The sequence below is a fragment of the Sceloporus occidentalis genome, unplaced genomic scaffold (assembly GCF_023333645.1).
Source record: "Sceloporus occidentalis isolate IW3139 unplaced genomic scaffold, rSceOcc1.0.p SCAF_484, whole genome shotgun sequence".
NCBI lineage: Eukaryota > Metazoa > Chordata > Lepidosauria > Squamata > Phrynosomatidae > Sceloporus > Sceloporus occidentalis.
In genome coordinates, this window is record NW_028317464.1 from 117205 (window position 1) to 189293 (window position 72089).

Below are 72089 nucleotides of genomic sequence, written 5' to 3' on the forward strand. Positions count from 1 at the left end.
AGGTCACCTTTGGCTGCCTGGAGAGCATCGGGTGAATTTATTACTCTGTCCCATTAAATAAGCGTCGTCCTAAGTATGATGAGGATTTCTGTGAAATAAGTTTCCTAAAAAGGTACCGAGTACCTGCCCGTACCCTGCACATACTACTCCGTCAACAAGAAGGCAGTTGTGGCTTTCATTTCACCGTCACTAGTGGCATCTTTGTGGTTATCTGGTAGCAGGACTACCAAACAGCTGCCATAAACCGGCCAGACCTGTCCGGTACTGGGATCCAGGGGTGAAAGTTTCCCCGGATGTATCAGAGAAAGCAAACTGGGCCGCTCTCTAAATAATGGCGTCCGCCTTCTTGAGAAGGGAGCCCTGAAACCTCGGTCACGGGAAGCTGATTTGTTTCCTGAGTGCGAAAGATGAACTGCGTCTTGTGCCACCTGTCGTCCTTAATCTGCAAGAAAAAAATGTGCAAAAAGCAGTAATTTATGCCCTTTCATGGCTAAAGAATTAAGCACATTAAACATGGCTGTTCCATTAAACTATCACATGCACTTTGCTACGTTCATTAAAACTTGATGCAGCTCGTGCTTTTTGTTGGTTATTGGGTGTAATTGGTTTGATTTGAATTGGGAGATGCTTGGTTTGAAAGGGACTATCTCCCCCCCCACACACACACACACACTCCCCAAAGATCGGAACAATAAAATGTCATATTATAATTATATATTATATTATAATTGTATGTTTTTGGTCACATAGGAAGGGTACTCGTGCCAAAAAGGACAAAGCCTGGAGGAATTCCCACGGCTTACACAATCATCCCGAAATGTCGTACCTGGCATTCGTCTGTGATAACGTTTCTTTCAAGTAATCTGTTTCCTTCAAACAGGTGACCGTTCCATCCCTTGAAGACAATTGTCGGCTGATGTATTAAGACGGGGGAGTTCAGACAATGGACGGTGATCGTGTGGACGGCCTCCAAGCTCAACAAATGCAAGAAGTTCATCTGCACTTTCCCCACAACAAACTCCAGCTGGGGTAAGAAAAAGGGGCAAAAAAGTTTTACATGACCCGTGAATTGTTCTGGAAATAAGACATCTGGGGGACATGCATACAGGGATCTGAATAAAATATGTGTCCTCTAAGGCTGTAGGAAATTCTGCAGTAAAGCAGACATGAAGAAACCTCAGTGTTTAAGGCCTCTACCAGCCGGACCATATCAATGTTCTATTAATATTATTATATACTTTGTTACATGTATCACCTCCAATTAACCCAGTGGGGGTTAAGGAAGGCATGATGGTCTTACAGTACAGGTAGTAAAGGTGCCCTACTTTTATAGTTTGTGAAAATAAACTATTCCCCTGACTCCATAGTCCGACTCCTATGAGAAACCCTCTGCGGGACTCTTGTCCTGAACTCATCTCATAGGGGAGAATGGGAGTGCATGCATGCCAAGAGCAGGCAAATAATAGCTGATCCCTTTAAATAACCTCAAGAAACGGGCAATTTCCTCACTCATGCTCAGAGAAATATATAGTGATAAAATAGGGTTATCTCTCGTAATCATCCCATTGTACAGCGAACGTGACGGCGCTACGTAAGGTAAATGATAATTTGCAGAACAGGTTTACACATTTAATAAATAGTTTGTGGGGAAAAGATGTTACCTTTGCAATGGCAACTGGTGACAGGCATGTCTGCCCACCGGCAGTGAAGTTGCAATAAACCTCAATGGCATCTGAAGGGCATCCAAGGTTTGGATCAATCCAGTATTTTCCTTGAAAAGGGAAACAGATGATTACAGATTAAAGCTTCCTGGTGGGTAAAAGCCGCAGACCATATGGAATCTGTTCATTTCTCTAATGCCATAAAGACTCAAACTTAATCAGTCGTTGGGCTCGTCTTCTGGAGCCGTATGTCTATCCCATGCATGTTTAATACCCTCACTGTATTACCCTCTACCACTTCTGCTGGGAGGCTGTTCTGCTTAACTATCATTCAGTAATGTACAATATCTGCTGGTCCAGGTTGGCTGGAAATCCTACAAAGACACTGTGCACAAAATACGACATTATGGAGGCTCAGCATTAAGGGAAAATGAACAATTCACTCCTCGCTGTTTGATGTAATATTTGGCACCAAAACAAAAGCTCATCTTTTACATTCTCTGGAATTTCTGTTCATGGAGATAAAGTCAGATTCTCACCAACCAACTCAACATTCTCTAGAATTTCTAGCGTTTTCCTACTAAAAAACCTAAGGAAGTCTTATGGATACTCTTTAGGTGGGTAGAATGTATCCAGAATTGAATACGTTTAATACGGTACCTACCGTCGGGGAGTTTGTGTTCACAGCTCAGCAGGTCACGGCAGATCCGCGCAGGGTTTTCCCGAGTTCCCGGTGGATTCTTAATACTGTGCATTAAATCAGCCAGATAACGCAACGTCTTAAATATCTCTGCGCTGAAGTCTGTCACCTCCGTATTCTGGTAATTCTGTCCCATAAGTAGAGCAACAGGCAATGATTAATGCGGGAAACAGAATTACATCCGGAATCGTACACAGGCATTCATTTATTAATAATATTATTAATCTATGATTTCTGATTTGTCTGCTAAACATCACTAGATGAGAGATAAGGACACTTAAAATAATAGAAAACAAATCTGTTCCTTTAAATGCTCACAAGCGGTGGGCCGATATATTCAGCCGGTCCGTGGTGCGTTTCATGATGGATTGTTAATAATATTAAAGGTTTGTTTATGATGTGTGTTATTTTTTTGGTCCCGTCATGCTGGGATATCTCAGATTAATGCTTGTAGAGAGCCCTCTGTGTGTTTTCCAACAGGCCTTGTGAGTTACACAAATGGCTCTCCAAATAAATGTTAAGTGCGTTATGTGGTTATTAACAAACGCCTTCCGCTAGCATCTGAATAATAACCAATATGTGTTATGCCACCATCAGAGGAGCATAACCAATACACATGTATGGAGCCCAGGGAAGCAAGGGGGCCCGGCCTTCCTGATCTGCCATGGGCTCTCTCACTACCTGGTACTCGGCCAACATGGCCTTCTGCAGCCCTCTACACATGTCTGGGTCCTTGCAGGCTTTGGGGCATGGCAACAGGAGGTGAACCCCCATGATGCCAGCCCGTTCCTCCAACATACTGGTTTATTGAGTAATGCCGGGACTGCCGGGGTGGTGCCTACCTCCATGTGCAGCGCGGCGCTCGACTCGATTAGGGCTTGGATGGCAGAGTTTATACTCAGCTGCCTCTGTAGGAAATAAGGACAATGTTTAACTCTCCTGCGAATCATATCACGCGGATAAACATTTCTAATATTCCCGGTGAAAGGTCCCCGTGGGGCGGTTCTGAGCATTTCTCATGGGTCACCCCACGGCCTCTGAATATCGTCTCATTTCAGAGAAACTTAAAATTGGTTGGATGGATTTTTCCCAAACGTTCAAACAAATCACTTCGCCAGTGTGACCCAAAAGCTGAACATCCATAAAGATTGGTGAAATTATTCTTAAGCGCCTGAAATGTCCCTTTACGATGGTCACAGCTGGCACTGAGCGCAATGCCATACAATTTCTATAAACATACTTACTGTTGGCCCTGGAATTCCTGGAGGACCCTAGAAAAGAACGTGTTATATTTCATTATTTTTATCCTCTGTTTGAGATCCGTTCCCTTATGCTATTTAATCCAAGTGTTTAACTTCTAATCCTCTCCCTTAAAAGGATTGGAACTTTTCATCTCCTTCCAGCACCTACAGCCTCTGGATCGGTTGGGGCCTTCATTAGTGATCAATTAACCCCAACCAGCTTTATTCCACACCGTGAGCCTCTGCTGACTGGCATCTAGAAGGGCGATGCTTAGGACTGACGGGCATAGTCCTGTTCAATATCCCAAATAAGAATTTGTTCATACTGTGTTCCCACATTCTTATGAAAATGTTTTTAAATCCCGTTTAAATCTCAGATTCAGACCCCAATAGCTTTGGTATCATCCCCAGAGCCTCAAAACTTCTTTCTATGGGACATGGGGTGACCTTCCCTACAGATCAGAAAGCAACGATTTCTCAATAATACTAAGACATCATACGCACCGGGGGCCCAGGATGACCTGGTGGTCCTTGAGGTCCCTGAAAAAAGACAAACTAATCAGTCTGGGTGTATTTACTGGAACTTATTGCGAACATTTTACAAAATTCTTTCACACCCTTTGGTAAAACACCCAACAATGGCTATCGCTCCACAGCCCACTCAACTCCCACACCCCAGGCCACTCCAACTCCCAGACCACAGGCCACTCCAACTTCCACACCACAGGCCATACTAGCTCCTGGTCTTCACTACAGCCCACGCTGACTTCCACTCCTTGCCACAGCTTACGATGGCTCCCACTCCACACCACAGCCCACACAAATCAAGAGCCGCACAATCATATTTTTCCCTATAATATCACATTAATTAATAGAATTCTCACCATGTCTCCTTTTGTGCCTCTTTCTCCTTTGTATCCCTAATAAAACAAAAGCAACTTCATAATTTAGTAAATTAAGGTACAGAAAAAGCCACTTCCTTCAAGAAAAGCAGAGTCCAAAATAATGTAATTATCCTAACAGAGTCACATGAGCTGAAGACATGAATGACTGTAAGTAATACTGAAGACGATATCCCATGCGTGTTAAATTCCCTCGCTGGAGTAGCCTTTACCACTTCTGAATACAAGCCGTATGCATGTATGCTGCTGTGTAATGCTTGTGTTGGCCAACTGGCATGAAACCACCAGGTGGAGGAAGCAACCTCAAGGTGAAGCATCAGGACATGAGGAGATTGCCACTGGATTTCCGTCATCCCTGACCTACCCTTCTGGCACCAGATTTTACCAACACTGTCCCCCACCATTTTAAGGGAGGAGGGGGCATGGTTAGAGGCGGGGCTGGAGACAGGCTCACCCACCTACCCTACCAGTCCAGGCACATTGCAATGGATTAAAGCACCAGGATATCAAGATGGCCACACGGGAGCTGGGCACAGGCCCCATTGATTTTATGGCTCAATGAGTGGTCAGGGGCCATCTCTGATCCTCTTCAACCAGCCCATGATTCCTACTGGACAGACTTGGTGCAACAATGCCTGACAATTAGGACTTTGCTACTTAAAATAGGACACTTAAGAGGTATGCAACAGAAACTGACTTCAGCCATGAAGCAGAAGGAGTCTGCAGCGAGACATACAGGTGAAAGGAAGAATCTGTACTCACCAATAAACCAGTGGGTCCAATAATACCATCTGGCCCCGCTGGACCACTAGAACCCTTTAAAAATGAAAAGTGAGGATTAAAGAATTATTAAATAATCCAAGACATATAGACAAGAAAGCGGATGGGCGTCTATGAATTTACCCTGGGGCCAGCTTTAAAATGTGTTACATCTAATCGTTGGCTGTCTGAATTTAGGACTGAGCTTAAAAGAGGCTTCTCCCTCCAGCTTCTGCTCCCAGTACTAAGTGCGCCTTTACGGGGGTGGGGGGGGGGGGGGTTTACATCTGTCTTATTCTAGGATATAACATAATAACATATTGTATAATAATAACTGCATAAAACCTGGAGTTCATTCTAAAAGGAGATGTAGGCTGAAGTGCAACTCTGATAATCTGTAGACTCTATCACACAATTTAAGAGTTGGGAGAGTTTTACCTATGGGTGATGTGGTTAAGGGGGCCAGGAGCAAGACAATTCACCTACCTTACCTATCTAGCCACCCCATGATGTGTTGAAAGAGAATTCAGTGATATGATGTCACATCTCCATTTTACAGCTCAATGGGTGGCCAGGGGAGATCTCTGACTTGGGCTCATGATCTATAGTGCCCAAAACTCGGGAATATCCCTCTTAAAAAGAGGAGACTTGGGAGTTATGCATCAGAGATTGAGGTACTATTTCTGGAGCAATTCTTCTATGATATCAACAAGTTTCACTTGAATTTGTTCAAGAAACACAAGCCAACGGCACTACTTACAGCTTGTCCGGATGGACCTTTGGGGCCAGTAATGCCCACGGGGCCAAAGTCTCCATTAGGACCCTACAATATGAGACACAATATGGTATGCATGACTTTAATTCATCAGTGAACATGTACCTAATTAGTCAAAACGCTGCTGCCTTTCTGCTTATGGATTTGATGCTTCTACAGACAGAATCAGTTGGCAGCTGAGATTGAGCAAGAGGGGTGGAAATACCCCAAACAGCATCAGAATGAAAATGAAGAGGTCATAGACCGAGAGGGAGCTGCCAAGCTTGCCGGTAGCTCAGCCCTTCATAAAAATAATGGAAATTCGTACCTTTGGACCTGGGAACCCCTGAAACCCCATCAGGCCGAAGTCACCATCGTCTCCCTGCAAAAAAAGAAAGAATTGCTTAACTTTTATTCCACTGCATTTCGCAGTCCGCACGTAAAACAAGTTGGGAATGAAGCAGGAATATGTAAGGCTGGTGTAACAATCATCATCTGAAAGGTGTAACGCATCATACACATTGCATGAATCTAACACAACAGGTATTAACAAGCACACACATTGCTTACTCTATACACACAAACTCAATCACAATCCACTTACTGGAAGTCCCTTTATTCCCAAATCCCCTTTGGGCCCTTGGTCTCCTTGTGTTCCCAGAAAACCTCTCCCACCTGGTTTTCCTGGATGGCCTCGTAATCCATGTTCTCCCTGCGAGGGAAAGGAGAAAGAAGGTGCATCAAACAAGAAAGTACAAAGTATGACATCGAACCCTAATTGTGCTCGTCAGTCTGAAACGTGGCTGCGCAGGATGAGCTCTAGGCACACGGTGACCTGCGAATATGGAGGGGAAATCACATGGAATTTATTGAAATGTTTGTGATCAAGATGCTTGGAATAGCTAACCACTAAATTTGTGATGTTATTTGCATTATGGGAACAAGCAAGAACCACTTCATGGATCTGGGCAACATTCTCGCCATTGCTGGATCCTTTCTGTGATCCAATGAGATTTCCTCTGTTTTTTCTCATTGGTTAACGGAGCTGTACTTGGATATGACTTGCACTTGGTGGTTGGCCGGTCCTGTTCACCTCTCTTGTTGAGTTACCAGTGATATTAAATTAATTTAATCATGTTTATATGTATATACCTTTAATCCCGGAGGTCCTGTGGAGCCAGGAATGCCCATCATGCCTCTCTTGCCAGGGGGGCCTGGTAAGCCAGCCAGTCCATCTACACCTGGGTTACCCTTCTCACCCTAGAAAAAGAAAATCGTTATCAGCTCACACGTAACTCATAGACAACGGGTCCCTATCAGTGCTGGCCAAACGTAGGGAATCACAGCCTGTGTGCAATAAGGTGAGTGAAATAAGGAGTTATTTCTCATTGAGAGCAGAGTCGCTTACTACCCCCTGTCTCAGCTAAGAGATGCTGGGGGTGGAAAAGGTAGAGGTTCTAAATAAACCGCGTTTCCCCAAAAGTATTCCAGCAACTGAACATTGCTTTCTTGTGGCTTCAGTAAGATCTTTAAATTTCCTGGGACCTCTGCCGGGTCTGGGGTAAGAACATCCAGTCTCAGGCTACCTGGAGTCTTCCCTTTCAAGAAAGCTGATTGGGATCCCACATGGTAGGGTGACCACATCGGCCATCTTTTCCAGGACACACATCATTTTTACATAATTCTGACCAGCCCAGATAAAATGCTGCCCTACAGTATGGGGAATGTATAACTGATTGGTTTCCTTCCGAAAGTCTAAACATTATATGTGTCCTCGAAAACATGGACCCTACTCCATGGTGACCCAGAGAAGTGGCGCTTCACCTAGAGAGCTCCCAGGTATGGACATAGAGGGGGGCACTATCCGTAATTGTGCCAAACACAAACTCTATATATAAAATCCTTATGCCAACTTTTTTGGACCACTGACACACATGTTTTTAAGGACTACAGTTCTGATCACTCACGTTAGTATTCTGGCAAAGAGTGGATCTTTATATAAATAAATATAGAAAAAATATTTTATAACTTATATATGAATGGATGTTTGGGGGGAGGTTGTACATCTTATAAATGGGGGCAGAGAGGGTTTCCACTGGGGGCCACCTAGACAACACAACCCCTAATACCTGCATGGTAGTAAATGAATATACTCTTATTGATACATTCAGTTTTCGTTGCTTTTTTGCATTAGCCGAGTAAAGTTATAATGAGCAACTTTTTAATGGAGAGAGAGACAGAAAGACAGAAAGAGAGACGGCATTAAAAGACAGCGCAACATGCTTTGAGGAAAGCAATATATATAAAGTGTACAGTACATGCAGCTGACTAGGTCACTGGCACCAAGTACCCACGTATCCACCCTTATCATCCCCAATCTGGATACAGAAATAACCAATGGAGAAAGAGACTACTGACCCGTAGACCAGGACGTCCAGGCAAACCAAGCTTTCCAGGATTTCCGGTAACAGAATCAGGTCCAGGATACCCCTCTGCTCCTCTGACTCCAGGTGGACCTGGTGTCCCCTAAAAGCGGAAAAAGTTCAATGACATTGATTCAGAGTCACCTGAACTTCTTGGCTTACAGAGGATCAACATTGTCCCCAAACAAAAAACCCCTAACAAGAAGTGAAATACAGCGCTAACAAAACAGCAAGAACAGCTCCAAACCAAATAGGTGGTCTCCCTTTGAACACACCCAAAAACAATAAAGTGAAAAAAGAAACTTAGAGTAGGCGAGCTGTGGATAATAAATAACTAAATCAATATAAATCAATATGTAAAACGTGTTGTTCACACCCTGTGATATAAAAAATTAATATAAACTACTCCCCCCCTTCTCACTATCTCCCCACTCCCTCCTTTGAAGTTCACTTACCTTGTAGAAGTCCTGCAGTGGGAGCACAAGGCCTCTGTCTTCCTGCTCTGCCGCGGTGCGGGCTGCTTCACTGCTGAGCACCAGAATATGACGTCATATCCCGGCATCATATTCCGGCGCTCAGCATGAAATGCCGCACTGCGACCAAGGCAGTCAGGTTGCTCTGGGGCTACAAGGACACACTTGGGACATGTGCATTTCAATTTTTCAAACATGGAATTTTGACATCGGGTCATCGTGTGCCTATGGGCAGATGCTCGGGGCTTTTAATCAAAAACTTATCAGCATTACAACCATATTGAAATTATTATCCGACTCACAGGAATTCCGGGTCTCCCCATCGCTCCTCTCATTCCCTTCTTCCCCTTTTCTCCCTAAAAATAAAAAGACCATCGTTCAGTTAAGTTGCCAAAACATTTTTGCCATTGCTCAAATTCCAGGTTTCAAGGAACCCAGAAATGTTAAATGTAAAGGGGCATTTTGGGGAACAGCTGGATGTAAGAGGAGGATAGGGTAACTGCATTCAAAAAGTCTGCTTGAACACCCTATAATCTCCACAGGGAGTTTGGCAAAATAAATCACAAAATGGAGACAGCACGCCCGAGGTCACCGAGCACATATATATAGCTGTAACAGCATGTGCCTGAGGTCACAGAGCAGAAACATTTCCTGTTCTAGACTCTGATATGGATTAAATCCCCAATGGCCAGACAGGCCAACTGGGAAAAAGGGGGATTTCCCAGTGGGCTGACTGGTCTGGGGACCGGTGGAGCACCGGAGCTGCGCGATGCAATGCGGCTGCACGACCACCTCCAACGGCTACCTAATGCTGTTAAGGTGGCTGGCTTGTGTGTGCCATGCCGCTTAATGCCTCAGTGAAGCTCTTCGTGCTGCCCTCTTGAAGACGACATTACATCGTTGTGACAACAATGTCACAATGGGGGCTGGCTGGGGCAATACACAAGGAAGTAAAAACACAAAAGCATGGTCAACAACAAAGCAGCGTGGCAGTGCCTGTCCTGGTGTGTATGTGTGTTTGGTTGTCGGTGTGGCAGAGCCTGTCCTGGTGTGTATGTGTGTTTGGTTGTCGGTGTGGCAGAGCCTGTCCTGGTGCATGTGTGTGTGTTTGGTGTGTCGGTGTGGCAGAGCCTGTCCTGGTGTGAGTGTGGGTGTCCAGGTCGCAGAGCCTGTCCTGGTATGTGTGTTTTTAGGTGTTGGTGTGGCAGAGCCTGTCCTGGTGTGTGTGGGTCGGTGTGGCAGAGCCTGTCCTGGTGTGTGTGTTTGGGGGTTGGTGTGGCAGAGCCTGTCCTGGTGTGTGTGTTTGGGTGTTGGTGTGGCAGAGCCTGTTCTGGTGTGTGTGTTTGGGGGTCAGTGTGGCAGAGCCTGTCCTGGTGTGTATTTGCTCATCTGTTTCCTGGTACTTTACTTACTGTAGGGATAAATAGAACTATTTATTTTTTACTCATCCAGAAATAAAACTCTTTCTTAAATTTGTAGTCACTTCAGATGACAAAACTTTCTAGGCCCAGAAATCAGTGAGAGGAAAAGTAAAGGTTTTGTGTTATTTACTCTATTTCAATCTGCATATTTTATTAAAAAGAATTAGTCTCACTAAATTGTGGCTTCAGGCACCACATGTATGATGACTTTTTTAGTGTCCTGATGGACTCCCAATCCCTTTACATAAAATGATATCCCTATACTATCCCACTCACCTCCTCGCCGTGCACTCCCTTTCTTCCCTGTTCACCAGTCAGACCAGGATCACCCTTTTAATAAATAAAAAAACATATTGAAGAATATGAGTTACCCCGGGATGGGGCAATTCCATATACCATGTTATGCTGGTCTTATCTGGGGTTCTTTATGTTTTAATGTTTTATTAATTTATAAATTGTGTTTAGCAGAGCAGTCATTCTTATGGGTTTTAAAATTTAGAGGATTTGGTTAATTTTGTGCCAGTTTTCTCCATTCTCTCCGGCTCCTGGCACTCAGTACAGCAATCAACAAATGTTTATTTAAAACTTCTTACTAAACATTAACCCTGTGCATTCCCTACCTGACCATTTTAAATAATAACCCTACATGTGCCCTTTGGGTTCCTTCCTGATGATATTACCTGTTACGTATTAATCCTGCACATTCCCTTCTGTTGCCCAATATTACTACATATTAACCCTGCAGATGCTTTTTCTGTGTATACTAATGTTGCGCTATCTGTTCCAGTACCCTAAAAAGTCCCTTCCCAGAAATATTAAACCTACTGGTTCTCCTTGTTGACCAACTGCTCCTCTCGGTCCCAAAACACCAGGATGACCCTAAACATGTACAAGAAACAATAAATATCAGAAAGCATATAAAACCAAACTATTTCATCTCATTATTCAGTTGACAAGTTGACCTACATGCTCCTGGCGCCTTTGTGCTATACTTTATTTTTGACCACTAGATGTCAGTAGCTGCCAGAGGAAACCCCATTAACAAAAAGCAAAGCTGGTTTTCTGTGAAAAGTTAGACATTTCCCTGTCCCCCCGAGCACTGAGCTGTCTCTGCTAAGACATAAAGGGAAGACATCACAGAGGTTTCTTGGGAAGCCATAATGTTACCACCCTGTTAACCAGCTGCCCAAAAGGAGCGTCTCTTACCGGGTAACCTTCATCGCCTGGTTCTCCTCTGTCTCCACAAACCCCAGATGGACCCTGCGTGTAACAGCAAAGTGTTAGTACAAACCCACTAAACCCTCCAGGTAACGTCACTCCCAACGTGCAGAAACCCCTCCAGGTAACAGAAGCACAGGTGCCACCCGTACAGACGCCACTGAAAATGGAGGAGGCATGCCTGGCGCCTTTAACTCTGAGATCATGGCGCAGACATATTGTTTAAAACTAAAGACCATTCATACCCTCATCACCATTTTAAATGTTCTATTTAATGCAATCTACCCACATTATTTAACAGAACATTTCAGTGATAATGGCAGCAAGATGATCTAAGACAGACCATGTCCTCTCTATATATCTGCAGATACTAGTTTATTATTAATGGGTGAGAACGGCAGGTTGGGTGCCAGGGTGGCTTTGGGTAAACAGATTAGACAGAAAGAAGTGAAGACTGGAGGTACAATTCCACTGTGTCACCCGGGCCGCCCACTGACTCCTTCCGCTCAGTTCCACGGTGTCACCCGGGCCGCCCACTGACTCCTTCCACTCAGTTCCACTGTGTCACCCGGGCCATCTACTGACTCCTACCACCCAGACCCACTGTGTCACCCGGGCCATCTACTGACTCCTACCACCCAGACCCACTGTGTCACCCGGGCCATCTACTGACTGCTACCACTCAATCCCACTGTGTCACCCGGGCAATCTACTGACTCCTACCACTCAGTTCCTACAGTTCCACTGTGTCACCCGGGCCGCCCACTGACTCCTTCCACTCAGTTCCACTGTGTCACCCGGGCCATCTACTGACTCCTACCACCCAGACCCACTGTGTCACCCGGGCCATCTACTGACTCCTACCACCCAGACCCACTGTGTCACCCGGGCCATCTACTGACTCCTACCACCCAGACCCACTGTGTCACCCGGGCCATCTACTGACTGCTACCACTCAATCCCACTGTGTCACCCGGGCAATCTACTGACTCCTACCACTCAGTTCCTACAGTTCCACTGTGTCACCCGGGGCATCTACTGACTCCTTCCACTCAGGTTCTACAGTCTCACAGAGTCACCAGGGCCTCCCAGTGACACCTACCACTTACAGCCCACTCCAAAGCTTTAAGAATCGCTCCTCGTAAACTATTTATAGTTTATTCCAAATTTTGGTTCAAATCGCATCAGAGCAACGAATGCATTTAGCTCCGAGCACAAGAATGTTTTAGAGAAAAACCTACTGGTTCACCTGGGGCGCCCGTTGGACCCATCGCGGTACTGCCCTCTCCAGGGTAACCCTGCAACAGAGGAATTTACATGTCATGGCAAATAATCTTCCAGTTTGCATGCAGAGTTCCAAGGGATGTTATTGATCCTACATTTGTAATGACAGCAACTTAACAAACATTTTAATGGGAAGAAGGCGTTTGACAGTCCGGGACTTTAACAAAACAATATTTTTATGTTTTGGAAAACAGAAAGATATCTTATAGAATTTATATATAGAACTTTGCGTTATCTGCATTAGGATGGTGTGTTGTTAGGGTTCTGGGAAGGAGGTTCTGGCTCTAGTGCAAACTAGAGAAAGGTTTGGGGCCTTAATACTTCATCAGTCATTATTAATACCAAGAGCCCAATGTGTTTTCCAGCCCTGCTGGGAAGGTCTTTGAGTCAGAGCGGCCGTACAAAGAGCTCCCGTCCATGCCGCCTGGGTGCTGGAAACTTTGCTCTCCGCTCGGAGCAGAGGATGGATTCTTGCGCCATCCCAGGGCAGAGGTAAGGAGGCATCAGCAGGCACTTCATCAATTCCACTCGGCCCATTAACAGCAAGTCAGCCACAAAGTACTTAGTTAAAGCCAAATATACCTTTTCTCCCTTAGTTCCGGGGGCACCTGGGTGTCCTGCTTGACCTTGATGACCCTAAAAAGATAAAACACATTTTTAAATAATTGTTAGAAATAAAACAGGAGACAAGCTGCTCTTACGTGTTACGTGACCTGCTGCGTTCCTGCCTCCTCAAAGTTGTTCGCAAAATTTTAAGAACTTTGGGACTCTGGCAGACGCTTTGTGACTTATTCATTTGGAGAATCCAACAGCTATCGAAAGATCTACAGTAATGAGGATTTCGGCAGCATTTCCACACTGGCTAGGTCCTTTCTGTGCTCCTATTCTGGACAGTCTATATTGTTTGTACAGCCTGTAAAGGACCTGAAGGATCTTTGCACGAGAACCAAAGGTCAGACTGCGCACAATTCACTTTCCCGGATCTTAAATGTCTGGAGATACAAGCGTTAGCCCTGGCCAGGTTCTGGCACCCAGTGGAAACCATCAGACTGTCTTTACCTCAAAGCAAAAGGGGCAGCGGCCCAATAATATTACTGTACAGTTCCTTACCGTGTACCCCGAAATTCCAGGCTCTCCTTCGGGCCCCATTGGACCTGAACTCCCCTGTTAAACACAAGTAAAGGTCAGGCAAAGCGTGAAACATCCCGGGTGGGCCCTAAGCGAGGGGCAGAGATTCAGTTTATAAAGCCTTTACTTCCAGGGCCGCTGAGTGTCCCAGATGTGAAACTACTACCCATGTGATGCTTAGTAACTACGGGGCAACTCAGCATTGCCATAGATCTATATCCCCTCGGGAGATGTGGCTGCCCATTCTAATTCATTATTGCATTATTTACATGCTACAAATAACTACAGTTTAATTAATATATCGTCCCTTTAATGTTTGCCCTTTTTATAAAGGGATATGGATTTGGATATGGAATCTGCTAGTGCTCTGTAATTAAAGGTGAAAGGCCTCCCGAGGACCCCTTCTGCCCACAGATTTTCTATGCAGACCTCTGGCATTATGTGTGTAGATGACCCCCGACAGTTTGCCAAGAAGGGTCTCGTCCCAGGGGTATCTGCAACCGGATATTAACCAGCACTCTGGACCCCCGCTTATATCTGGTTCTGATCATCCCCTAATCCTGTTTCTGTCTGGTTCATGTTCCTGAAGTGGATGCTTTGAATGGCTGTTCGCAATCTAATGTGCCTGATATTCAAGATTATGATCCAAAGTTCCCGTTCCTTTTGTAATCTTTCTTAAATCTGAAAATCTTATCCAAAGGTCCCGGTCTGTTCTCCTGACGATGCCTTCTTAACGGGGATTACCGCCCTTCTTATACGTCCTGAAGGTTGCCACATGCCAGGGACCTATGATCACCATACAGTCTACCTGATGGTCGTTGAGGCAGGACATCCGCTAAGCAAAGAGTAGATGACGAGACTAGGAACTTCTGCCTATGGCCCCTCTATCCAGAGGCTCTGACTGCATGTGAGTACCATGGGAAATGTTTACAGTCGCTTGATCTTATGAAGGGGGTATCTGGGGTAATAACTGTTTCTCAGGATATGGCGTACAGGTTGGGTAAATGCCCCAGAGAACCGATTATTCTAGGTTTATCAGTGTTATACCGCGTTTCAATGGGTTCATGGGTTAATACAAACCAATAGCCCTCTTGTTCCTCGAGTTCCCTTTAATCCCGATTTGCCTTGGATACCCTGATGACCCTGGCTTCCAATTTCACCAACTGGCCCCATCTGCCCCTTCTCTCCCTGTAACAGACATCACAATAAGTGCACATGAAAGCAGGGAGGGGCAGCAGTTATCTGGATTTCAGTAAGACATCTGACAGTGTCCCACATAGAAGACTCCAAAAAAAAATTCAGGGTATGGATGTTAAAATGGTTGAATGGATAAGGCAATGGCTGAGTGACAGGAGACAGAAGGTTGGGATTCATGAAGTGTAGTTAAAATAATGCACTTGGGACAGAAAGGCAGAATATAATATTAGGGGCCCCTAACAACAGAAAGGAGGGACTTTGGGGTAATTCTTTCTGTCAAAGGATTAACACCGCCATGGTAAAGATAACACCTAATGCTGAGATTAAAAACCCACCTTTCTGCCCGGTCGACCCCTCTGACCCGCATTTCCAGCTTTTCCTTCAGGCCCCTGTGTGAGAGAACATGGCTGATCAGAAGAGATTTGAGTGATTACTTCTAAAATGCACCATAAAAAATGAAACTTCTCACAAAAATTTATGGTCGATAACATGAATTTGCACAATGCTCACTATATAGTTCATATAACATTTATAGTATAGTACAGTATAGTATAACAATGTTCATTACATACTTATAGTATATAAAAGCATATAGTATACCAATGCTCACTATATAAATGATATACCATTTATAGTAAATAGCATGGTACAGAATAATATAACTATGCTCACTATATAGATCATATAATTAAACGTATCGTATACAATATGAAATAACCCCTGGGGCATGTTACGGTTATATATACGGTATATATATATATAGATAGATATATCTATAAAGTAAGATCCCGGGGCACATTACGCTACAGATATCCACTGTGATAACCTGTAACCTCTGGGGCACGTTACACTATAGATACACATGGTGATTACTGGTACCCCTGGGCACATTAAACTATATACACATAGATATATATATATATAGATAGATATATAGATATATATATATATACGGTATATATATATATATATATATATATATATATATAGATATATCTATAAAGTAAGATCCCGGGGCACATTATGCCTAAAACTGTAGCTGCACCGGTATTTTTCACACTGTAGGTGTAAAGCGTAGTTACCGGTAAACCCATTCTGCCAGTTTCTCCATTAGGACCAGGATTTCCAGGAATCCCCGGGTCTCCTTTTTCACCGTCCTCTCCTTGCAGGCCGGGGTCTCCTGGTTCTCCCTGTGAAAACAAGTTTTCCGAGGAATGTTAATTTGTGTCACAAGAAACGAGCATTCTAAAGGATCACCACAACTAACACTACAGGATTAGAGGCTTAGATGGAATGGAAGGAAGTTTTATTTTACCGAGAGAGTGGTGGATAACTGGAAGAATCTCCCAGCAGAAGTAGCAGAGGTTACTTACACAAATATTTTTTAGGAGGTTATTTATTAACAAATTTAACCCTGCTTGGAATAGACTCCCGAATCAATCCAGGCAACCCAGTCACTCTTGATCTAATTCTAACAAATAGATCACCTTTGATCCATCTTTGCCCGGAACGCCATCTTCCCCAGGAGGGCCAGGATCCCCCTGAAAAAATTGAAATAAATGCATTTCTACCCAGTAACTAAAATGTAGCATGTTTCCCGTAATCTACTAGAAAGCAGTACAAAAACGTGTACAAAGTCTACATTTAAACAAAAAACTAAATATGTTATGTGAATATAAAATTCAAAATGTCAAACTAAACATTATTGTTCTGATACTGATTGTCCATCGTGGCATCACCAGTAACTAATTCCTCCCCATTCTGTTGGATTGCCCACAATACCCTGCTGCGTAACGGGGCGGATTTGTCTTTGGTCGCCTGGTTGGACGGCCTTAATTGCGAAGCTTTTTGCTTGGGGTCACTGGGTTCTGATATAACATTATAATCGAATATGGACAGTGGGGGCCAGAACCTGCAAACGTTAAACATCATTTAGGCAGCAGATCAGCTCCTGGTTCCAGACCCAGCAGATAAACTGATGGCGCTACTGGTGCCGGACTCCACACCCTGTGCCGGATAAGAGGTTATATTCCCCAATCAGCCATAAAGTGTAACTCAGGTTTATGAGAAGCGTTTACGTTGAGTTTCTATGTTTCCCTTTCTCTGCCTAGATATAGTCAGACCATCTATCCACTCCTCTCTGTCCCAATGTCTGTCTGCCCAACCTATGTCAGTCAGTCAGAGCCCCCATTACGCTTGCTCTGTTACTCCCTGCTGCTGTGTTTGCCCACATCTGTCTGTCTGTCTGTCTGTCTGTCTGTCTCTAGTGGTGTTCATTCTTATCTCACCCGTATTCCAGGTTCGCCGGGCTCCCCAGTGTTCCCCGGAGGTCCAAGGACTCCCTATAAAGAACAGACAGGCTCTGAATGGAAAATCCATGCACTACGTGTCGTGCTACACGTATGATCTGAAAGGACAGCTACCGATTGAAACATGTCCCTTCCTTGTGTTTATTGTAAGCTTTGAATAAGCAGAAGCGGCCTGTGGGATGCGTGGGATTCACCTTTTGTGTTTGAAGTCTGTTTTGTAGACTTTGCCGGTTTTCACAGCTCAGCGGGAAGCCCTGGAGGGGATGTCATTACCTTAAAAAGCTGAGGCATGTTGGATAATTCTCCTCATCAGATGGAAAATGAACTTTGCAACCATTAGGATCAGCAAGCACCTCCGCCCTGGAAGCCTTACACCCCTTTTACCCCTTATACTCCCAAACAATGGAAGGGGCCGCGTTATCTGAATCCCCATTTACAATCCCAAACATTACTTTGTCCACTTCACCCAGACCTTTACCCACCATTCTTTCTCTCCACACCCTTCACCCACCATTCTTTCTCTCCACACCCTTCACCCACCATTCTTTCTCTCCACGCCCTCTACCCACCATTCTTTCTCTCCACGCCCTCTACCCACCATTCTTTCTCTCCACGCCCTCTACCCACCATTCTTTCTCTCCACGCCCTCTACCCACCATTCTTTCTCTCCACGCCCTCTACCCACCATTCTCTCTCTCCAAGCCCTCTACCCACCATTCTCTCTCTCCATGCCTTCTACCCACCATTCTTTCTCTCCATGCCTTCTACCCACCATTCGTTCTCTCCAAGCCCTTTACCCACCATTCTCTCTCCACGCCCTTTACCCACCATTCTTTCTCTCCACGCCCTTTACCCACCATTCTTTCTCTCCATGCCCTTTACCCACCATTCTTTCTCTCCACACCCTTTACCCACCATTCTTTCTCTCCACACCCTTTACCCACCATTCTTTCTCTCTACACCCTTCACCCACCATTCTTTCTCTCCATGCCCTCTACCCACCATTCTTTCTCTCCAAGCCCTTTATCTACCCTTCTTTTTTTTGACCCAGCTCACCTTTCCTCCAGTTTCTCCTTGTAAACCAACTTCCCCGTCGGTTCCAGGCAGACCCTATTTGATGAAAGTTACGTCACAGCTGTTAAATTTCAGTGATGTCACATGATCATTGAGAGTCCTCTTCCCTGGGTATTAGGTGAACTCTTTAATGCCCTAATAAATAGTTCTGCCACTTTACCAGTAGGTGGCACTTCTAGTGGGATCTTACAGTTCCTTCTTGAGTGGGTAAGTCCGGTAAACAGGCCACATAAAGCTTTTATGCAGCATTTATTTTAATTATTTTGCAATGAGCCTAAGTAAAAACATATTATAAGAATTTCCAAAGAGATATTTCCAGTTCATGTAACTGACCTCAGATCCCATTTCTCCTGGGGATCCAGGATCTCCTTGCAGGCCCCTTGGTCCCTTTAAGTGTAACAGAAATCACATGTTAGTCAGTTCTAATATTTGGAATTTATTCTTCAAACAGCATTTCTCTAATGCACATAATCTGTTGTTTTTTCTTCTGGTCAGATTCACTGTAAAATTTCTTTAAGACAATGGAGGTTAATGTAAACATGCATGTTTCAGTTGGCTTAATAACCGCGTGTGAGGTCCCGTGTCATTAAGCTCAGCACATTTACTTGGTAATTTAACAAATGATAAACATATGGAAAATGTTGGCAGATTCAGTAAATCTGCTCTATATTTCTCCATACGCTTTGTCTTCTATTAGAGAGCTCCTTTGTAGTTTAAATTATTGTGCAACCAAATAAAAATAGACCATCTCTGAGTCGTGTTTATGAAGTAAAACATGTTTCATGCATTACTTGAAGCACAGGAAACGCGTGGGGGATGGAAGTAACTAAGCGTACGAATGAACCTGTGCCTCATTCTAGGACTTTGCTACTGGTAACGGCTCTGAGTTTATCTGGCAGAGGAACTGTGTAAAGGTCAATTTTTGGGGTTTTGATGCAGCCAAAAAATCTTTTTCTAGAACCCGGTGATGAGTCAGTGCAACTTTACATTTATATAGTGCTAACAGATTCTGTAGCGCTGCAACAAATATATTCCTATCCGTTAAACTTGGGATTCATCAGCTCTTGATTTTTTTTTACATATATAGTGCCGTTTATACCATGGGTTAAAATACAGAAAGAGATCCGCAGTCATGATGTGTATCATCAGCCCTTTCAAAATCTAGTTCACAGAAACATTTCTGCACCAACTGGGATTTCAAGGAAAGCCATTTTTCCTGCTATCCTACTGAGTGACACCCTGCGCATTGAGACTTTCAAACCAACACTAAAGCTTCATGTGGCAGTTTCCTTAACTGGACACGCTACATGAGGCTCAGTGAATTCCATTACTTATAAGTACCCAAAGCTTCTTTCGTTATAAATCACACTTTCTGACTCTCCTAACTTCTTGTGAGCTTTGTATAAAATCGGTATTAAGTCATTAGACGAACTGGAGGATACTTACCGGCTCTCCACTCGCTCCCCCGTCCCCGGTGCTTCCTGCTGGGCCTGGGGATCCCTAAAGACAATGAAAATCACACAGGCTTACGGATAACACACAAAGACACATTCCAGTGACGTAGAATCTGTACATTACAATCGGTCTTATTTATGTGGACATCTGGAAACATCAGGACTTTACTCACAGGCTTTCCTGGGTCACCCCTTTCTCCAGGATTTCCGGCTTTTCCCTGGAAAAAAAAGCTTTTGTAAAACTTTCATCAGCCAGAGGATACGTCCACGAGAAAACCACTCATTGAAAAAGCAGAGAGGGCATCTATCGCATTTGTATTAAATATTTTCAATCTCAAGAAAATACTCCTGACCTTTTGGGCATGACTGAGCTGCTGGAACACGGGGCACTTGGCGTCTCTCTCTGCTCTTATCACTTAAATTCAGAAATAGAATTTGATGGCAGAGAAGGACCAATGTAGAAAAGTCACTTTTTCTACCATCCGTCACTAGCAGCGGTGTATTCTAGCCAGTCGACTAGGCTTAGGCCAGCAGGAGATCTCACACCTTCCCAGCTGTCATATTTACACTACTGGGGACTGTACTGACTTCTTTAGCACTGCCATAAAGAATCAGCTCAGTGTGCTGTTTAAGCTAAGAGTCACTCAAAATATCCCATGACTGACAACAATAATGGCCCCCAGGTCAGCAGATAAAGGGGGATTTTTGGGGACAAAATTAGATAAAACCCATTTCTCTTCAGAGCCATTTGCTAATATGATGCTGCAATGCTGAAAGAATATTGTTTCCAAGATAAACTTACAATCCGTCCAGGGATGCCTTTTTTGCCTGGTTCTCCTCTTTCACCCTAAAAAGCAAAACAAAATGAAGCTATGTTTGCAGAAGTAAAATAAGTTTAAGTACATTGAATGATTGATTATCTTTAGTTACCTTGGGTCCTGTTATGCCCTGTTCTCCTAGTGGACCGTCAGGACCCCTTGGACCCTAAAACAAAATAAAAGGCCATTTAGGAAAGATAAACATGGCCTACATCTCAGGAGACAACAGAGGGAAGACGTGAAGACCCCCCCATGACTCACTTCTCTGTTATTTTCCATTTCCCTAAAATCCCAGCTGGGGCAGGACCTTAGATGTGGTTGTGATCTAAAGTGACTAATTATCCCATCAGAGGTCAGAACAGACCTAACCAGTCGGTCATGTCCCCCTGGACTCTGCTAATATCTTTACCAGGCTGTGTTAGGTTGTAAAAATAATGTTATAAAACAAGGAAATACTCTGAAATACTTGGCCTGGAATACTTGTTTTGGAGGACACACTCTGGAGAGCCTCTCTTGGAGGCTCTAGATTTAAGTAAGGCCTTCAACATTGCCCTCCATAGAAAATGTATACACAAACTGCACTCTTTGGGTTTGGATGTACAAATAGTTGAATGGATAATGACAGGAGGCAGAAGGTTGTAGTTAATGGTTTATATTCAGAGGAAGGACTTATTGTTATTAGTTGGGCCCCTCAGGGATTAGTATTGGGACCCAAACATTTTAATATTTTTATTAGTGGTATTACAGAAGGTCTTAACCGTCTGGAATGTCTTTTTGCAGATGATACAAAGGTCTGCAGCAGGTGGAACCAGTCAGGCGGCAAATGACTAAAATAAATTAGAAGAATGGTTGCGAGTGCGGCAGCTGCAGTTTAATGTTAATAAATGTAAAGTAATGCACTTGAGATGTAAAGATCTTTTTTTAACAAAATGCAAAGAGTGAACAGAAGAGAAATCTAAATCAAATCAATAATTAGTGTCAACACCCTTTTGCCTTTAAAACAGCGTAAATTCACTTTCACAAAGTCAGGTATTTTGTAGTTATATACTTAGGTGTATGATTAAACAATTATACCAAACAGGTGCTCATGATCATAAATGTAATCTATAGGTTGAAACACAATCATTAACTGAACAACAGTTGCGTAGGAGGAATAAAACTGTCGAAAGTCACATCTTGGCAAGACTGAGCACAGCAACAAGACACAAAGTAGTTGTACTACATTAATAAGGTCTCTCCCAGGCAGAATGTCCAAGGCAGAAAGGGGATTTCGGATCTTCTGTCCAAGATCTTTTGAAGAAGCTCAAGGAAACTGGACTGTAGACACAGTGGTCAGCCAAGGAAACGGTGCAGCAAATGAAAGACAAATCATGCTTACTTTCCTTTGCAATCGGAAAAGGTGCCATCAGCTCAGCATTGGCAGAAAACAGTGGGACCCTGAAGCCACCATCTACTGTCCAGAGAAGTCTGTCAGAGCTGGTTTTCATGGAATATTTGTGGCCAAGAAGCCATACCTCCAGTGTGCAAAAAAGGCCAAGTGACCCAAATATTCAAGAAAACACCGCTGGAATGCAGAAAAATGTCAGCAAGTGTTTTTTTTTTTGTTTAGTCAAAATTTAGCTGAAGGCAGTTTGCTGAAAGGCTGGGGAGCGAAGAATGAGTTTGCAGGCAACGGTGACGCATGGTGGAAGTTTCTTACAAGTTTGGGTCATTTCTGCAAGTGGGATTTGGTCAGAATTAATGGTCTCCTCAATGCTGAGAATTACAGGCAGATACAGACCTCCACAGAGCCCAGATCGTAACATCATTGACTCTATTTGGGATTATATGAAGAGAGGGAAGCAACTGAGGGGCCCAAATCCACAGAAGAACTGCAGTTAGTCTTCCAAGATTTTTGGAACAACCTACCTACCGAGTTCCTTAAAAAACTGTGTGCCAGTGAAGAATCGATACTGTGGGTGGTCGCACCAAAGGATGGGCAAAGCAAATATTTAGATTTTTCTTCTGTTCACTCACTTTGTATTGTTAAATGATAAAAATAAACTTTTACCAGGTCTATTCTTTAAAGCATTCTTACTTTACTGCATTTTGCCACACCTAGTTTTTGCACAGTACTGTATTTATATTATATAAGTTAAATATATATATATATATATATATATATACACATTTCTAGCTGTAACATAATTGCAAAAAGGGTCTTCTAACAATCAATTACCCTTTTAAACTTAAACTTGGATTAAGGAACACAACGTGCCATTGGAGTGATGGGAGTAATAAAGGGCCATTGGAACACAGGAGTGATGGGACTGATAAAGTGCCTCTGTATGAAGAGATTCCATTAAAAATCAGTATTCCTCGAAACATTTGAACGATAAGGTATATATGTGTGTGTATATCTCTCTCTCACTCTCTCTCTCTATATATATATGGTGAGTACATATATATACACACACATTGTTTATTTTAATCTGTAAACGCAGATTCACATTAAAAATATTGTCTGGGTGCAACCGAAGCACATATTGCGAAAGAGGAAAGATTGGTTAAACATCTGTTATTTTTAAGGAAAACCGCACCTAAACGTCTCCCTATTTTATTCGGTTTGTATTTGTAAAACCAAATGTTTGAAGGAGACAGAAGAGAATTTAAAGTGTTTGCCTCTGATCTATAACATTTCCCCCAAAGCAAGTTTGTGTCTTGTGATTCCAAGTGAAGTTGGCGATAACGTCCATCTGCGCAGGAATTCCCGAGGAGTGCGTGTAATTAGTATTTGCAAGTTCTAACAAGGCTGTCTCGGAATTTATGTTCCTGTCCTGTGAATGTAAATCTGAGCTGATTGGACACCATGACACATTACATAGGATATTCCTTAACATGACCCCATGCTGTTACGGCTAAATCTCGAATTTCCATGGAATTGCATTATTTAAAGATAAACCAGAAATAGCAACATGAAATCTTCTGGGTCCATTCCTCTGACATTACTCAGGGGCAGATCCAGACAACCCATGTTCACCCACCAGCCTCCAATGGTGTCTAGCCTTTATACCCACGCATGGTCTATTTGTTTGCAGGGGTTTCTGATATGAAGAGGGCTGAAGTCTATTTGGGTTTTTACTGCATTACAGGACAGACAAAAGAGGAAAGCGTGGAACCCAAAGGTAGGCCAAGGAGAAAAGTCAACTCGAAAAAAGAGCAGTTGTTAAGTGTAATCTGCATCATATATATATTTTTAATAGGAGATAAGGGAGGGGATTGATGGTTAGGGCCAGCTCTACACACTAGGCCTTGGGAGTTGGGGTGCTCACATGTTTGGGTCCTATTCAGTTGGAGTTCTATACATGCATCAGCTGTGTTTTGGGGCCCATGGGAGTTGGGGTGCTCTACACACTGGATCCGTGTTTTGGGGTTCCTGGAAGGATTCTTCATCCGCTCTTATTTTCCTCTTTCTGCCCCGTTCTATAAACTTGTTCTACTGTTTCTTTGCCGGGTACAGACTGAAAGGCTGATGGTTGTCCATGTTCTGCAGCTTTACCACTTCTTACAGACATAGCAGAGGGTCATCTAATTAGTATATTTTTCCAAAACCATTTTAATAAACAAATCAGCATCAGCAAACATTATGTTCACTGCATACAAATAATTGTTAGCCCATAAGGCAACATTTACATGCAAGCTGATTATAACTACCGAGCGCAACCAGGAAAATGTGGAAATATGTATCAGATTCGCATATTATTTAGCACTCACAATCCATTTATTTTCTAACATAACAGAAACGGCAATAAACATATTTCAGCTTGCTTCAACAAACATTATAAACAGTCCACTCTGCAATCTGGATAAATAATTAGCAGTCACGCAGAAAGATTTTGTTACAAAAAAACAAAAACCCACAAAGAAATGTCCGGAGAACTAAACTGCAACTGTTTGCCAGCTGGCAAAAAACAAGCAACACTCGCAAAAACCTGAGCCGAGTGGATGCAAGGTGAAAAAAGCAAGTGGCTCACAAAGTCATGAACCTGTGAGTATCCCTGAGTATATATATATATATATATATATATATATATATATATATATATATATATATATACTCAGTGCGCTGCTAGGCATGGCCTAAAGAGGCTGAAGCCCAAAGTGTTTTGCTGGGCAGACCCAAAAGTGGACTATGAGGTTGAAGTGTACTCTAGCCCAGAGTCTCTGGAGCCACCTGCTGCTTCCTCCTCACCCCATACTCCCACCAGTCCTGCATTAAGGTGCCCTGGTAAACGAGGGGTTGTGACACTGAAGTAGTAGGGCAGCAGCCCGCTGTAAGGTAAGAGGGTATATGTGTAAGCATATGTTGTTCTAGGGTGAGTGTGTGTTACTGTTTAGTGTGAGTGTGTTTGTTAGTATATGGTGTTAGAATGCGTGTGGGTGGCAGCGGTAAGGAGAAGTGCAGGAAATGTAGAGTATGGTTAGGGTAAACATGTTGGCGACCATTGTACGTCACTGTTACTATAGGACTTTAGCATCAGATCTCTGGAACGGAGCAGCAGCCCTGCGCAAGGGGGTGGTGATTTTCCACCATGACCATAACAAGAATAATTCACAGTAATAAATGGTAAGTGCTGTTGGTTTGTAATACTGTAGTTTTGGCAACTTACTATTAAGCCCTTTGGTCCTTGCTCCCCTGGAGACCCCCGTGGTCCAGATGGCCCCTAACATGAAAAGATTTTAGAACAAAATATACTAAAACACAAAATAAATTATAACATAAAAATAATTCCAATGCTAAGTCAGACAGTGTGAAATAAAAAGTGTTAGCAAGGGGGTCCATAACCTCACGGACCAATAGTTTGGCGTTTGTTGTTGTTCTAGAGGTCGATGCCTATAGTCTTGACCCTTGAAGGCAGTTTTTGTCTCTATGGATAGAAAGATTCAGGCTTAGAAAGCCGTGGCTCAAGGACTCACAATCATCAGCTTTATGTTAAGGGTCTAATCACTTAGTCGAGTAGAAGACCTCCTAATGTGCCCAGTGCCCATTCCTGACAGCTGAGAGGACCATGGTTTTAGGAAGCCTTTCTAAATCGAGGTCCTATCACTTTGTGGAAAAGTAACGTCTATGATCAGTTTAGAGATATAAGTCACAGGTCCAAGAGGAGTCTGGCTCCTGGAGCTGGACCACAAGCCAAACAATGGTTTCTTATCCAACAATGAGGATGTTTTGGGGCCATGGGCAAAGAGCGAGGGACCCCAACCACCTTGCTTGAATATGGAACAACTCTGCAAGACAAGAGACCTGAGCCTGGGCCAGATTGTCTGATTCTAGATCAGATGGCAAAAAAAACCAAAACATTCAGCCATCTCCGTCTAATAGAAATTGAGTTCTTGTTACTTACAGGTAATCCTGGGGGCCCGATCACACCCGGCAATCCCGGAATTCCTAGATAACCCTGGAGATTAAAACACAGAATTTAACAAGTAATTTTGGACTCACTGGGACATAGTTCAGTAAGAATAATAGATGGCAGAGTAGTATTACTTATGCCTTCGGTATCTCTGCAGTGTTTGACTAAACGGTAAATGGTTTACTGAGGGGGCAACCATTCCACAGAATTAACAGAAAGAAAACCACGCAAAGACAGTTTCAACACTACTTGAATTATTTGTACCCCATATCACACAATTAGGTCTATTTGCCAAACACTGAGCAAATTGACGGGAGTTGGGCTAATCCATAGGATACCATAAATACACCATTCTCCAATAGGGTCCCCACCCGTTCCCCAGAGTAGTGGCTATTTGGTACTTACTATTGTTCCCTTTTCACCAGAAGGTCCCTCAGGACCAGGAGTTCCTCGGTCACCCTGTAAAACATTACAATGTGAGTTTTCTATCTACCTTGATTCTTGCTGCTGTGAGCTGAACCTGTAAAGCCTCAAAATTCTGTAAAATCCAAACATTGACCGCAGGCTCCGCAATTAAGAGTTCATAAAGGACCATGAACATCCCAGCCTTCCGTGCAGGTCTAGAGATAGACTGTAAGCTCTTTACTCATTGCAGTGCTTAGCATCTCTTTATACATGCTGGATATATTGCTCTCCGCTGACCTTTGTAAAGTGGCACACTCACTGCAATTATTTCCATTATTCATCGCATTTGGGTGTTTTTAACATCAATTTTCTGTTACTCCTAACAACCTATAAGGTCTCCAAGATTGAGTGTTTCGCTATGATGGCAGCTTTTGTCTTGTGGAAAATTTGACAGCTTCTTTCATAAATGAACATAGGCTTAGTTGAGTGAAACCTATTTCAGACCAAGAGCAATATCCATATCATATCTGACATATCATTCACACTTTTCATGAAGTCAGCTGAGGATGTCTTAGGATAGGTAAACTCCTCCAGATCAGTGAAAAAATACCCTTCCAAACCCCTTCAAACATTCCCCCTCCAGATCCCTGCCAACATTCCCCCTCCAGATCCCTGTGAACATTCCCCCTCCAGATCCCTGCCAACATTCCCCCTCCAGATCCCTGCCAACATTCCCCCTCCAGATCCCTGCCAACATTCCCCCTCCAGATCCCTGCCAACATTCCCCCTCCAGATCCTTGAGAACATTCCCCCTCCAGATCCTTGAGAACATTCCCCCTCCAGATCCTTGAGAACATTCCCCCTCCAGATCCTTGAAAACATTCCCCCTCCAGATCCTTGAGAACATTCCCCCTCCAGATCCTTGAGAACATTCCCCCTCCAGATCCTTGAAAACATTCCCCCTCCAGATCCTTGAGAACATTCCCCCTCCAGATCCTTGAGAACATCCCCCCTCCAGATCCCTGCCAACATCCCCCCCTCCAGATCCTTGAGAACACCCCTCTACAGATCCCTGCCAACATTTCCCTTCTAGAAAACAGAGAACATTACCATTACAGACCCAAAATGAGAAGCCTCTAGATGGAATTACGCAGCCTTAAATAAACATATGTTGCTAAAATGCCATTTCATAATTTTAGGGTATAGATGATAGGATTAGAGTGACAGAGGAAATCTTACCTTTTCTCCAGGAATGCCAGGAGGTCCAGCCTCTCCAGGTAACCCAGCCGGCCCCTGTAAGACAGTTTGAGAATAATGTTGATAAAACAATGCACTTACCATAAAGACAAAACTGACTTATTTCACCAAAATCTTCCGTAATGGAACTTACTGAGAGCGAATTTCTTAGCAATCATCACTAATTGTTGAAATGTACATGATTAGTGTACATATCTCATAGGCATAGCACGACGTATGATGTTAGTGCAGACCATGTGTTATTATTAGAAGGTTAAATTGTAACTGGTATACTGTGGTTTTTCATGCCTTTGCAGGGTGTTTTTTAAGCTTCCTATAGTTCATCGTGTCTTGAATCTAGAGCAATTTGTTCATGGTCAGAAATATACCGTACATGTAAAATGTATTTATTTTGCGGTAATACCCTGCGAATGCCATTAAATTACCTGGAGGCCACCATTCCTGTCAGTCACACTGAGCTCATTCCTTATTACAGTGGGAACAAAGTTGCATTTGTCGTGAGGGCCTTCCATCTTACGCTGCTTGCCTGTCCTTGGGCTTTAGGTGATGTCATTGGGTTCTGTCTCATTCCCTGCTGCAGATGAGCTACCTTCCTAGTCACGTCTTAGCGTCTAATCCATGTGCACCGTTCTACGCATTGGATGTCTTTTACTGCACCTCTGTGTACATTCCGGTATCAAAATGTTTTGTTTTCATCTGGAATTTCATGAGCAAATGACTACTTAAAGCAGGTACTAGATGCATATCATCGTTTCTGTAGTGATCCTTTTGGTAATGTTTTGGGTGCGCAATGGTTTGATTGATTTTTTGGTATTCCAGGCCTTGGTTTAACTTCACTGACCTTGTTATTTGGACTTTGCTCAAACTCAGCATGCCCTGGCCATTTGGCCTGAACCTTGACTATGATTTAGGATTGGCTCATTGGAGTCTGGAGAATAGCTGCTAAGTCCATGTGCCCATAGTACCTGGAGGCTCAACCGACACAGTATGAAGACCTGCACTGTTAGGGACTCCCTAGTTGTCTCAGACCAAGGGTCCTCCTGGAGACTGGTAGTTGTTAGACCTACTCGGGTCATTGCTAGACCTCTGACGAGGTCCCAAGCACTGTCGGGGGTTCTATAGAAGTATTATACTTCTGTAATCAACCTCACGTTTTTGTCAACCATGATTTCAGACTCTTGTTCATCATGTCGCTCTCACTGGGGAAGCTTTTGCCCAGGCTGATCCTTTTCTTAAACAAAATTTCCCTCCCAACTTAGTATCAATACAGTCGTCTGCATAAACTCCCATGGGTGATTTTATTACCTCCTCCATGTATGGAGTGTGGGAAGGTAGGGTATAATTGTCATCCGTTCATTTGTTAGTTAGAACTCACATTTAAAATTGCATGCAAACACTTCCATCTCCAACATCTGAGTGTTATGTTTTGGGAGCGCTAGTGCTTATTAAAACGTATGTTACTGATCTACATTCTAAATTAAAATGTTTCTATACATTGAAAACAAACATTAAACAGAATAAACTCCAATCAAATTTTTTCATTAAAAAGCAAATACCAAGAACAGAAAAAAATACAACTTACGGCTTCACCAATTTTTCCAACATTTCCTAAGTCTCCAGTTTCACCCTAATAAAGAACAAGGTCATTAAAATTCTAATGCAACAAACAATCATATAAAGCACAATTTGAATATGATGTATAATTAATATCCCATTACAGGTCAATAGAGCATGATATGATATTGTTTTATGTTTGTCAGGACAGTTAGTCCACCTATGAAATCTAAAAGTGTGATACCCTAACTCTGTATTTAAGGTACACTGGACTCCGTATAATGCGATATCCCAAATTTTAGATCTTTTCACTCTTAATGGGAAATTTATCAGTAAATACGTTATTGCAGCATTTGGGGATGCAGAACTGGTCTCAGCTGACTGTGGGGCTTCAGAGGGATGCTGGCCATGGGGTCAATACCGGTCCCAGGTAAAACTGATAATTATGGATGAGAGTGGGAATCCGTGGGCAGATGGGAGCTTGGTGAAATCAGAAATAAAGCTTACAGAGGTGGGTACTGTGCTGGACAGGCTGGAAGAGCTGAGCTATAAATATTTTTGCTCAATTAACTCTTTGGGGTCTATTCACTAAGTTCAGCTCGCAAATTCACTAAAGCCAACTCGCATTAGCATCTTCTGGCCCAGGGCACAGAAAAAGCCAAAAGGCCCATTCAGCCCCCTGAGACCCCGGTAACTAATATATCCACTGGCATACATATTTACACACTCCCACATTAACACACATACTTACTCTCACACACACACTTACACATACAAACTCCCTTCCTAACCCCCTCACCCTCTTACTCCATCCCCATGGAGTTTTCTTTCGAGCCTTGCATTTTACTGCAGGATTGTGTGACATTGTGCTATGTGACCCGACCATGTTCCTGTCTCCAAGTGTATCCGCCTGTACACACAGAAGTTGTGAGTATATTGAGTGCATGCAAGTTTAAGAACGCAGGCAACTTTCAAATAAATTTGAACCCTAAAGGATGCCACCTGTAAAGAAAAAAGGAGTCACTTAGCTTTTTAAGGGCAAATCCAGGAATAATTCACAAAGCTCTTACCCCTCAGTTTTCAGTCCATGGAAAGGAGCCATCCAAAAAAGGGGAGCAAAAACCCCAAAAACATTATTGCCAGAGGCACTTTTTCTGGAATGGCTGCGCAGGACCATTCTCATATACCAATGCACACCAGCGGCCCCCAGTGTTAGATGTCTGCATTACATCTTCATTTACTTCAATGGACCTCATTCAAGTCTAATTAGTCAGTTTAAGTCAATGGAGATGTAATACAGACTTATAACACTGCGGGCCACTATTGTGCACTAGTGTATATCCAGCACAGGTAGCAGCCACCTTTGACAGCGCCATGACGTGAAGATGGAGTGTTTGTTTCAGCAAGGTTAAGCCTTATTTTTTCTGGATGGCCCGTTTCAATGGCCTGAAAATTGCGAGACAAGGACTTTGTGGATTATCACTGGATTGGCCCTAAAAAAGGTAAGTAACTTTTTCTTGGTTTACAAGTGGCACACTTTGTGTCCTCATCTCATGGAACAGTCTTTATGGATGTTAATTTTTTTTTTACATTACATCTTTATCTCCAGATTAGATTATGGAAGTGCCCCCCAAAATATAATATAGAATCTTTAACCCCCTCACTCCACTGGGAACATGATGGGGGTGTGATGGAGTGCACAGTCACTACCCCACATTGGTTAATAGGGGTACTGGGACCGCATTTCTTTTTTAAATGTAATTATTTAGTTAGTTAGTATTGCTTGTATTGCTGGGGGGCTCACAAGTCTCGCAACCTCCTAGGTTTGCAACGTTCAGGTTAATGAATCTGAGTTACTTGATTTTTCTGGGGAAAAATTATGTCAATGCCCCCTTATCCCCCTTGGATGTGAGCTGAAAAAGCTAGAAACTTGCAAATTCATTAACCTGTGAATTATAAATGAAATATGCAACTAAGATCCCCAGGGGTCGCGAGAGGTGTTAGTCTCCCCCATCCCCAAACCTCTTCTTAAAAAATAAATAAATAGGGGTTGTTTAAACTTTAAAGAAGCAGGCACTCACATTCACTAACAACTTGCATTTTAGTAAAGCTGCTAGCATGCGCGGGTCTGTGACCTCAGTTATGTTCTTAGTGAACAGATCAAAACAATTAAACTTGGTGAAGTTACCTTTAATCCCTCTAGACCTGGTTCACCGGCATAGCCTTTCCGCCCTGGTCTTCCCTGCCCAAAAAAATAAGAAACATTATTTACATAGAAATTTGTAAAGAACTGACTGTTAGACATGCACACTTCCTGATCTCACACCAACGTACAAGTCTTAGTAACTATATTATAAACCATACTCATTACTGAACTGTAAGTCTTTAATCAGAGGTGAGCCCATAAGGTAAAACGGGTCGGTGAGGCTGCTAATGCCACGTTTTGGCCCTTCTGCATCACGAGATCTATTCACTGCATAAGAGATCTATTCTCTTATTTCACAAGAGAAACATAAAAAAAGGGCCCCAAACTCCAGCGACTCCAAGGGAATGTCTGCCACATAAATAACAGCGAACAGCAGGGCAGGGAAGTGAATCAGCGTTCATCAATCACCCGGGACGGACGAGGGGTTCCTGGCTATTTTACCAGATGTTTGGTTTCCTGCATAACAGGGGCCAGGTATGTCTGTAATCATCAAAGGGGATGCATAAGGTGTAAGGGGCTTCAAACCTCAGATTCTATTAGCCTCTAGACCTACTGGGCTTTACTGATCCCACTTGGAAAGGTAATGTGTCTGCTCTATTTCAAGGTTTTTGGCAACCTAAACGTTTAGAATATGCTTGCTTCCTCTTTACATTAACTGATTAATGTGTTATACAGACTGTCACCTCTCAGAAAGACAGGACTTTTAATGTGTGGCATGGATACAGTACAAACCATGGGCTTGACTGACCATGGGGTAACTGCCATTCCTCTCTGTTCAGTCCACAGATTTGTTGAAACATAATAGTGCATTTATTTCCTAAAGGCTTGCAATAGACCATTTTTGCAGAGAAGCTCCCCAGGATCGCTCATACCTCCAGGACAAGATCCCCAGGGGTCAACCCTTCCTCCAGGAGAAGCTCCCCAGGGTCAGCCCTTCCTCCAGGAGAAGCTCCCCAGGGTCAGCCCTTCCTCCAAGAGAAGCTCCCCAGTGTCAGCCCTTCCCCCAGGAGAAGCTCCCCATGGTCAGCCCTTCCCCCAAAAGAAGCTCACCAGGGTCAACCCTTCCTCCAGGAGATGCTCTCCAGGGTCAGCCCTTCCTCCAGGAGAAGCTGCCCTGGGTCAGTCCTTCCTCAATAAAAAAAAACTCCCTGGGCACAGCCCTTTCTCCTGGACAAGCTCACTGGGGTTGGTCCTTCCTCCAGGAGAGGCCTGGTGAGTCCTCCTGAGAAAAGCTCCCGGGTCGGTCCTTCCTCCAGGAGAATCCCCCGGGGTTGGCCCTTCCTCCAGGAGAAGCTCCCTTGGGTGCTCCAGGAGAATCCTCCCGGGGTCTGCCCTTCCTGTGAAAGAAGCTCCCTGTGGTCACCCTTCATAATGCACAGTGCAATCCCCCCCAAAAAAATATGTAACTGCAGGATGTAAAAGATCTCCCTGGAGAAAGAGTTAATAGCATCTTACCCTTGGTCCGATTGCACCTCGAGGTCCTTCTGGTCCCTCTTCTCCCTGTTTTATAAGAATGAGAGAAATAAGCATTGCAGGTTTTAAATTCTCCAATAAATATATTTTGATATAGAGGGCGCTGGAGATATGGGGGCATGTTAAATTGTTTTTTTTAAGGTAAAATGATCTTTATGCAGAGATGGTGTCAGAAAAATAAATAAGCTAATAGCGATTTGCACCATGCAGCGATTTTGTTTTCAAATACAAAAAGGACAAAAAATCATGCTGGCAAGAGGGTAAGAAGTGCAAACATCAGCAGTGATAGTATATTGGGGTGCAGACACTGGTAGTTATGATATATTGGGGTGGGGGTGCAGACACAGGCAGTGATGTTTCCTACCTCTACACCCTTTGGACCCTGGGGGCCCACTGGCCCTCTGTCTCCAGGAACACCCTGTAAGAAACAGTGAACGTTTAGTAGAACATGGATTAGAATGAGTTATTTTTCTAATTTGTTGCCTGTTGCCCACATTTACTCTCAATCACTTCTCCCACACTCTCATTCACTCGCTAACTGTGTCCCTATGTTCTCTGATGATCACTTCTGCTTTTGCATGTTCTTGTTCTTCATCTTCTTTCTTTTATCTTCTATCTTCGTCTGCATCTCCACAGACATCACCTCGCACGAGCTTCTGCCAAAATGGCCCTCTCGCACTAGATTATGTACAATCCTCCAATCAGGTGACAGAATGTGACCAGAAGTGCCACCATTTTGCACTAAAGTGAACTTCCGCCAAAGTGCTTTCGGTGACGTGCCCCCCTGGAGGATGGAGTCAGAGGAAGCTTGGCTATTTTCCAGAACTTCATGCCAAGTTATGTCCGCAGAGAAGCAGGCAGTGATAGAAGGTAAAAGAGAAGATTGAGATCAGGAAGATGCAGAAGCGGAAGTGGTCAGCAGATAAGGTAGGGAAACATTTAGAAAGAGAGAGATTGAGTAAAAGGGCCAAAAATCTGTAACTTTGCGATTCGTACCAATACAAATACATAACTCTACTACCTTATAGTCCCTTTTTTTGTGAATATCTATTGACACTAAACCTGGACATGGTTTGTGTTCTGAGAAATGTTCTGTATGGGAGAGTCCTCCTTTTGGGTACCGATTGTTATTTAATGAATTTATTTTTCACGCAGATATATCAGGAATCAAGGTTTGAGGCTTTTCAGCTGGAAAAACTTCCGGGGAATGACAGCTCTAATTTGAGAATAATGAAAGGTGGAGTGTAAGTTTTTACCTTTGGCCCTTCGGGTCCATTCACACCAGGTAACCCAATGTCTCCAGGAAACCCCTATAAAACCAGAAGAATACTTTAAGATTAAAGGGGACGGATTGATGCACTGCGGGTAAATCAGATTATACCTTTAATAAAATGTAAATAATAAATAAGTATTGTTCCTGATATCCTGTCATGTGACATGTCATGTGACTTTGGTTTGGTCAGAGGTCAGGATGTGCAGCAGCAACTATGAAGCACTAACTGAGCCAACCAGCATTAAGGAACCCAAACAAGTTTAACGCTGATATTATTACCTCAGGCCCGGGGGGTCCAGGGGGTCCTCTGAGACCTCGATCACCAATTTTCCCCTAAAATGTTATACACATAAAAATGAATCATTTGACAAGTATTCCAATCAGGCACGTAAATAATATAATATATATATATATATATATATATATATATATATATATATATAGTATATATTAACCCTGCATTGAATCATATAAAAGTCAGGATACAGAACATGACTGTTATTAGCAGATGAAAGTGCTCCAGTCAGGCTGTATATTCTCCAGCTGTGGATTATTCTGGAACACATTTCACTGCTACATCTAAAATATACATACATAATATATAAAGAAAATACTGATACATTATTCCCTGCGGAAGTACAACAAAGATACTCTCTCTCTCTCTCACTCGTGATAACAAGCACAGGATGGAGCGAGGAGCATGCAGATAATGATGGAGCTCATGGTGCATACATGGAAAAGTCCCAGGGTGGGCCACCTGAAGCGCTCCATCTTCTGGGGGAGTGGCTAGCCATCTGTGGAGGTGGGGCTAGCCCCACATAGGCTCAAATAAACTGGGAGTTGGAGGGAAGTGGGCATGGCTGGAGAAAGGGGAAGGTGAATCGGAGAGTCCGGAGCTTCCAGGTATCTGTGGGTGACACCTGCGTGAACAGGGTTTTGCAGCAAAGGGATCTTGTGTTAATTGCACAGGATTCCGCCACATTACACATTAATACCATGCAATTCTAGAGCAATCAGTGCTCTGATCTGTTACACCAGTTCCCATTAGACGGCGCCATCTCTCCAATCTACCATCCCAGAGCTCGCAGCACTCAGGGCATAAACATTTTTGGCATCTATTTAAGTCAAAATACAAAGTAACTTTTAGATTTCATTCTATCCATGATAAACAAAATGAATGATCTTTGTTTGACACCCAATGTTTTTTTTAAAAGAAATTTTGGGCAACGTACCGGGGGTCCCTGCTTTCCTTTGGGTCCTGGAGGCCCTGGGAGACCTGCTGCGCCCTATTAAAAAAATTACAAGAAAATGTAATTAACATTTCACAATGAACTCTCCCTCCATCCTCTCACACCATCATCTCACTCTGACCTCTCCTTCCATCCTTTCACTCTGTCCTCTCACTCTGACCTCTCCCCCACCCTATCACTCTGACGCCTCCTTCCATCCTCTCACTCTGACCTCTCCCTCCATCCTCTCACTCTGACCTCTCCCTTTATCCTCTCACTCTGACATCTCCCCCATCCTCTCACTCCCACCTCTCCCACCATCCTCTCACTCTGACCTCTCCCTCCATCCTCTCACTCTGACATCTCCTTCCATCCTCCCACTCTGACATCTCCCCCCATCCTCTCACTCCCACCATCCTCTCACTCTGACCTCTCCCTCCATCCTCTCACTCTGACCTCTCCCTCCATCCTCTCACTCTGACATCTCCTTCCATCCTCCCACTCTGACATCTCCCCCCATCCGCTCACTCCCACCATCCTCTCACTCTGACCTCTCCTTTCATCCTCTCACTCTGACCTCTCCCTCCATCCTCTCACTCTGACCTCTCCCTCTGACCTCTCCCTCCATCCTCTCACTCTGACGTCTCCTTCCATCCTCTCAAACCATCCTTTCACTCTGACCTCTCCTTTCATCCTCTGACTCTGACCTCTCCCTCCATCCTCTCACTCTGACCTCTCCCTCCATCCTCTCACTCTGACCTCTCCCCCCATCCTCTCACTCTGACCTCTCCCTCCATCCTCTCACTCTGACCTCTCCCCCATCCTCTCACTCTGACCTCTCCTTCCATCCTCTCACTCTGACGTCTCCTTCCATCCTCTCACTCTGACCTCTCCTTCCATCCTCTCACTCTGACGTCTCCTTCCATCCTCTCAATCTGACCTCTCCCTTTATCCTCTCACTCTGACCTCTCCCTCCATCCTCTCACTCTGACCTCTCCCTCCATCCTCTCACTCTGACCTCTCCCTCCATCCTCTCACTCTGACGTCTCCTTCCATCCTCTCAATCTGACCTCTCCCTTTATCCTCTCACTCTGACATTCCCCCCATCCTCTCACTCTGACCTCTCCCTCCATCCTCTCACTCTGATGTCTCCTTCCATCCTCTCCTTCCATCATCTCACTCTGACCTCTCCTTTCATCCTCTCACTCTAACCTCTCCCTCCATCCTCTCACTCTGACATCTCCTTCCATCCTCTCAAACCATCCTTTCACTCTGACCTCTCCTTTCATCCTCTGACTCTGACCTCTCCCTCCATCCTCTCACTCTGACCTCTCCCTCCATCCTCTCACTCTGACCTCTCCCCCCATCCTCTCACTCTGACCTCTCCCTCCATCCTCTCACTCTGACCTCTCCCCCATCCTCTCACTCTGACCTCTCCTTCCATCCTCTTGTTGTAAGCTCTCTTTCAACCCTTTTGGTCTGATCTCACCCTCCTGTCACTGAATTAAGTTTTCGTATCATCATATTACCCTTTAAACACTGGAATTTTATATCACAGATATATATACCTTATCTCCTGGGTACCCGAGCTCTCCTGGTTCTCCTGAAAATCCACGTTCACCCTAAATAACATATTGTTACGCAGACACAGATAAAACACTTACATTCAGATACAGATTCTATAAGAAAAAACGACTTGGAAATGTGTATAATATCTACCCGCTATGATATAATAAATAATTATCTCACGCTCAGCTTATAGCCGTTTCCACTCAGAATGATTATCCCACTCCTAACATCCAGTGAAATCCTAAACCTTTTATTTCAAATATCCTAGAAAGCATCTAAAAGATGAAATGCTCTGTCTGAAGCTTAATTCCTGAAAACATGACTTTATTTAATGATTCCTGTGCTTGTAATTATGTGACTCTGGAATAATGTGCAAAGAAATTATTCTGCATTTAAACCATTTTGTATTATAAATAAAGCAACTAAAGGTTCAGAGATTGTCTCTATGATAATGAAATATATTTAGATCACCTTATCACCTTTGATTCCAGGTGCTCCCATGTTCCCAGGAGGTCCCTACGGGGCAAAGAATGGCCGTTAATATTCTGAAAGCGAAGATTCCCATGGCATGTCACATGATTTCCATAAAATACTAAGTAATACCTGAGGTCCAGGAATCCCTGATGGTCCAACTGGTCCCACCTCACCAACATCCCCCTGCAAGTAGAGGGCAATTCATTAATTTAGAGGACAAAAGATACATTTTTGTTCAGTTTTTACAGAAAACATAGGAAAGGGTTTCAGCCGTCTAACGTAAAGACAAACAAGTCAGTGGGGGCTGATGAGATTCACCCAAAGTTATTAAATAGGCTTAGTGGGTTACTAGCAAAACCGGTAACAAATTTATTTAACTAATCACAGTTAACGGGATTGGAAATTAGCGTATGTTCTGCCCACTAACAAGAAAGCCAGTAGGGAGGCGTGGGAACTACAAGCCGGTAAGGACCTTGGGCTCTCCATTGGTACCCCTGGAATGCTGCGGCTCCCTCGGGATCACCCTGAAATAAAGACTCTTTACCAGGTGGCCATTGCTGGCTGGAGGCTATCTGGTAGTTGATGGGATCATCTGATTATGTTTGTTGTTTTCAATAAACCTAGTCCTGTTTGCACCATATGCCAAGAATTGACTAATGCTTGGGTGATTACAAAGGGTTAGTCCCTTGAGCAATTGAGGACAGGAGCACGGGTCTCCATCACAATCTAAAGTCACATAGACTTTGTGATCAGAAGCAGCACCGCTTTATGTCAGGGAGATCAGACAGACTAATCTTACTGATTTTGTGATTGGGTGACTAAAATCATAGATAGAGGAGATGCAGAAGACGTCGCGGATCCGCTTTCAGCCAAAAGACGCATCAATAAACTGCGATCTCTGAGTTTAGATCCCAATATTGCTGAATGGAACAGGCAGCGGCTGAGTGACAGACAGGGTTGTAGTTAATGGAGTATATTCGGAGCAAATTGTGGGAAAACAAAGAAACACCAAAAAAACATCTGGAATATAAAAAACCAAATGCCCGGACTGTTCCTTTAAACATAGAAAAGGCTTTGTTATTAGGCGCTCCAGTAAATAAATATCATGTAAAAAACTCAACTCACTCTCAGACCAGGAAATCCAGGTGGCCCTAAACCTCCAACCGGTCCCTACAAAAAAAAAAAAGAAGTTCATTTTGGTTAAAAAAAAGGTTTGTTAAGAGAATACCGGACAAATTCAATGTTGTTAACCTGTCCTATAAATTAATCAAGGGGGTTGGGGTACATAATCTTCGTCAGGCCCCCCATCCTGAACATGATGGGATTGGGGCTAAAACTAAAAGGATTATCTCTGCTTCCTTGTCTTCCTCAACCCTGCATACATTGTGATGCACGGTTTTCATTGCCCCAAAGATTTTGGGACTGTAATTATATGCAACGTGCCCGGTAATATTTGAGGGAGATGGGTTTTTTATTTTTTTTTAAATATTAGTAGCCTGACAGTCATGTTCTGGAATTCTGTATATGTTTTTTGAATAGCCTTGACTAGATCGTTTCTTATTGGTGGAGGAACCATTAATGTGCAATCATGCCGATGCTATATGACCTGTTATATTTACCCTAATTGTATACATTATATATGGGATGGAATGCCTAACCTGTCCAAAGAACCCAGAAATTTGAACCAATCAAGTGAAGCAAACATATCTCTCCTAATGTTTGGAGTCCTCTTCTCACCTTTTCCCCACCCATTATTTTTATTTCAAGGAAGTTTGCTGTCCTCCTCTTCTCATATGGGGAAATCCTGAGTGAGCTAGCCCAGGGAATTGATGTGACATTATACTACAGTTGGTGGCAATGGGTGCTTCACATTGTTTTGTCATTCAAGTACATCTTTGTAAATCCATAATAAAATCTGATTTACAAAAAATCCCAAACCTTTGGAGTCCTGCAGCTGGACACCATAAAGCATGATCAAGATGTGCACTGATCTAATACTTACGGGGCTTCCATCTGGACCTGGGGGGCCTCTTTCACCAAAGTCTCCATGAACACCCTAAAACATGGAAAAGACCATTAAGGTAGGGAGTGGAGAGAAGTGTCTCGTAAGACAGTTGGGTAAGCAAGATCTAAAAATACTGGCCTCAGAGTATCATTTGCCAATAAAACCATCTGTGGGAGCGTCAGTGGCATTTTAACCCCCCTCATTTAATTAATAGGTTGCCTTTCTTTAAAGGCCTGCTGCACCCGCACTATACAGGAATGAAGCCTTACTGTGCAGTTGAGTGAACATAGTGACCGCTGTAAGGTCTCCTAATCCCAGGAGAGAACCCCGGGGACTCCAGCTCAGTCCCCCTTTGAGAACCTGTAACCTGTACCTTTGAGTTGCAGGAGTGGGATTTCAATTCTTCATAAGGATAAAATCTGACTTAGAAGGGCCCGGTACTGGCTGATGATTAAGCACTGACTTTAATAACTAAAATGTCAAAATGTGCTAACCCTAATGGACTACTCACCCAGGTCACTGTGGAATACTGTGTTATGGCTTTGAGAAACCCCAAGTGATGCTGTGTAGTAAATGTTATATACATATTTATATTTGCCCCTTAGTTAATAAATACACTAATTAACCAAATTTGATTGGTAATTGGATTCAGTTTCACAAGAAACACCCAGTCGTGATTACTGCCAACCTCACCAAATCTAAACATAAAATCGACTAAAAGGTCTCAAAAAGCAGCACGCGATGCCGCGATCTAAAGAAATTCAAGAACAGAGAAGAACAGAGAGAGAAACAATTCACTGGCATTTATCAGTCTGGAAAGGATTACAATGTAATTTCTAAGGCTCTGGGACTCCAGCAAATCACTGCAATAACCGTTCTCTACAAATGGAGAAAACTTGGGATGGTGATGAACCTTCCCAGGGGTGGTCAGCCGAGCAAAATGAATCCAGGAGACCATCAATGACTCATCCAGGAGATCACAAAAGAACCCAGACTAACATGTAAAGAACTGCAGGCCTTACATATATACTATATATGTGTATATGATGTCGTTGTGAGACATAGGTCTGTATTTGATTGAAGCGGCTTTATCGAGGTGTAGTGTGTGTGATACGGTTGGTGTGATTTCCGCTAACACAGCGATACACAGGCATCTACCGCACATATCTGAGGATTTTGTTACCAATCTCCATCCCATGTTAAAAGGCACGAGCCACACGCAGCGTCAACCACAAAAGCAGAATGTTTCACGATGGAGAAGCTCTCGCTATATATTTCTATATTTACAGCCCAACAGGCGCCACCAGCGAGGGCTTCTCTTTGTAACTTAACTCCACACAGTGAAAACTGAATCCAGACGGTTACCGGCAGGAAACCCACAGTTATTTGCAGAGACTTATTTATAGAACAAGGGGTTCTAACCCAAACACAGGCGTGACACCTCCTGAACAACTGGGGCTGAACATGTATATGATCCATTAAATCTGATTTAAACTACTGAAACAACATCCTTATGGGACTTGCTGAACCGTGCTAAAAAGGAGAAAACTCCTTAAAAAAAAACCAATAAAACCCCCCCCCCAAAAAACAAGGGATTAAATCTTTTCATGACTCATATAACTGGGTCCTTGGGCATCATATTATAATAAGATATCGTAAAACTATGTGTTGTGTATTTTGTATTGCTTGGTGTGTATAGCATGGTATGTGGTGCACATTGTGTAGTGTATTGTGTGTATAGTTCAGTGCATGGTGTGTATAGTTCAGTGCATGGTGTGTATAGTTCAGTGCATGGTGTGTATAGTTCAGTGCATGGTGTGTATAGTTCAGTGCATGGTGTGTATAGTTCTGTGCATGGTGTGTATAGTTCTGTGCATGGTGTGTACAGTTGAGTTCAAGAACAGCCCCGGAGGAAAAGAATTGGACAGAGGGGCCCCATGAATGTAGTGCGGACGAGGTACCCATGGTCAAGCCTGCTTAAGGGGTTAAGGCATGACTAAGCAAAATTTTGGCACTGAAAATTTTAAGAATTAGTGGCATGTGCAGGGCCAGAGGGGAGGGGGTAATTACCCTCCCTGAGGGGTATAAAAGGAAGGGTCTTTTCACTACAGGGGCAATTATTTCAAAGTGCATTTTCCCGCCCATCCCTCCCCTAATTTTTGGCATTTGCCGGGTACTCTGGTTTTTATACTGGTACGGTGCAGGAGTTAACCCTCTAGGTACGGTTACTTGTGGTGCACAGAGGTGTAAGTGCAGGACACTCCAGGGGCATGCGTCCCTGTGAATCGTAGGGTCATGTGACTGCCGCGCTAGGGGACGCCGGCAGTTCCAGCAGGGATACAGGTGGTTACGCCCATACCAGCAGGTTACTTATTTGGTTATTAATTTGGTTATTAATTGGTTATTAATTGGTTACATGTTTGCTTTCATTTTGACGATAAATATTGATATATTGTGTCAAAATGTGTTGTGTTAATATTTGACACTTTGTAAACATTGATAAAGGTTGAGTGTCGCGATGCTGTAGTTATTTTAGTCTGCACCGCGGACAAATAATTCCATATGTGACGATTAATAACATTTTTTAAATAAAGAAGTGTCTCTTGTTTTATTTGTAAAGAGGTACCGAACACTGGACGCTACTTCATTCATGGCGTGTGCAGCGCTGCAGAATCTGCTGGCGCTCTATAAATAAATGTAATGTGTATAGTATAGTGCATGGCATGTATCAGGTGCTGTGTACTATGCTGTACTATTTACCTGAACTCCTTTGGGTCCTTTGATCCCCGGGGCCCCCGACGCTCCCTTTGATCAAAGAGAAATGTAAATGAACAATGGACAATGTCACTTAATTCACCAGGACTAGTTGTGGCACTTTAGGAAAGCATGGTAGGAACTTATCATTATTTATTGTTTTATATATATATAGCGTCATCATATCCTGTAGCGCTGTACATTTTGCAATCAGGACATGACAATTAGTATATAACATAACAATGAGACAGAAGACAGAAGGTGTGGAAGAAGCTTACAACTCACCCTCTCCCCTTCAGGTCCAGGGGGTCCAGGCACCCCAGCTATTCCAATAAAGCCCTAGAAAAGTAATTCAAATAAACAGCCTTCACTGCCAGCTGAGACCCTTACGGCTCCTCCATCACCGACAGCAGAACTCGAGGGCTTCGGATGGAAACCACAGCAAAAAAGGGAGGTGGAAACCACAAACATTCTGCATGAAATAAACGCTGACTGCGTGTCCTGGGGCATCTATTGCATGTTCGGGAGCCCTTACATTATTTCCCCTCATATAAATATAGCAAAATGCTATACATAAACTGTATATTTCTATTCGAGACAAAATGTGTGATTTTTCCTTAATATTCATACTTTTCCATAAAGCAAGGAGCTTAAGAACTGCTATCTAACTGTAAGCTCTTTGGGACAGGGACTTTACTAAATATGATTGCACTTATTGTCATCCCCTATATTTTATCGTAAAGCACTAAAAGTTGGTAATTGGGTGCTCTATAGTCTTATGAATACCTACCCCAATGCCTTTAGGGCCAGGAAATCCTTCAGGTCCAGCTGAACCCTAACAACAACATGACAATATTTCACTTCATTAACTTTATTAAATGAATTAAACTTTATTAAATGTTTCTACACATTCTAATCATCCCTAATATTATTTATATATATATAAAACGCGCCTCCACGTTCACATTAAAATATGACAATCACCACTCCTTGGATAAAAAACATCCGTCAGTCTATTTACCAAAATAAATGTATATATGTAGTTAGATAAAGGTTACAATGGAATAATTTACCTTTTTCAGAAAAGTTTCATGGAAAGTAACCATTTCAAGTATTTTACCAATCGTTTAGAATTTGTTAGCAATAATATTGTTATTTTGCCTAAACCTATAGCAGCAAATTTTATGGGTACAATATTTACAGCACATTCACTGCACCTGCCTGCCAGGGTAACCAACTGCCCCCGCGTATCCAGACAACCCAGGAATTCCCTGCAAAACACAGAAAAAAACAACGCCTTGAAACGAAAAATATAGCGAAACAACAGAGATCGCAAGAAAACGAGAGGCCATAGTAGTAGCTGAATGGAAAAAACAAAACCAGGTGCTGGCAATCAGTCACGACAAGGAAACAGCTGGACATAAGAGCTTACAATCAGTTTACACCCTGTTGGTAGAGGAGTATTTACGGGATGAGATTTAGCATGTCGACAGGCTATTCCTCAGCTGCATTTACTTGTTTCTCATAAAAGTGTAAATCCTCTCCATTTCTCTTGATCCCTCAGTGCAGATTGTATCAGAAACTTGACTGTCAGCCCCAGCAGATATATTTTTACTTAAAGGGCCCGGATTACGTAAATCTTTTTTGCCTCCAAGTTTTTATACGAATACAGTTAGCGTTGTTCCTTCCGTAGTGAAAAGCCCTCTGATGTGGGTAGATTTTGTCATCACACCGGCTCCTTTTAACCTCCATGTTAATGGTTACCAGAAGTCACCCACCAATTGCAGAAAGAATTAAGCAGATGCAGCTGTTAAGGATGATGGTTCAATCCTGTAAACATGATTTCCGAATGTATTTATTTATTGAACCGTGTTTATTACGTCATCTACTTATTATATGACTGCCTTTTCTGTACATCTCCTTTATTATACTACAAACCAGATATGTGCGAATGGCCCCAATACTTTTCCGCCAAAGGCTCTATAAATGGGCTTTGTAACCCAATATAACCCCCACCCGGACCCATGGTAGGGAAGTCCTGAGCCCTATACTTCCCTATACTTCCCACATTTATTCTATTACCTGCACCCCTGCTCATGGAAAGGGGTCAATTATCATCAAATAGTTTTTGAGCAACTTTTTAAGCCTTTTATTCAGTTTCGGGTGAAGACATTTTTATTCCACTCGCAGACACACACGTGCACTCATAAATATTATTGAGTAAGCAGGTTGTTTTACAATCATTAGCATGCAAGGGCACGCAATCCCAACTAACCCTTAACTCGATGGGCCACTCAGCTTCCTAGTGAATAAGACACAATTCAGCATCCCAGATATGGCTGTAGCCCACATCCCACTTCCAAGGCTGAGAGGTATGGAAAGTGGAGAGCTGCTCACGTGAAGCCATTTTCTCCATAGACACAAATCTATAGATACCTACAACCCTCTGTCTCTCTCTGTCACCTGCCGATTTTCATAACCGTAGATGAAATGTTCTTATGTCTCTCTCTCTCTCTCTCTCTCTATATATATATATATATATACCATTTACAATGTTTACCTTTTCTCCGGGAGGACCAGGGGGTCCGGGATAACCTTTAGCACCCTGCAGAGGTAAAAGCAAGAACCTTAATATTAACACTTGGAGTATGGCATAGAAGTAAGCTACACACATCACTGATTTCATCAAAAGTGATTATTTATTGGTCCTCCTGGGGCAGATCCAAATAATTCCTAGAGATCTTTGTGGCCTTGACCCAGATTACTTCATGACATCATAGGTGGCCAGATGAGGGTTACATTGTTCAACTGATGGAGACTGCAGGGGACTGGAGTATCTTGCCCCATTCTTAAAACCTTCCCAACTACCAACCTAACTGATGTCAAGGCAGCTCATATACCCAAACCGCCAACCATACCCTTACGAAAAAATTACTGCAGTTTTTCTGAAGTAATACTGCAGTTTTTTGGACATGAAAAAACTGCAATACTGCACATTTACTGCAGTTTTACTGCATTTGTACTTCACTGTACTGCAGTTTTACTGCAGTTATTTTTGTACGGAAGTACAAATGCAATAAAGCTGTGGTACATTAGTAACATAGTAACATAGTAACATAGTTCATAAGGTTGAAAAAAGACCAAAGTCCATCAAGTTCAACCTATATACATATTGTGTCCCTACTGTGTTGATCCAGAGGAAGGCAAAAAAACCCTTATGAAGCAGATGCCAATTGCCCCATACCAGGGGGAAAATTCCTTCCCGACTCCAAATATGGCAATCAGAATAAATCCCTGGATCAACGTTCTGTCCCTATTAATCTAATATCCATAACTTGTAATATTATTGCTTTCAAGAAACACGTCCAGGCTCCTTTTGAACTCTTTTATTGAGTTTACCATAACCACTTCCTCTGGCAGAGAGTTCCATAATCTCACCGCTCTTACTGTAAAGAACCCCCGTCTGTGCTGGTGTAGAAACCTTCTTTCCTCCAACCGTAGAGGATGTCCCCTTGTTATAGATACAGTCCTGGGTATAAATAGGTCCTGGGAGTGATCTCTGTACTGTCCCCTTATATATTTATACATAGTTATTAAATCCCCCCTAAACCGTCTTTTTTCCAAACTAAATAACCCTAATTCTGATAATCTTTCTGGGTACTGTAGTCCTCCCATTCCCCTTATTACTCTGGTTGCCCGTCTTTGAACCCTCTCCAGCTCCACTATATCTTTCTTGTACACTGGTGCCCAGTACTGTACACAGTATTCCATGTGTGGTCTGACTAGTGACTTGTACAGTGGTAGAATTATTTCCTTGTCGTGGGCATCTATGCCCCTTTTGATGCACCCCATGATTTTATTTGCCTTAGCAGCAGCTGCCTGACACTGGTCGCTACAGGTAAATTTACTGTTAACTAAAACTCCTAAGTCCTTTTCCATGTCAGTTGTCCCCAGTGTTTTCCCATTTAATACATATTCCCAGCCTGGATTTTTCTTCCCCATGTGCATAACCTTACATTTATCTGTGTTGAACCTCATCTGCCACATCCCAGCCCAAGCCTCCAACCTATGCAGATCCATTTGTAATCGTGCACTGTCCTCTATTGTGTGCATTGGTTTGCAATATAAAAAAAACCAAAGTGCAGTAAAACTGCAGTACAGTGAAGTACAAATGCAGTAAAACTGCAGTAAATGTGCAGTAATACTGCAGTAAAAGTGCAGTATTGCAGTTTTTTCATGTCCAAAAAACTGCAGTATTACTTCAGAAAAAACTGCAGTAATTTTTCGTAAGGGTATCTCTTAACCATATTCCTCTTCCTTCTATGCTCCTTCTATGTTTAGAGGTCATTAATGGCAACCCTGGCCAATCTATCTACCTACCTGCTCCTGTCCAACCACAATAAGGTCTAGCTCATATCTGTACCCTCCTGTGCTCCTAATGAGGTTCCCTTAGGATTGATGGGACTTTGGGGTGACAACATTTTGCAGGTGTTATCACAAGGTCTAGATTGCTACCGGCCACTCCAAGTCATTTTTGTTCTTGTAACCACTCCAGACTTGCCAGTAAAAAGAAGCCCCAACATGAAGCCATCCCCATTTTGTTTCACCCCAGACAGTATTTCTCTCTCCCTTAAGCAGTATTGGCATAGCAACATCTAAACAAGATTATATATGATTTTGTTCTGGAATAGCTTCCAGCCATATATATTCCAGCACCAGGTGAGGTGTCCCATGGTGAATCTGTGTGGATCATTCATAGTTACCACCAACCTCTTGACTGCTCCTCTGCCCTCTTGGACTAGACAGATCTGATGTAATATATTCTTTTTACGAACGGATATAACAGCACTCTGGAGATGCTTCTGGTTTGGGGTATTATAACCCACCTCTGATTGGTCCAGGATTGTTTTCTAGGCTTGTTTTATACCTTCTTGGTCTTCATAATCATGTTTTCTAGATGATTACACTTTGTACACATGCACCATAGTCCTCCCATTGGAGGAGCAGCAGCTAATCTCAGCGTTCCGTTAGCATTCATGTCATTGGCTGTCAGTATTCATACTGATTTCAATAGTGAAGGCTACAGTGCATGTGCAGGAAGTTTACTTATGCAAATACTCCCATTACTGGCTGTATCTCATTATCTTTAATTAACTTCTGTTCTTGCAAAATTCACACTAATGCCAATGAGAAGTTTTCCTTTGATCTTGTAAGCGTTCGTTTAATTATGAAATACTCGCCAAATGTCTATGTGTATTTGAGTTCACAATTGTCTCTTAGATTTGTGTTGTGTGTGTTGAATTGCTTACTTGTGAGTATCATTGTAGCCTTTAACAGCAAAAATCTAAATTACAGATGGATCACTGAACTGATCAAAACCTTAACACAAGTTTGCTGAGCAAGGGCCTTAGGCACAGTTGGGGATCCACCGTTTATTTTTCTCCCTGCGGTCTGCCGTAAACCAGAGGTGTATTGTGGCCTAGGCCTAGGGTGGCAGGCCCAGGGGGACAGCAGCCAGTGTGCTGCATAACAGGGTATCTATCTCCCTGTAGGGCCCCTGTTCAATGGGCCTATTAAAAGGGAGATCATTGATCTCCCCAACCAGCCCACTACGGCTATGGAGGACTTGGCTGGTAAGGCTACCCTGGGTTAGGCCTAGGGCAGTGCCAAAGGTAAATATGTCACTGACTGTAACAAAAAAACTGGGGTAACAGTATTAAACATAGGGAACATATTAAAAGTAAAATGTTTTCTTACCTTTTGGCCTTCAGGACCCCGCTCCCCCATGAAACCCATTGATCCTCGATCCCCCTATGATGCAGAAAATATTAGCATTAAATATTATTATTTTTCGTAAAAAATTCAATTAATATATTTCTAGTAAAAAAAGTTTCTCGAATGATGTATGCACACAAATTAAATCCAATAAAATGTTGCAAGTGCAGAGGTTTTATTGAACTGAACGTTACATATACTAAGGCTTTATCTGCAATTGCCTGCTTGCTTTTGGGTTATCTTTAAAACATAGAAAAACAATTAAAAATCTATTTATATATATATATATATATATATATATATACACACTCACTGACTACTTTATAAGGTACACTTTGCTAGTACCAGTTCGGACCCCATTTTGTCTTCATTCTTTGTGGCAGACTTTCTACAAGGTGCTGGAAGCATTCCAGATTTTGGTCCGTATGGACATGATGGCATCACTCAGTTGCTGCAGATTTGTCGGCTGCACATCCACCACATCCCAAAGGTGCTCTATTGGATTGAGATCTGGTGACTGTGGAGGCCATTGGAGTTCAGTGAACTCATTGTCATGTTCAAGAAACCAGTTTGAGATGATGTTAGCCTTGTGACATGGTGCATCATCCTGCTGGAAGTCGCCATCAGAAGATGGGTGCACTCTGGTCAGCAAGTTGTCTTGACTGTGTCTACATGCCTAAATGCACTGAGTTTCTGCCATGTGATTGGCTGATTAGCTATTTGTGTTAACAAGCAATTGAACAGGTGTACCTAATTAAGTGGCCATTGAGTGTATATATGCATGTGTGTGTGTTTACAAGTCCACTCAACATGTGACAATGTTATAGAGAAACCTATGACTTTCCAAGAGCTGGTATCAATACCTTTTGTCCAGGTGCTGCCTGGCCAGGTGAGGATCCTGGATCTCCTTTTGGACCCTTTTAAAGACATTAAAAGTAAAAAAGTAAATTAGATTATTGGCCTGTTAATTGGTTTTATAATAAATGACTCAAATATACAGCCCAGAGTGTAAAGAAGCTTATTATTAATGCCAGATAATAAAATTAACAAAGAAAAATGGACCAAGAAATCCTCTTTCCCCCTGATGCCACATGTCTCCATGTTCCTGATTCTAATGGAACTGATGTCCAGAGGCCACTGTCTCCTGGAGGGGGAAAGGTACGGTGTTCTGACATTATGACCATGAAAGACCCACAGACAACCAAGCAATATGTTCAGAGCAGAAACACCATCAACTTTAGCATCACCAGATACTCTGCCTAATTTCCTCATCTTACCTCCTCCAACTTTTGTCATGGCGTCCTTCATGTTATTGGTCCTTTTCCTTTAAATATACTGCTTATTCCTCCCCTCATAACAACCACAGGGCAACCCATAGCTCCCCCTTCCTTCTGTCATCACCCCCGCTCACCTCACATGCACTCTGCTTTCTTAAAACCAGATGAAGGCAGCCCATCCATCCAGATTCTGATCACACATCTTATCCTTCTTCCTCCTTCTCCTTCTATGCTCATTCTATGCTCCGGGGTCTCCCTATCCTTACCTGCCCCTGTCCTCACACATTTTATAAGACCTCCTCATCCCGAGCAACATTGCCTACCTCACAGGTAGTGAAGCCCCACTACCCCCTTCTCCTGCCCCTTCTGGTAGGCACACTCTCTGCAAAACAAACTCATTGCTGTTCATGACCTCTTTATTTCTTACTCTTCAGCCTCATCCCTAGCACTGAAACCGACTTCTTTCCTCTGATATTTCTCCTGTTGATCTTTGTATCAGTGGCCCTGCTAGGGGCTAGTAAAGGCCACTAATAACATCTCTTCCTTTGAGGTTCACTCTGTCTTCTGCAACACTTTATTGAGACAGGCCTCACAAAAATGTAACGAACAAGCTCCTCACCACTAAAACCACTGGTCACCTGTCCCTGCTCATCCTCTTGGACCTCTTTACAGCCTTTGACACTGCTGTCCGGCCTCTTCTCCTGCAAACCCTTCTAACATGTGGCATCCATGGCATTGAATTTCCCTGGCTTCCTTTAACGTCTCCTTCTCTGCCCTTTTTCCTCTCCCCTACCTCTCTGTTGGGGCCTCATCTCTATCAGCATAGTTCTACTTCTATGCTGACAGCAATTTACCTTTCCTCTATCTCCAAATACTCATCTAACCACCCTGCCAGTGGCCGGCATCTCTTCAACTATTATAATGTTTCCCAATCCTGTCTCCAGGATGTTACCTGCGCTGTACCTATTCTCTGGAATATCCTGCCGCATTCTGTCTCTCCCCTGCTTGTTCTAACTTTAAACACTCACTAAAAGCCCACCTGTTCAGAGAAGCTGATAATCTATTTCCTAATACCATGAAGAAACGATCTGTCCTCTCCACCTTCAAGATCTCTGTCCACTAACTTCTCCACATCACCCTCTCTACAGTGAGATCATCCTTACACAAGCCAAGCAGCCTCGTGTCTTAATCTTATTGTCAAATTGTATCTTGTCAGTTTTAATGTTTTGTTATTTTGTTCTATTTCTCTCAGGTTACAGTAGAGGCTCTCCTACTCTGCTACCCCCTCCTTAAATAACATTCCTTTCACGGGAAGGTTGAAAGCCTCTGCCCACAGTACACGGAGCAGGAAAGAAACACAAAAGGAATCTGTATCAGTTCCACATGTTTCTGAAATAGACACCATTCTAGAAGGACTATAGCTGGATAGAATCCAAAGTTATCATGTTGGGTCTATTCAAAGACATCTAAAGGAGGATTTGAAATGTATTCCAGATTCCCCGCTTCCTGTTGTCTGTTCCACACTCTGTAATCACAGTCGTCCCTGCAAAGTCCAAAGACTACTCTCTCAGGTTGGGTGTATAATCATTGAAAATTACAGGTTTCTATTTTTTAAGAAAATATTATCTCTATTTTCTTTCAGTGATAATAGTAAATAAATGCAAACATACGCATTATTTTGTTTAATGGTAAATTTGAAAGGTGATGCTCCTGGGATTCATAGGTTCCTGGAGCACAAACTTAAAACCCTAACCCTGGTTTATCACAATAGACATTTGTAAAAATAAGAAGAAGGAATAGCTTTTTGTCACTTTTTGTTTTTTTAAGTGGTCCGTTTCAAAACACATTCTTTTGAAATAGGTGAAACACTCAAAAATGTTACTTAAGGAGGGGGGTCACAGAGTTTGAGACAAAGCAAGCAGATTACATAAATCTGTCCGTAATAGCGGGCATATTCAAATGAGGGACCTATGGTACTATAGGTATGGAATCAGAAAGCAAGACACCTTGTAGTAGAGGAGTTACATATAGAGACATTCTGTACATTTGTGTCTCCGGACAGGAGACTTTAGGCAGCTTTTTCTAGTAAATTATTATATTCTTATATGAGTGACGCAGTACAAAAGCTACTAATTTATTGCAGCCATCCAGCACATTTTGTGACGGGGATATCATTTGTATCATTGTATCTTATTCCTGCTATATTGTGGACAATGACTGTGTTAAAGTAAGGCAGGTGGAAGCATTTACTATTATTTCTTTAGAATGACCTTAACAGAAACATCTGTTTTCACTTATAATGGATATTCTTAAATTCCTGTTTCTTGTTTTTCATCTATGTGCACTTAAAAACCCTTTGTGTAGCTGAACCTCTTTTTCCCGGATGTTTGACACATGCTGTGGTTAGGATTGTAAACACATGTGGATCGCTAACCCCCAGCACAGAGACAACGCGCTTCTCTTCAAAGCATTGCCCTGAACACATGTCAGACAGAACCACAATACAGTAACAGTACAGAGATCCCACGTGTTCCCTTTTGCTTTCCTGGACAGGTGGCATTCTGCTGTTAACCAGGAGAGGGAGCTCAAGGTGGCCCTTATACGATGAGCCCAATGGGTCAGGTAATGTCTTAATATGCGTGTTCAGAGCTCTGTTTTCAGGTACTTCCCTGTAGCAGTTACTGTATCAGTTACTTATCATTTTATCACCTTGTTTTAAATAAATCAAATTATTGAATGCTACCTACCTTGGGACCAGGTGGACCAGGTGAACCAGGGATCCCGTGAGGTCCAATCTCTCCCTAAAAGTAAGGAATGGATTTTGATAAAACTGGAGTATTTTTCATTCAAGAAAAATGTACTTCCTCATAAAACAAAAGATTTTTTCTTTTTATGTTAATGCCCCTTTTAATTAGGAGAACCATTAACAAAGAATGTCCATTACAGTCCCTAATTCAGATGTCACATGTTCCTGTGCCTGCACCGGGGCCACATCATATCCCTGATTAAAATAAAAGCAGTGCTCCCTTTGGAACCTACCTGCGCCCGGGTAGAAGGGGGAGGCAAGTAACTGCCATCAGTAAATTAGTGACAGTGGGGGAACCCTTAGGCTGTCTGAACTGGACTGGGTATATACAGATTATCATCATCAGGACAACAACAAGGGGTACCATCTGTGCCCCTCATGGATTGCAAAATGAGTTTTATGGTCCAAGGGTGTTGGTCCTAGTTTAGTGTCTAATCCTGGAACCCCTGTGTCTCCGAAGAAGAAGTCTCTGAGGTCCCAAAGTCTCATGGCTCTGGGTACACACTTCTGTGGCATTTCGATAAGCATCGGCTGCACCTTAAAAATTTCCTGCAGTGATCTCTGCAGGTGAGGGCTAGTATCTTTTGGTGTGGGGGGAACATGCAGCTAAGTGACCATCCACCGCCCCAACCCCACATGAATTTACCTACACACCCAGCAATGCTTAAAAAATCACGCACACCAGACCTTTAACTCATCTGCTGCCTGGTTTCTCTTCTGCTCGCACATATTGTGAGCTTCTGTACTGCTACTATGGGGTCACGTAACTGCATTATGTGACTCCACTGGCAAGGGTAACAACCCTGGTTGAAGAAATTGCTGTGGCTCAGAAGGCAATTGCCCCCAAGCAATCACTGGCACTTCATCAGGGCATTATACCCTATTGGGGCATTGGGCAAGCTTCCTCCCTGGGACCTCCGTCGCCCAGAGGTGACAGTTCTCTGCAACGGCTGGTACTGATATTTCCATTAAGGCTTCCTGCTTTGCTGTGTGGTGCCAGCTGCTAGAGTATGACATCATATCCCAGAGCTCTGTATCAGGTTTAGTATATACACTTAACGCACATGTGAAATAGCAGCAGCTTTTTCATTAGGTATATCCTTCTCTTATATTCATTCTTTGTTGGTCAAGAGGCATTAGAGTGAACCTTTAATAGCTCTGTATGTTCAGCAAACAGACAGTTATTAAAAGTGTTCAGGCATTACCGCGATTGAAAAAATGTTGCGTTTGAGAGACATCAGTTCTGGACACCTCTGTGATGGCCCAGGGTTAATAAGTGCCGTCTGTAGTAGCTATTGTTTGATTTCTGTATGTCTCAGTATATGTGTGATTATTGTTGTGCTTTTTGTTCCCTCATGTACTGCCCTGTCCATATTCCACATGTCCAGACTTTAACCCTGTATAGCCTGGACACCATCAACCACACCGGAGCACCCCTTTCATGGAGTTAACCCACAGGTGGTGTAGTACGGACCAGGGGTGGTTCGGAGAGGGAGCCTCCTGCAGATCCCCGGTCGCTGGGACCGCCAGGAGAGTGGAGATCAGCTGGCGTGGTTGTGGTCCGCACGCCGGCTATCTCGCAGTCCGTCCCCGGGAAACTTTGAACTGTTGTCGCTCGGGGGCCCTTCGGCCGATCGTGTCGCTTTTTGGACAGGATACCCTCAGGACCCCGAGCTATCCTTCGGTACACCGGGATCGCCGCCGCCCCCTCGGCATCACCCCGAGAATGACGGCTAAAGTTATTCTGACATTGCAGGGCTCTGTGGCCTAAGTGTGGCGCCGGACTGTCTGGTCTGGGAAAAAGATGTGGACATGATTTTCGATTTGTTTCTCACCTAACCTATGTATAAGCCTGTGTGTTTCCCAAATAAAGAGTTCCTGTTCAACCTCAATACGAGTCTCGTCTTGTTGTTGAGGTAAGCCTCGGCGCTGCCCTTATCAGGGCGGTAGAGCTCTGTATTGCTATACTTCTGTATACTACAGCGCCGCCGAGGTTCCTGAAGAGCTGTGTCCTCTGCTATGATCACTTATTGTCCTTTTCAGGACAATAGCCCCACTATGTAGCTCAGCTCTGGCTAGCCACGGTGGTAAAGCAGCCCCTTCTCTATGCACGCTGGTTCTGTCTGGCGCTGAAGGGGTTAATCGCTGGTGTCCCAGTGGCCATGGGGAGGAGGAAGCAACGTTTGGTGGGTGTACCCAGTCGGGGTACAGGTCGTTCCCGTCACATTCTCCATTTGGAGGATGAAGGCATTTATAGATTCATGAGAGAGCTCAGAAGGAGCCTGTGAAGAGACCTATGAGGTTGGACCTGTATTAGATGACACACCAAGGGACAAATTAGTCTTTACGGTGTTACAGATCTCAGGCTTAAAAAAGATTTCTCAGAAAAACTAACCTCACACTACAAAAGGCCGTGGAGAAATGTCAGTGGGCTGAAGCCACCAAAACGCAAAAGTCTGCAAGCACAGATCAGACTATTCATGCGCTGGAAAGCAAAACTACATTAAAAAAGCAGACATTAAAGTCAACAAGAATCAATATTCTAAAGATGCGCAGCAGGGTACATGCTTTAATGCAGTAGGGTGCGTATCCCAAAGAGTGACACAGCTTTGGGTGCATTTTTGTACACCTGCAATAAAAAGAACCACTTTGCAAAATGCTGCTCATTACAAAATAGAGAGCAGACACCAGGGCAGCAGTAAAGACTTTGTTTGCAGGAGCAATCAAAAAATACGAAAGTCTGACCATGACAAACAACAAAGGTCAGCATGATGCTCGGTGGTGGCACTCCGATCATCTCCAAATTGATCCCTGGAGGAGAGGTGAATGTGTTACCAGCAAGATACCTGGCAATGTGCACATGACACAAACACAACATTGGCTGTATATGTTGGATCCAGAATCAATATGATTATTGCTGTATTGTCGCACAATTGCATCTTTAGCCAGGTGATAACTAGGACTTTGGATAAAAATATTGTCAGGCTCCGGGTCCTGCTTCTGAGCGGCGTGGGGCAGCATCCTCCGGTTCTGCAACCCTCCGCAGTGGGACTGTGCAGTTGCAGAGCATGTAGCTTGCGTGCCACGTTCAGTGGAGTGAAGGTATTGAAGCTGATGAGGGTGTCTTATCTCCCAATGATGTTTCCTTATTGCTGGGAAGAAGGGGGCAGAATCTTTCAGGCCCTTCACAGTAAATCTGAGAGGGTGGCACACTTATGCTAATAGAAGGAGCCTCTAATCTACAGCCCTGTATAACCCCCTACTGACTGCAGTCTGTGCTTTTATGTTGCCAAGCAGTGGTGTCTTAGCGTGGTCCCTTGTGTTCCTTGCTACAGTTCGCTGGCCTCAATTCACCTCGGGCTTCTGACCCTTGGCTTGCTCTCTGGATTACCCGGTCTCTCTCCTGTCCCACTACCTTGGCTTGTAAACCCGTATAAGAATCTTTGCTACCTAGCTTGGATCTCCGGAATACCAGCCTCTGGGTGACTTTACTTCCCCACTAAACACTCACAGCCCAGCCTTTGCAAATATTAAGTTTAATCCAGACAAAATCCAATTTAAATTGTCTGAAGTTTGATATATGGGATATGTGATCACTCCAAAAGTAACGCAGCCAGAAAAAGAAGAAGTCCAAGTTGTTGGCAAAATGCATAATCCAGAAAATAGAAAGGTGCCGACCAATATATCCCTGGGAAGGCTCACACTACTGAGGAAACTGCTCTGTAAGCATGTAATTTGGTAGTGGGGTTCGCAGCACACAGTAGACTCTGTGATCCAACAAAAGATGTGGTGCTTCAGGCTGGTGCATCCAAATCTGTCTTGATGCATGTTTGGCACAAGAAGATACCCAATCCCATATGCATCAAGGGCAATGACTGCTGCAGAGTAGGACTATGCACAGATTGAGAATGAACCGATGCCCAAAGTATATGCCACATAGAAGTTCCATCAGTACATTTTCTGAGGAACCTTGTTACAATCTGACCAAAAGGCTCTGAATGCAATAGATATAAGACTACTAATCAACATAAGGTTTCAGGGTATACAACAAGTGAGTAAAATGCTCCTTGTCCAGGGCTACAGTGAGCCCATCAAGGCAAAAACAGGACATGCGCTCTAAAGAGATGATCACCTTTACTTTATCTGCATCCGCAACAATTGGAGTAGAATTGTTCCCTTACTTGCAGGCCTCCATAGAAGATGGCATAAGTGAATTAAAAAGTTTTATTCACTTATTGGTCACCAAGGAAAAAAAAACAATTCACACCTAGCCTGCAGCCATTCCGGCAATTAAAGCACATGCTGCGAATGGAAGATGGACTCCTGCTGTTGTTTGAGAAAATTGTGGTGACCCATGAAAGGAATACAGAAGACTAAGACGACCGGCTAGCATATCATCCCTACTAAAGTTATCAGTGACCATGTGCGTGTGGTGAAATTGGGACATTTGCAAAATGTGGTGTAAAGTTCACTTATCCTAGTCCAGGTTACTACTAATGAAATGACTTAATAGAGAGGACTCTAAGGGTGATTACATTTATGCTGTAAAAGTCATGGGAAAGAGATGGAGATCCCCGCATAAGCACTCCTAGAGCTACGCGAAACATCAATTACAGGGTATATAATTAATGGTATATCACATAGCACAGCTGTTAATGGGTCGGACATTGAGATCCAAACTACCTGCTGTTGCTGCTGCCTTAAAATCCCAGATTCCAAGATCTTCCCATCAGCAATTGACACAAATACAGCTCAGACAGAAGCAGTATTTTGATAGTACTATTAAGTCCCCACCAGCATCCCAAAAAGGTGATGCAGGACATCTATGCTATCTGCAACGGTGAGAACCAGTTGGCTTATAATGAGGGTTTGGGTTAGGGTTGGCCTGGGGTGAACCTGGCACTGCAGTCCAAAAAAACATTCTCAGGTGTTCCTAAACCAAAATCCATTTCACAATAGCTCCTGTACCTGATGTCGAAGAATATGTGATAAGATTGCCAAACATAATGTTAGATATTATTTTGATGAATGATGTTATTTATAGTAACAGTCCAGTAAGTTTTTCAAAATGAATAAAAAAAAATCTATATGCCACTGACACAGCCGAAATCATTAGGGGTTTAATTATGTGCTCTTTTGCCTGGTGCTAGAGGATTAAATAAAGAATGTGGACCCAGCCATAAGGAGGCAGCGGTTGCCGGTATGGTACTTCCTAGTAAACCAGTGTTTACTTTACAAAATGAAAGAAAATCTATGAAGAGCAGGCTTTTTTGAAGTTAAATTGTTATATTTTGCCACATTGAAAATGCGTTGATTACTTACCCTTGGACCTCTTTTCCCCGGCAGGCCTGGTAATCCTGGTGGTCCTTGTGGGCCCTTAATAGAAAGAAATACAGAAATATATTATTCTTAAAACGTTTTGTGCCATAGTCTGTAACTATCTATCTTACTGTGTTACTAACACTTTAAATAAGCATTGGAATTTCGGAAAGACATTAAAAATCTTATGGGGTATCATGGCTGAAGTTGTGGCTGGATTTTAGCCCTTAAAAAAGTCTTACTTTTTTTTCCTTTTTGTCAATTTTTTAAAACTGGTTTTCTATACTTGTATGAATTAAGTGAAACTTACTGCTGCAGATCTCAATTGGATTTGTGAGAACATTTATTAAAATGACAATTTGAGAAGCAATGTATAAAATTAAATATTACAATAATACAATCTTTAAAACAGATGTAAAGAATACAATAAATGGAAAAGACACCAACATCGTCACTGCAGCTAACCCGGCTCCTGACAGACCAAATGCCAAGTCCCTGCCTCTACCAAGCTCTTAATGTTTTGTCTCAGATAAAGTAATATTTTTTTTTTCTTTTTTCATTATATAGCGCCCACTTTATGCAACACTTCAAAGAGTTTGACAAAACTCGAAATGACAGACAAAGATGAACCAATACATTAGGTAAAGAGGGCCCAGTTTGAAAGCTTACACTCTAGAGGGAGTGGGGTGTAGAACGGTCTAGGGAAACACGAGCTCTATTTGTGGCAGAAAAGTTCTAGCTTCAAAGATGGTACAATTTTTCTTGAATATTGAGAGGAAGCAAAAGCTGGGGTTCCAGAGGTAAGGGGCACGATGGGGCAGAAGAAGAGGTGACAAGGGAGAAGGAAAGCTGTGTCCCATGGGAAGAAGATCAATTAGTGGAGTATTTTCCAACAAGGGCATAAATGTATGGAGGGGCAGTACCACGGACAGCTATGTATGTTAATATAAGGATTTTGAATTGTATTATTGAGGTAATAGGGAGCCAGTGGATGGCTTCAAAATTGTGGAGATGAATACTATGTAAGCCTAGCAGCATTTAGGATAGACTGCAAAGAAGACAGAGGAACGCCAACAGAGAATCGATGCAACAGTCAATGCAGGAAATGATAGGAGAATCAATCAGGATTTTTGTGGCTTCTTGGGTGAGGAAAGGGTGGAATGCGACTGATCTTTGAGGGGCACCAACCAGTGGCATTTTCTGGCCTAGACAGACTAGGCCCCGGTCTAGCATGCTCGGCTTCCAACTTTGTGGAAACAGTTTGGGGTAACCCTTTTCAATTCCATCATGACTGGGTCTTGAGCACAAAGCAAGCTCCATAAAGACATAGTTAAAGGAGTTTGGTTTGGGTTGAACTGGAACGGAGGTTGCAAGCCGGGCCTTCAAACATCAGTGCCTGACCTCACAAATGCTCGACTGGATGAATGGGAAAAAATTTCCATAGAAACTCCCCAAAATATTGTGGAAATCCTTCCCACAAGAGCTGAAGCCATTTTCGCTGCAAAGGGGGGACCAACTTCATTATAATGTCTCTGTTAGTGTAATAGTCAGGTGCCCAAATACTTTTGACCATATAGTGTATATATACAGTTGTGTGAAAAAGAAAGTACACCTTCTTTAAATTCTATGGTTTTACATATCAGGACATATTAACAATCATCTGTTCCTTTGCAGGTCTAAAAATTAGGTAAATGCAACCTCAGATGAACAAAAACACATGACATATTACACCGTGTTATGATTCATTCAACAAAAATAAAGCCAAAATAGAGAATTGACCCTACTTTTCCAAAAGGTAGGCAGGGAGAGGGGATGTGCAGCTCTCGGGATTTTAACAACATCTCTTTGCTAAAGCAGTTTGTCAATCCAGCATGTATTGAAAAAAACATTGAAACTATTATAGAATAAATTAATTTCACTGATCTTACTGCCACTTCTTTAAGCCATTGCTGGTTGTCTGGAAGGGTAATGGTTACTTACTGGAAGCCCTGGGTCTCCTTTTTCTCCTTTTAGCTGCTCAATTTCGAACAATGCATTGATCTCCTCATAATCATAGTCATAATTGTCATAGGCGTTCTCAAAATTATAATCATCATCTTCCCCAAAGAGCTTGTCTTGATCCAGCAGATTGTAGTCACTGGGATCCCGGTATAATGTCCTGTTGTAGATTTGCCTTATAACTGATATGTCTTTCCTGCTGCTGCTCTTTCCATTGATCCATTTGTCCAGTGATATTTCCGCTGGCATGGCATCATTCATTGATGAATTACTATGTATCCCTGTCATGTCTGCGATGCTTTCAGCCATACGGCTTTGGTACTTTGGTTTATGTACATTCTTAATTTGGGGAGATTTATTGCCATCAGACTCCTGAACATGGTGCGGTGACATTGCTTCGCCGAAAGTAACATTCGCTGATAGACTTTCTGCTTTATGAGATGATACTGGCCCTTCGGACTGCAGGCTGGGTTTATTAGTGGGATTTTTTACAAATTTATGTGGTGCAGAGTGGCCCAGCGTGGCTTCTGGTCTTTGTCCCATGGACCTGTATGTGTCTGCGTGGCGACAATGCTGTTTTATATACTGACAGTAATTTTCTTCTGCTTCTGCCGATGGGATAATCTCTAACTGACAAATCGCCCCCTCAAACTGAACAGAGCGACGGTTCATCCTCCCTACGGAAATCAGGCCACCAGCCCCGAGCGTCTGATTATAAAAGACAATCGTTTTACTGAAGTATGTCTTCCCGCACTCCGCGACCAAGGAGACAGACTGCTTTCCAACACCAATAGCAAAGTCATGCCATCTTCCATCCTGGACACTGTAATTAAAGAACACTGACTGCTTCCCTCCTGTGAACACAACTACTTTTCTTGGTAGTAACTGCACACCAAAATAAAGATGGCTTTTGTTCCTGATGCTGAAAAGAAAAGCATTGTTTTCCCTGTCTGAACGGAGACTTATTAACACTAAAAAAGGCCTCTTCGAAGCTAAGGAAAAATTGTCGATTGAAAATTCAAAATAGGAGTTTCTTGTTAACACGAGTCCTGGTTCCTTCAGGTCAAGACCTTGAGCTTTCGGAAGAAACGGCCAAGCATTAGCATTCAAAACGGAAACAAATGCAGAATTCTTGCTGTCTACCACAATCTGTTGAAGAATATCTAGACCTAGAATGAAAAAGGTGATGTATTAGTTCACACTCTTTGGCTTCAAATATGTTTCAAACTTCAAATAAGAAAGAATAAATGAAAAGGCTAACCTTAACCTTCTCCAGAACTCACAGCAAACCTTTCACTGCACATTTAAGTGACAATTCAAAAAACCTCAGATAATCCAGAATAAATAGTCTGCACACATTCCAGAACCTCCGACACTATGACATGAAAATACCTTGTACTGTATTTTTCTCCTTCCAGCAAACTTTTTTTTACAAAAATATGGAAGAGGCTTGAGAATTTTTGTGGCTATCATTACGAGGTAAAACCTAGAGTCACGTGAGCCTTCAGAGATCCATTCTTCAGGCATAAAGTGTCTGTGGTCTGGAAGGCTCAGATGTCTCCACATCTTCCACTGGTTGTTTTGGAACCTTAGAAAAGCCACAGTCATAGAAACATAGCATTTGACATCAGATAAGACCCATTTGGTCCATCTGGTCTGCCCATTTTTCCTGATGTAAGACTCAGGTCTTAATTACTCCTTGATCTTGTCTTAAATTCAGGATAGGTCATGCTACAGTACTCATCCCATGTCTGTCATGCACCCTGCAGGGTAATAGCTTAAACCCTTGAAAATCTTGTGCAAATCATAAAAAAACATCAATAATTACATATTCTATTACAAGTAAAACTGAAAAGAACTATGGTCCTACTTATCATTTAAAACAATAAAACATTAAATGGGAAATAGAAAAAACATCTAGAAAAAATAAAACGGGTACAGAATATCCTTGGTCATGTTTGGCGTTTGCTATTTACCAATACGTTAAGAGACATTTACAGAAAGGTTGAGACTGTGTTAACCCTGAAATGTTAAAGAGCCATAAATCCAGCAAAACATCAACATTTAACAAAGAGTAAAGATGTAACATTCTACAGAAAAAATGTAAAAAAAAAAGTAAAGTCACCCAGCAAAATGAACACTACTAATGTGCAGGAGCTGTATACTACATACAGTCCCTAGTGGGGATCACAGGATGGTAGGAGAGAGCCTCTGAGTGCCCGTCGCTTCTCCAGGGAGCTGTCAAATTGATCTCATCTCCCATGTGTCCACGTTGTGATGCTCTGAAGCATTGCAAGGTGTCTTATCAGGTAAGGTACGTGGGCAGTCCTGACACCATTACCAGTTTGGTCACTTGAAAAAAACGCAGCACTTATGAGCAACTAAACCGCAATCTCCTTGAAGCTCCCCCAACTATGTCAAAACCTTTCAGATCATTATTATTATAAAGAGTAATAAATAGTCTTACCTCGTGTCTCTGCAGCACCAAAAGCTGTGCATATTGCAATTAAACAGATAAATGTTATCCTAAAAAATACAAAGGAGATAAGAATTAGATTTGATTGAACAAGCAAAAAAATCTGAAGAACAAGTATAAAAAACAAGTGCTGGCAGACTTAGTCCTGGGATGCAAATACAGTTTAGGGATTCACATCCCTAACTTTAAACAAAGCAACCTCAGCAACTTCATCATTTTGCAAGTTTCACAAGTCAGGCACCTCAAGCTGAATGGAGCCGTAAAAAATGCAGCAGCTGACCTTCCAATACAAGAAATAAATGTACAGAACATCGGAAAGCAGTATCTTGTCCTAATTCTAAATTGAAAATGTAAAAACAACTCCAAGGCCAACCACTGTATTTTCTGTTGTCTGCACCTTTGTCGGGTAAATCTATCCACACTTAACCAGCCTTAGCCAGCTGGGAACCCTCTGGGTTTGACCTGGAATCTCTGGGTCAGTTTCTTCTTTTGCGAGATCTTAAACAGAGCCACTGGATCCTTCACGCCCTCCGTCAAACATGCCACCACAACTTCCATCTTGGAAAAGTCTGTCAAACTGCCTCCCCATCTCTCATCTTATCTACAAGCTTCTTGAATGACTTGCATACATCCAAATTATTAACGTTCTAAATTCCAACTCTTTATTTGGCCCTCTCCAATCTGAATTTCCACTCTTGACACTCTACTGAGACTACTCTTACTAAAGTGAACAATAACTTATTCACTGTTAAATCCAAGGGCCACCACTCTTTGCTAATCTTTCTGGATATATTCAGTGATTAGGGTTAGGCAAGTATGATGTCTTATGCTGATGTCATAGTTTGTATAGTGGTTTGGAGGGGAGAGCTGGTGGTGGCGCTGCCCCTCATTTAGTCTGTACATGTGTCCAGCATTATTCTTTATATTACCTGTGCCTCTCTTGCTCTGAAATCTGCCATTATTATTATAATGTTGGAATAGAAGACTGCACGGCTCCCAGGTCTAGGGCAGAAAAGAACGTTACTTTCATTTCAGCAGAGTCTGAGCTCCCAGTAAGTCAGGGGCACTGGGATATTTCAGGCCTATCGCCCATCATGATGGTTGTAAGCACAATGGTCAGAGTTACACGAAGAACTTAGAGAAATGACAAAAAAATAATGTGTATGTATGAGCGAAATGAAAACATCAAAGGGTTTGCCATTCCACACACTCAAAGAGTTCAGTACACAGAATGTGAAATAAAGCGTTTTTGGTTTCGCTATCACTGAACTCTATGACACATGGAAAAATAAAATGAATGATATTTGGCCTTTAACCTCGCAATCCCCTGAGTAATCTCCCTCCACATGCCTAACATTCCTCTCCTTTCAGATTGGGAGCGTTTTTGGCTGAGAACAGAAATCCTGCCACCTGTGAAAAACGTCCTAAACGTTTTATTGCAGGTAAACCCTGCCCCTTGCACCTGATTTCCCCGCCCACTGTGTAGGATAAGCCAGCCCCCTGCGCGGTTTATGTCTCCAGGTCATTCTTAGAATTGTGGTCTTTTGACATTTTGGAAGGTATGGTTTAAAGGCCAGATTCCTGATAATTATCCAGCTCTGTCTTTTTAAGTATAATAAAAACGGTACATGTTTTCAATCTGTAGAGAGATTTCCATCATAAAAATGAAATATTCCAATTTTATGTACACAGGAGAAGTTATCGACAAAAATAATATTAGGAAAACAGCAAAAAGAAACTGAATTGATATCATCCTGTTTTTTGAGGATAACGCTGTAAATGATAAATAGGAAGGCACCCTTATCCCATCCACAAACATAAAAACTGTGAGTATTTTATGAATGGTAGTAAAACGAATGACTGTAATTCCCAAGCAGCTGCCCCAACAGGTGTTTTTCAACTTTACAAAGAAAAAAATGGATGGGGGTATTTTTTAAGGTTGTGTTTGTAGTAGTTAAAGGGGAAGCAACCTGCTACTAAGCCAAAAATCCAGAGGAATGTGTCCCCGCAAAACATTTCGGTATCACAAGTGTGAGAAACAGGATTTCAGTAAGAAATAATACACCGAGGGGGGCAGTAGATATGACATATCTGTTTTTTAGTAGACTTGCGCATTCATATTCGGGCGAACATGAAAACGTGCAATAACTAATCTCCCCGGTCCCGTCCCCTTTCTAGCCTACCTTGTCTACGCAGCAATGCAGTGGGGAGCGGGAGCGGGAATCCATAGGATCGCGCAAGGAGTTAAAGGTCTGTGCGAGCGACTCTATTGGTTGCCTACAGGGACCTCCTCTGGCATCAACCAATTGGACCTTTCACGGACCTTTAGAATCCTGGCGCCAAAGCTGCTGTGTACTGCGTTAACCCCATATTAACCCCTTCTAAAAAAAAAAAACAACAAAGAAAAAAACCGGACACAAAGAATGTACACAAATATTCGCCCAAACCGAACACAGGAAGAGTTGGCCATCAATCATAGTTTTTAGTAACAAATAGTACAGGGGGGGCAGTAGATATGACCTATCTGGATTGGGGTTAATTAGGTATTTTCAGAGGAAGGACATGTTACTAGCGGGGCCCCTTAGGGGTTGGTACCGGGGCTCATTTTTTTAAAATATTTTTATTAGTGATATTACAAAAAGTCTTAACAGTGCGGTGTGTCTTTTTGCAGATGACACAAAAGTCTGCAGCAGGGCAGCCATTTCTAAGATAACACATCAAATGGCTAGTGATTTAAGTAATGAAACGGCCTCCCAGCAGAAGTGGTAGAGGGTAATACAGAGAGGGTATTAAACATGCATGGGATAGACATACGGCTCCTGAATCTAAGACAAAACTAACGACTGATTAAGGTTTCAGTCTTTACAGCAGGAGAGATGAATGACTAGGCGGGCCGACGGGGCCGATCTGCCGGCAGGTTCTATGTTTCTGTGAATATGAGTTGGGTGAAAGTTCCACGCAAGCAGCATATACATTGCTTATAGTTTATATTAAGGAAATAACTTAATTTGCCCGATACTGAGAGTTTAAAGCAATGAGTCTTTTATCTATCCAGTGTCTCTTAATCATTTTTAAGCAGATGGAACAGATCCTAGTTTAATCTCTGATCTTAAAAACTAATAGAAGGCACATAATGATTTAATCATCATCTGTTGCTACTTCCAGGTTTTTTTCTACGCATGCGCCTACATCCTGACCGATTCAGGAAAAGTCAGTTTCTTGCCAGGAGCGCTGGCTACGGCAGCCTCATCGGATGAGTGACATGTTTAATCTCCAAACTGTCATGCAGCCCAAATACTTGAGAATATTCCAACCTGGTATTTGATTTTATCAGATTAATGTTTGCTTGGCTCAGACATCCCAATGAGCTTTGCTTAGCTGACTGTGACGAGGGCTCCAGTACTGACCATTAAAAAGGTCTCTTCATCCATACGTTAATGGCAGACCTGGATTTTGTGGCAGGTGAATAGGCAACAGAGTAGGTTGGCCTCGTAATCCTGTTAGTATTTAGTAAAGCTGCGTTCTGTAGGACATCAGCGTCTTTAAGGCACGGTATGTTTGAGAAGCTCCTGGTGGTGAATTTATGCTAGGTAATAACTTTCTGCTTCCACAGATATATCCTCCAAATATCTGTTTTCTTGCAGTAAAAAGGTCTGCCTGTTATCCCTCTCAGGAAAATGCTGAGTTGGCATATTTAACGATGATGTCCATTTGCAGTGAAGAGAGAGAGAGATACAACCACAAAGGCTGTAATAGTAATAATTCTCGGTTGTTGCCATTCAGTTACAACGTATCAAATATCAAAACAATTGTTTTATTATGTTTAGGGCCCTACAGCCACCATAATGATGGTCAGCTCATCCAGGACAAAGTCACAACAAGTAATGTGCTTTGGCCCCATATCTTTTTGGAACCTAGCAATGCCCCTGGCCATGGTCCTGGGGCTCAAACGCAGGCAATGTTTTGAATAAGCACCAGGTTCTGATACAGGTAAAGGGACTAAAGCAGCTTAGTATAAAAAGTTTGAAGAGTGGCCCTATTACCATAGCAACCAAAAGACGGTCCCTGTTTTTTAAGCAATTCCATTGGTTGCTAAGGAGCAGAATAGACTCAATAGGCCAAATTTGTCAAATTTGGTATCTCTATGATCATTTTTCAGACTTTGCATCTGAATCGCTCCTTACAAGTAGCGGCCATAATTTCTATATCTATTTCAGTTCTGTAACCAGGCAAATCCAATGTAAAAAGGGATAAGGAATCTAAACACATCGTGAAACCCGACTCCGCACAGACGTAGAGGATCTGCTGAAACAACGCTAGAGACTTGGCCCCTCTTACAAGTCCGTACAGATATGTCAGGGATCCCAGAGAGCACATCACTGTAACAGAGATTCATGCAGTCCTTTAAATAGATCCATTCTGGCACTGGGGCATTAGGTGACAGATGCACTCCTTGGGGTAAGTGTGGAACAGACACCCAGGCACATTCTCCCCTCTATAAATAGCCCTGGGCTCATCTGGTGCTGGTCCTGCTGGCTCCCGTTTTTTGCCATTTAATCCTCTGCTATTTTCAAAGACATACTTTACAGACAAGTCCAGCCCTAAGGGATATTGAGCAGCATTTACTCTGTCAGGTCCGGGCTGTATTTACAGCACACGCTGTACCAACAAATGAATCTACTGCCACGCGCTTCCAATATTTGTCTCCTTTAACCCTTAAATCCCCATTACAGCTGATGTTTCCTATACAGTCAATGTTATCGAATGGTAGACTCCAAAGAGCAGGCAATCTATTGTAGTCATAGCAGCAGAAAGTAATGCAACCTGTTTTCGGAATGAAAGTCATGGTGGTCACACAGTCACAGTGGTCTAGGGGCTCTGCTCTGTACAAGTGCCACAGTGCCTGCTAAGTGCTTGTTTCAGGCTCCTGTTTGGCTTTAACCTTGGCAATGGAAGATCTTTCCTATGTAATCGATTCCCCTGCTGAAAACTTTAGGATTAGGAAGCAGCAGAGCAAATAGCCCAGAGCAGCAGAGTGAGGAGCCTATGGCAGCAAAGCAAAGAGCCCAGGGCAAGCTGCTGGTTACCGGGTTCTTACCTGTTTGCTGGGGGAGAGATGTTTCCACTCCTGGTCCTTTGGGCCCCTAAATGCATTTGTCTGCATTTGTCCGCACAGCGAAGCTCTTTCCGAAATCAGAGGTTCAGGTGCTGTCCATGTAACCCCAGAGCCTGAGCATTACTTCCTGGGCTACCAGCTACAGTCCAACTCCAGGGCAGGCAGGGAACTGGGCTGCATTGCAGGCAGGGGCTGAGCGAGGGCTCCTGAGCAGCTGGGATGCGAGTGCTGAGAGGGGAGACAAAACCCTGCCTTTTGGTGTTAGATTTCAGTCTGTCGGATGACATCAGCAGCTGCTGAGGAAGGATAAGGCACAGTGTGTGCAGATGGGTTTGGGATGTGCATACCTACCAATAGTCCCTCTCTGTGTCCCGGCCCCTTATCCTCTTGCCATGACCCCGTTTTCTCCCCTGATGCCCCCTTTTTCCCAGTTGGAAATAACCTATGTGAGACAAAGGAAAACCTTGCAACTCCCCAGGTATTTTTACTGCAGAGGAATCATGTTAAATGTGGTGCAAAATAGTGTATCTTCGTCAGAATTAAAGGGTCCAACTAGCCATCACTTTAATGTATATGATGCCAAAGCGATCCCTTTGAATTTCCATATGCACGGGGAATCATGAGAATGTTCGGACGCCTTCACCCATGAGGAATACTCACAGCCAGCCAGCTCCAGCACTGCCTCAACAAGCATTCTGAGGGGTGTCTAATGAGACCCCTGCTCTGCACGTGCTCCCATTGATTTCAATTGCAGTCCTTTACTGCCAGATTTAAGCAAAAATTGGACCACGGAGGTGGTGTCCCACTTCAGCTTCTTCTAAGTTTTTTCACGAGAGCTTAAATAATACATTCAAGGTACTTAAATGTTCATCCTTTGTTGGCGATGTTGACTGCAACACTAGACTGTCTTTTTAAGAAGTGTTTATTTTTCAGAAAGCCTGTTTATTTTATTTTTAAAATGCTTTCTTTTTAGTCTTCGTCTTTCAACGGAGAACGTGTGAAACAAGGGCATGACTGGCTTCTTCCTAATAACAACTTTTCATCTATTGAGTTAACAGAAATACCCTTAAACTGATCTTGGAAATACCTCATATATATAGAATTCCCAAATCTTTCTGGGTAATATTATGAGGTACAATTTACTGGATGGAAGCCTTGATTTTTTTACAGATAGAATGCGGCTTGTAATTTTAATGCCAAATTACCCACACAAGTAAATACTCCTGGAAAGCAGACAACCCGGGGAATTTAACTAGGAGGATTCGGCATGTAGCCATTTGGCCACCAATTTCTGACAAAATGATTGCAGTGATTACGCTTTTTTAAATTGCTTAGCATTTTTTTACACAGTATTTATGGAAATACCCCACATGTTTAGATTGTTCATAGAAACATAGAACCTGCAGTTAGATCATCTAACCATCTAATCTGTCCTTTTTTTCTGCTGTTAAGACTTAATCAGTCATTGGGTCTCATCTTGTATTCAGGAGCCGTATGTCTATCCCATACCTGTTTAATACGCTCACTGTATTACCATCTACCACTTCTGCTGGGAGCTGTTCCACTTATCTACTACCTCATCCAAAAGTAAAGCTTCCATTCCTTCTAAGCCTCTGACTCTCTAGTTTTAGATTATGGTCTCTGGTTGTAACATTTTTCGTTCTTTGAAACTAATACTTCCCTAATAAACTTTCCTTCTGTCTTTGTTAAATCCCCTTATGGATATAAATATCTCTCTCCCATCCCCTCTATCTTTTCCATCCCCTCTATCTCTTCTCTCTCCCCATCTCTCGTTCCTCTCCCCCATCTTTCTCTCTCTCCTATCCCCTTATTATCTTCTCCTCCCCTCAAGCCGGTCATATTGAGATGCCTCAGTATTTTCTGATCATTTTTACTCTGCAAACCATTACCATTTAAGTGGACCTGCTTTGACCTCTTTCAGAATATAGATATTCTGGTGTAGATTGGGTGTACAAACAAGTCCTCTTCTCGGCCTTTTGGCTAAGATCAAGTGTAGTCCCCCTTTGTCGGGGGGGAGGGGAATACACTGATCCTTAGGGCTGGGAAAGCAATGGAGCCCGAGGTGCTGATTTGCCCCTGCAGAAATGCTGGAGTCACCGTGTGTGGTATTGCACGCCACTGCACATGGTGGTCCTCTCTCACTTCCTTTTCCCCTCTACCATCAGGTCTTGGGGTTAAGATGATTTATTTTTGTACCTGGCTAGGCCAGAAATGTCCTGCCCTTATTTATTTTTCTTTCATTTATACATCACTTCGTTTTTTCACGAGTGCCAATTAATTTCCCTGTTTTGAATTCACGTTTTTTTTTAATCTCACGGCGAGGCCCTTTTCACGATTTGGCACACGATTTGGTCACTACGTTTTTGGACACTGTTTTCTTTTTAGAGGCAGTGAAGCCTGGACTTTGCTGGAGGAGGATTGGGAGCCTTCTGGCCTCTTCCTCTCTCCAAAGAAGGAAGGCAAAGGAGTCTCACTCTTCGGGGTGAGACTCGAGATCCGACCCTCCCATGGGGAGGGGATTTATCTGGGTTTCCCTTTGTGGGAACCCATATCGTATTCTGTCTTCTGCTGCCCACGGCACAGAATGCAGCACCCAGGAGCACGCACCTCGGGCTCCAAAAAAAACAAACAAAAAAAAAACAAGTCCTCAGAAACAACTACCCCCCAGGTTCCTCATTCCTGTTGTCGCTGGCAGCACAGGGCCCCCAATGCTACATTCAGCATTTGGATTTTTAAATTTATCAACATTAAGCTGCAGCTGCTGTGCTCTCTTCTAATTTACTTAAATCACTTTCCACTTGTATTGCCCTGCCAGGAATGTCTGTCCTGTGGCAAACTTATGGTGGGGTTTTCCTCCAGTTACAGGGCACTTTCTCCTGGCATTGCATAGCAGACTTATATCTGTTTACACCTGTAATGATATATACACGATATGACAGAAAATAAACTGGACCCTGCACAAATTAACACGGTAACTTAAATACCCCACAGGAGATATAAAATGAAAAAACAACTTACTTATAGAGATCAATGTCTCACATATGAAAAGACAACAATAAAAAAGGAAAAGAGAAAAATACAGTGCAATACTGTCAACAGACTTATAAAATAAAAAAGGAATAAACTCAGTTATCAAACGTGGAGCTGTGTATAGCAGCGTTTCAGGAAGAATCAGGTCCTCCTGGATCCATTGGAAAAACTTTTTTCGGGTGTTAATTTTAAATATTGAATTTCTTTTATATTAAATTTTAAATTAATTAATCCAAAAGCACTCTCCTAAATGGGGAAGACAGTGACAGTGCCCTATTTTTGCACTTTTGCAGCATATTGACACTTTGTGTATTATTTTTTATTTATATACATTTTTTCCCTTTCCATCGGTCGCCTTACATTTCTTTTTTGCATATACACGATATAACCAAAAGTCTGTGGACCCTTGACCATCACAACTGTATGAGCTTGTTGGAGATCCCATTCCAAAACCATGGGCATTAATGTGGCGTGTCAGATTAGTGTCAGTTCTTCAGTATGACCTGATCTATTGTCAATGTTTGCCTATAGAGATTGCTGCCTATGGGCTGATTTTATCCACCGGTTAGTTTAGATGTTTCAGTCATACCCATTACTAAGTCATATAGTGTATATAGTAACCTGAATACAAATGTAATCTTTTCAATGATGACCAGTCTGGGAACATAGCCACGTGTTTCCACTTGTGTTTTTAGGCCAATTACAATCTAGTTTGAAAATATTTCCAAACATTTGACTGGGTACTTAACTTGTTATTATTCAGTGATGAGAGTTTGCAACATTTAGAATAATTTGGGATGAAGCCGCTGTATCTGTAGATGGTGGCTCTGACAACCTCTAGCATTGCTTGTTTGTTTTTTCCTAAAGGGAAACGCATTTGATTCTCATGCAACAAAAGGTAACTTAATGTCAGGAAAATCTATTACCTGGAAAGTTCTAGTAAAAATGTAATTGCTCGATGAGTTCTGTACATGTCCCCAGGCTGTGTCTTTTTATCTCTTTCAACTCTGTTTTTCCATTGTCCTGTACAAACTTGCTCCATGACACTACTCTTCGCAGATTCTTCTCAATGAGTGGATACAGCTCAAGACAATTTACTAGAACTGTCCTTTCTCAAACATTAATATAATGCTTATGTGACTTTGTGTTACTGGGTGACTACGTAAATCAGTGATATATTTACCTTGTCTTAGTCTGTCAATTCTCGTCTTGTCATACCCCTTGAATATATGTATTATATTAAGCGCTGCGTAAATTGTTGCCGCTATAAAAATAAAAGATAATAATAAAAATAATAATATTAACTCAATTTGGGATGAATTGGAACGCTGATGCAAACCAGGCCTTCCTCCAGGCCAACATCTGCACATGGCCCCACAAATGGCTGAATGGGCTGTAATTCCCACAGACCCCAAATTCATGTGGAAAGCTTTCCCAGAAGCCACAAAGTGGGGGAAACGCCATATTAATGGAAATGTAGCTGCTGTGGCCTCTTCCCAAGTGGACTCTTTATAAGTGGACAGTTAAGAGTTACACTGGACCATCCAGACATCCATCCCTGGTCTTCATGCTTTCATCCAACTACCCCCTGGCAATCACTAATGTCTGCCATATCACCTTCTCTTACAGGTATGAGATTAATTGCCTTTGTTAGCCAAGGTATGAAACATATGCCTCCTGTATGCAATCACCTTATCTGACCACTTGTGAGGCAGCCCTATAAATTCCTAGGCCTCACTTAGAAACAAGCTTGCATGAAAATGTAGCTACTCTGGGTTTACCCAGGTGGACTCTTTATAAGTGGACAGTTAAGCGTTACACTGGAGTTAAACTGGAGGGAAACCACATACCAAGTACCACAGC

The 72089-nt window shown here is 42.8% G+C and overlaps 1 protein-coding gene across 1 annotated transcript; it reads right to left on the reverse strand.

Moving 5' to 3' along the window:
- Nucleotides 1-298: 298 nt before the first annotated feature.
- Nucleotides 299-59871, reverse strand: LOC149271618 (uncharacterized). The gene is made up of 50 exons (XM_089507276.1): nt 59566-59871; nt 54463-54548; nt 53723-54059; nt 52208-52261; nt 44969-45013; nt 39652-39705; nt 38775-38819; nt 37779-37832; nt 37647-37691; nt 37175-37228; nt 35610-35663; nt 34657-34710; nt 34361-34414; nt 33469-33522; nt 33087-33131; nt 31614-31667; nt 29454-29498; nt 27854-27907; nt 20929-20982; nt 20801-20845; nt 20172-20216; nt 19991-20044; nt 18878-18931; nt 18527-18580; nt 17450-17503; nt 16649-16702; nt 16244-16351; nt 15497-15550; nt 15045-15152; nt 13947-14000; nt 13419-13472; nt 12794-12850; nt 11541-11594; nt 11160-11213; nt 10611-10664; nt 9216-9269; nt 8436-8543; nt 7170-7277; nt 6622-6729; nt 6346-6399; nt 6024-6086; nt 5267-5320; nt 4487-4522; nt 4107-4142; nt 3606-3632; nt 3204-3269; nt 2326-2488; nt 1662-1771; nt 827-1024; nt 299-442 (listed from the first exon to the last, which is right to left on the reverse strand). Exons 1-50 carry the CDS (start codon nt 59869-59871, stop codon nt 299-301), a joined length of 3834 nt encoding a protein of 1277 aa, XP_089363402.1.
- Between the last annotated feature and the right edge of the window lie 12218 nt (nt 59872-72089).

Excerpts from the sequence above, each read along its gene's own strand:
- LOC149271618 (XM_089507276.1), bottom strand. The coding sequence starts at position 59,871 with ATGACAGGGATACATAGTAATTCATCAATGAATGATGCCATGCCAGCG. Across the intron at positions 33,132-33,468 it reads AGGGTCCAAAGGGTGTAGAG|GGAGAAGAGGGACCAGAAGG; the intron begins GTAGGAAACATC and ends CTTATAAAACAG. Across the intron at positions 4,523-5,266 it reads TTGGACCCACTGGTTTATTG|GGATACAAAGGAGAAAGAGG; the intron begins GTGAGTACAGAT and ends TTGTTTTATTAG.